This window comes from Oncorhynchus masou, chromosome 21 (assembly GCF_036934945.1).
Source record: "Oncorhynchus masou masou isolate Uvic2021 chromosome 21, UVic_Omas_1.1, whole genome shotgun sequence".
Taxonomy (NCBI): domain Eukaryota; kingdom Metazoa; phylum Chordata; class Actinopteri; order Salmoniformes; family Salmonidae; genus Oncorhynchus; species Oncorhynchus masou.
In genome coordinates, this window is record NC_088232.1 from 45492911 (window position 1) to 45556172 (window position 63262).

The 63262-nt window shown below is 43.3% G+C and overlaps 2 protein-coding genes and 1 long non-coding RNA gene across 5 annotated transcripts in view; 1 reads left to right on the top strand and 2 right to left on the bottom strand.

Annotated features, from left to right (window-relative positions):
* Positions 1-21982, bottom strand: part of LOC135508409 (probable E3 ubiquitin-protein ligase RNF144A-A) — a 73328-nt gene extending 51346 nt beyond the window's left edge. Inside the window, exons 1-2 of one of the 3 annotated variants that reach the window (XM_064928571.1) lie at positions 21877-21972; positions 21227-21252 (exon numbers count right to left, since the gene is read on the bottom strand). The gene's annotated coding sequence lies outside the window, so the exon portion shown is untranslated. Of the gene's footprint in view, positions 1-21226; positions 21826-21876 lie in introns of those variants that run through there. The other 2 variants (XM_064928569.1, XM_064928570.1) reach the window with 2 other exon arrangements.
* Positions 21983-29456: 7474 nt separating this feature from the next.
* Positions 29457-36132, bottom strand: LOC135508410 (S-adenosylmethionine-dependent nucleotide dehydratase RSAD2-like). The gene is made up of 6 exons (XM_064928573.1): positions 35581-36132; positions 35272-35433; positions 34043-34272; positions 33756-33905; positions 31898-31930; positions 29457-31216 (listed from the first exon to the last, which is right to left on the bottom strand). Exons 1-6 carry the CDS (start codon positions 35924-35926, stop codon positions 31052-31054), a joined length of 1086 nt encoding a protein of 361 aa, XP_064784645.1. The 5' UTR covers positions 35927-36132; the 3' UTR covers positions 29457-31051.
* Positions 34882-35579, top strand: LOC135508411 (uncharacterized). Its single transcript, XR_010450792.1, has 2 exons — positions 34882-35221; positions 35303-35579. It is a non-coding gene; the product is annotated as an uncharacterized LOC135508411 (long non-coding RNA).
* Positions 36133-63262: the final 27130 nt, after the last annotated feature.

Genomic DNA, 63262 nt, shown 5'->3' on the forward strand with positions numbered 1-63262 from the left:
CAGAACTCATATGGCAGGCAAAAACCTGAGAAAAATCCAACCAGGAAGTGGAACATCTGAGGTTTGTAGTTTTTCCCAAACTTGGCCTACCAAATACACATTGAGATATGGATAAAGTTCCACTTCCTAAGGCTTCCACTAGATGTCAAACGTCTTTAGAAACTTGAATGAGGATTCTACTATAATGGAAGGGCTCATGAGACCTCTGAGTCAGTGGTCTGGAAGAGTGCCTTGGTCTCATGACGCGTGCTCACGACCGAGTTACCTCTCTTCCCAGTGCTTTTCTGAAGACAAAGGAATTCTCCAGTTGAAACATTATTGATGTTTTATGTTAAAAACATCCTAAAGATTGATTCCATACAAGGTTTGACTTGTTTCTAAAGGACTAACGGAACTTTTCAAGATTTTGTCTGGATGAAGTGCCTGCGCCTCATGAAGATGGATTACTGGGCTGAACACGCTAACAACAAGTGGCTATTTGGACATAAATTATGGACTTATGGAACAAAGTCATTTATTGTCGAACTGAGATTCCTGGGAGTGCCTTCTGATGAAGATCAAAGGTAAGTGAATATTCATGGTGTTGTTTCTAACTTTGTTGACTCCAAAATAGCGGATATTCCTCTGACTGTTTTGGGTTCTGAGTGCCGTTCTTAGATTTTGCTTTTTCCGCAAAGATTTTTTGAAATCTGACACAGCGGTTGTATTAAGGAGAAGGTCTTTTATTCTGTAAATAACACTTGTATCTTTTATCAATGTTTATGAGTATTTCTGCAAAATCACTGGATGTTTTGGAATCAAAACATTACTGCACGTAACGTGCCAATGTAAACAGATTTTTGGATATAAATATGCACATTATCGAACAAACCATACATGTATTGTGTAACATGATGTCCTATGATTGTCATCTGATGAAGATCAAAGGTTAGTGATTGATTTTATCTATATTTCTGCTTTTTGTGACTCCTTTCTTTGGCTGGAAACATGGCTGTGTTTTTTCACCTTGGCTATGACCTAACAATCATATGTGGTGCTTTCGCTGTAAAGCATTTTGGAAATTGGACACGATGGGTAGATTAAACTATTGAGTGTACAGGGGCATTATTTTGATGTTTGGATGAAAAATGTACCGAAATGAAACTGCATAGAATTGTCAGATTAGGATAGAAAACACTAACGTTTCCAAAACTGTCAAAATATTGTCTGAGTATGAGAGAACTGATATTGCAGGTGAAAACCTGAGGAAAATCCAACCCGGAAGTGCTGTTTTTCCTGAATGCTCTCTGTTCCATTGCCTCCCTACACACCATTTAAAGGGATATCAACCAGATTCCTTTACCTATCGCTTCCTCAAGGTGTCAGTCTTTAGACAGTTTCAGACTTTTATTTTGAAAAATGAGCGAGAAAAGATCACATCGCGTCATTGGATGGCTGGGTGCCAGCAGCGTTTTGCATGCGCAACAGCTTGGAGCAGACAATCTCGCTCTCTCCCTCCTATTGAAGAAGCTACAGTCCGGTTGAAATATTATTGATTATATGTTGTAAAAACAACCTGAGAATTGATTATAAAAAACGCTTGACATGTTTCCACAAACTTTACGGATACTATTTGGAATGTTCGTCTGCCCGGTTGTGACCACTCGAGCCTGTGGATTTCTGAACATAACCCGCCAACCAAATGGAGGTATTTTGGATATAAAAATAACCTTTATGGAACAAAAGGAACATTTATTGTGTAACTGGGAGTCTCGTGAGTGCAAACATCTGAAGATCAAAGGTAAGCGATTCATTTTATTGCTTTTGACTTTTCTGATCTACTAGGCTGCTAGTTGTTTGTAATGTTTTGTCTGCTGAGACAGATGTCCTTACATAAACGCTTGGTGTGCTTTCGCCGAAAATCTGACATGCCAGGAGGATTAACAACAAGCTAAACTGTGTTTTGCAATATTGCACTTGTGATTTCATGAAAAATAAATATTTATAGTAACTTAATTTGGCGCTCTGCAATTCAGTGGATGTTGAAAAATGTTCCCGCTTATGGGACGGGTGCATCAAGAAGTTAACTCTAGTAGAGGCTGTGAACAAGCGAGCAGTGGCATTCTCGATGAGCCTCTACGGTGCCGCAACCATGCTCGATGCTAGGTACAAGGACCGCTACTTCGATGCAGACAAGAAACAGGGTTACATGAAATGTTAGACACAGCTGGACAAGATGGAAAAAGACAGTGCACACCGAGGGAGAGAAGCAACTTATGTCGTCGACAGGTGCAGTGCTGCTGGTAGTAGCAGTACTACCAGAAGAGCTGGTACGCGGCTCTACAGCTCAAAGAAATAAAGAGAACACTAAAATAACACATCCTAGATCTGAATGAAAGAAATATTTTTAAATTGTTTTTTCTTTACATAGTTGAATGTGCTGACAACACAATAACACAAATTATCTATGGAAATCAAATTTATCAACCCATGGAGGTCTGAATTTGGAGTCGCACTCAAAATTAAAAGTGGACAACCACACTACAGGCTGATTCAACTTTGTAATGTCCTCAAAAGAAGTCATAATGAGGCTCAGTAGTGTGTGGCCTCCACGTGCCTGTATGACCTCCCTACAACACCTGGGCATGCTCCTGATGAGGTGGCGGATGGTCTCCTGAGGGATCTCCTCCCAGACATGGACTAAAGCATCCGCCAACTCCTGGACAGTCTGTGGTGCAACGTGGCGTTGGTGGATGGAGCGAGACATGATGTCCCAGATGTGCTCAATTGGATTCAGGTCTGGGGAACGGGAGGGCCAGGCCATAGCATCAATGCCTTCCTCTTGCAGGAACTGCTGACACATTCCAGCCACATGAGGTCTAGCATTTTCTTGCATTAGGAGGAACCCAGGGCCAACCGCACCAGCATATGGTCTCACAAGGGGTCTGAGGATCTCATCTCGGTACGTAATGGCAGTCAGGCTACCTCTGGCGAGCACATGGAGGACTGTGCGGCCCCCCAAAGAAATGCCACCCCACACCATGACTGACCCACCGCCAAACCGGTCATGCTGGAGGATGCTGCAGGCAGCAGAATGTTCTCCATGGTGTCTCCAGACTCTGTCACGTCTGTCACATGTGCTCAGTGTGAACCTTCTCTCATCTGTGAAGAGCACAGGGTGCCAGTGGCGAATTTGCCAATCTTGGTGTTCTCTGGCAAATGCCAAACGTCCTGCACGGTGTTGGGCTGTAAGCACAACCCCCACCTGTGGACGTCGGGCCCTCATACCACCCTCATGGAGTCTGTTTCTGGCCGTTTGAGCAGACACATGCACATGTGGCCTGCTAGAGGTCATTTTGCAGGGCTCTGGCAGTGCTCCTCCTTGCACAAAGGCGGAGGTAGCGGTCCTGCTGCTGGGTTGTTGCCCTCCTACGGCCTCCTCCACGTCTTCTGATGTACTGGCCTGTCTCCTGGTAGCGCCTCCATGCTCTGGACACTACGCTGACAGACACAGCAAACCTTCTTGCCACAGCACGCATTGATGTGCCATCCTGGATGAGCTGCACTGCCTGAGGCACTTGTGTTGGTTGTAGACTCCGTCTCATGATACCACTAGAGTGAAAGCACCGCCAGCATTCAAAAGTGACCAAAACATCAGCCAGGAAGCATAGGAACTGAGAAGTGGTCTGTGGTCACCACCTGCAGAACCACTCCTTTATTGAGGGTGTCTTGCTAATTGCCTATAATTTCCACCTGTTGTCAATTCCATTTGCACAACAGCAAGTGAAATTTATTGACAATCAGTGTTGCTTCCTAAGTGGACAGTTTGATTTCACAGAAGTGGGATTGACTTGGAGTTACATTGTATTGTTTAAGTGTTCCCTTTATTTTTTTGAGCAGTGTATTTATGTGAATCATATTTTTGGGGGGCGCACCCCCGACGGCATGGCGCGTACCCCAAATTGGGAATACCTGCTGTAGGAGGTCAAAAGGCATTGTTAGTTAAGGACTTGTAAGTAAGCATTTCACTATAAGGTTGTATTCGGTTGCATTCGGCATGTGACAAATAAAATTTGATTTGGAGCAGTGGAAACGCATTCTTTGGAGTGATGAATCAAGCTTCACCATTTTTTTTTTTTACCTTTATTTTACTAGGCAAGTCAGTTAAGAACAAATTCTTATTTTCAATGACGGCCTAGGAACAGTGGGTTAACTGCCTGTTCAGGGGCAGAACGACAAATTTGTACCTTGTCAGCTCGGGGATTCGAACTTGCAACCTTTCGGTTACTAGTCCAACGCTCTAACCACTAGGCTACTCTGGCAGTCCAACGGATGAATCTGGGTTTTGCAGACTTCCGGAGAACGCTACCTGCCCCAATGCCTATGTAATGGATATGAAACGGCTAGCTTAGTTAGCGGTGGTACGCACTAAATAGCGTTTCAATCGGTGACGTCACTCACTCTGAGACCTTGAAGTAGTAGTTCCCCTTGCCACGGCTTTTGTGGAGCGATGGGTAACGATGCTTCGTGGGTGACTGTTGTTGATGTGTGCAGAGGGTCCCTGGTTCGCGCCCCGGTATGGGTGAGGGGACGGTCTAAAGTTATACTGTTACACCTACTGCTAACTGTAAAGCTCGGTGGAGGAGGTATAATGGTCTGGGGCTTTTTTTCCATGGTTCGGGCTTGGCTCCTTGGTTCCACTGAAGGTAAATCTAAAACGCTACAACATACACTAACATTGTAGATGATTCTGTGCTTCCAACTTTGTGGCAACGCTTTCCTGTTTCATCATGTCAATGCCCCTGTGCACAAAGCAAGGTCCATACAGAAATAAATTGTCCAGATCGGTGCGGTAAAACTTGAATGGCCTGCACAGAGTACCGACTGCAAGCCAAGCCTAATCGCCCAACATCAGTGCCCGACCTCACTAATGCTCGTGACTGAATGGGGGCACATATCCCCCAGCAATGTTCCAACATCTAGTGGAAAGCCTTCCCAGAAGAGTGGAGGCGGTTATATTTATTTTTTATTTCACCTTTATTTAACCAGGTAGGCCAGTTGAGAACAAGTTCTCATTTACATTTGTGACATGGCCAAGATAAAGCAAAGCAATGAGAGAAACAGAGTTACACGTGGAATAAACATACAGTCAATAACACAATATAAAAAAAATCTGTATACAGTGTGTGCAAATAAGATTAGGGAGGAAAAGCAATAAATAGGCCGTAGTGGAGAAGTAATTACAATTTAGCAATGAAACACTGGAGTGATAGATGTGCAGAAGATGAATGTGCAAATAGGGATATTGGGGTGCAAAGGAGCAATAAAAGAAATATCAATATGGGGATGAGGTAGTTGGATGGGCTATTTACAGATGGGCTATGTACAGGTGCAGTGATCTGTGAGCTGCTCTCACAGCTGATGCTTTAAGTGAGGGAGGTATGAGTCTTCAGCTTTAGTGATTTTTGCAATTCATTCCAGTCATTGGCAGCAGAGAACTGGAAGGAAAGGCGGCCAAAGGAGGAACTGGCTTTGGGGGTGACCAGTGAAACATACCTGCTTGGAGGGTGCTGCTACGGTGACCAGTGAGCTGAGATAAGGCGGGGCTTTACCTAGCAAAGACTTGTAGATGACCTGGAGCCAGCGGGTTTGGCGATGAATATGAAGTGAGGGCCAGACAACGAGAGCATACAGGTCGCAGTGGTGGGTAGTATATGGGGCTTTGGTGACAACGGATGGCACTATGATAGACTGCATCCAATGTGTTGAGTAGTGTTGGAGGCTATTTTATAAATGACATCGCCGAAGTCAAGGATCGGTAGGATAGTCAGTTTTACAAGGGTGTTTGGCAGTGAAAGATGCTTTGTTGCAAAATAGGAAGCTGATTCTAGATTTAATTTTGGATTGGGGAGTTTGGGTCTAACCAGACACCTGGGTGTTTGTAGTTGTCCACATATTCTAAGTCAGAACCGTCCAGAGAAGCGATGCTGGATGGGCGGGCAGGTGCAGGCAGCGATCAGTTGAAGAGCATGTATTTAGTTGTACTTGCATTTAAGAGCAGTTGGAGGCCACGGAAGAAGTTGTATGGCATTGAAGCGCTTCTGAAGGTTAGTTAACACAGTGTCCAAAGGGCCAGAAGTATACACAATGGTCTCGTATGCACAGAGGTGGATCAGAGAATCACCAGCAGCAAGAGTGACATCATTGCTGTATAGAGAAAAGAGTCGACCCGAGAATTGAACCCTGTGGAACCCCCATGGAGACTGCCAGAGGTCCGGAAAACAGGCCCTCTGATTTGACACACTGAACTCTATCAGAGACGTAGTTGGTGAACCAGGCGAGGCAGTCATTTGAGAAACCAAGGCTGTTGAGTCTGCCGATAAGAATGTGGTGATTGACAGAGTCGAAAGCCTTGGCCAGGTCAATGAATACGGCTGCACAGTATTGTATTTTATCGATGGCAGTTATCATATCATTTAGGACCATGAGTGTGGCTGAGGTGCACCCATGACCAGCTCGGAAAACAGATTACATAGCGGAGAAGGTACGGTGGGATTCGAAATGGTCGGTGATCGGTTTGTTAACTTGGCTTTCGAAGACTTTAGAAAGGCAGGGTAGGATTGATATAGGTCTGTAGCAGTTTAGGTCTAGAGTAGAGGTCGGCCGATTATCATTTTTCAACACCGATACCGATTCATGGGCCGATTTTTATTTATTTATTTGTAATAATGACAATTACAACAATACTGAATGAACACTTATTTTAACTTAATATAATACAACAATAAAATCAATTTAGCCTCAAATAAATAAAGAAACATGTTCAATTTGGTTCAAATAATGCAAAAACAAAGTGTTGGAGAAGTAAAAGTGCAATATGTAAGAAAGCTAACGTTTCAGTTCCTTGCTCAGAACATGAGAACATATGAAAGCTGGTGGTTCCTTTCAACATGAGTCTTCAATATTCCCAGGTAAGAAGTTTTAGGTTGTAGTTATTATAGGAATTATAGGACTATTTCCCTCTATACCATTTGTATTTCATTAACCTTTGACTATTGGATGTTCTTATAGGCACTTTAGTATTGCCAGTGTAACAGTATAGCTTCCGTCCCTCTCCTCGCTCCTCCCTGGGCTCGAACAAGCAACAACGACAACAGCCACCCTCGAAGCAGCGTTACCCATTCAGAGCGACTAGAAGGCTCAGAGCGAGTGACGTTGAAACGAGCTAGCCATTTCACTTTGGTTACACCAGCCTCATCCCGGGAGTTGATAGGCTTGAAGTCAAACAGTGCAATGCTTGATGCACAACAAAGAGCTGCAGGCAAAATGCACGAAAGTGCTGTTTGAATGAATGTTTACTTGTATGCTCAGTCAGATTATATGCAATGCAGGACGCGCTAGATAATATCTAGTAATATCATCAACCATGTGTAGTTAACTAGTGATTATGATTGATTGTTTTTTAAGATAAGTTAAATGTCACGGACCAGGATGTCTTGCTCCCAGGCAGACGAAATAACTTTTTTGCCCGCTTTGAGGACAATACAGTGCCACTGACACGGCCCGCAACCAAAACATGCGGACTCTCCTTCACTGCAGCCGACGTGAGGAAAACATTTAAACGTGTTAACCCTCGCAATGCTGCAGGCCCAGACGGCATCCCCAGCCGCGCCCTCAGAGCATGCGCAGACCAGCTGGCTGGTGTGTTTACGGACATAATCAATCCCTATCCCAGTCTGTTCCCACATGCTTCAAAAGGGCCACCATTGTTCCTGTTCCCAAGAAAGCTAAGGTAACTGAGCTAAACGACTACAGCCCGTAGCACTCAATTCCGTCATCATGAAATGCTTTAAGAGACTAGTCAAGGACCATATCACCTCCACCCTACCTGACACCCTAGACCCACTCCAATTTGCTTACCGCCCAAATAAGTCCACAGACGATGCAATCAACCACACTGCCCTAACCCATCTGGACAAGAAGAATACCTATGTGAGAATGCTGTTCATCGACTACAGCTCGGCATTTAACACCATAGTGCCCTCCAAGTTCGTCAGCAAGCTCGAGACCCTGGGTCTCGACCCCGCCCTGTGCAACTGGGTACTGGACTTCGTGACGGGGCGCCCCCAGGGGGGAGGGTAGGCAACATCATCTCCACCCCGCTGATCCTCAACACTGGGGCCCCACAAGGGTGCGTTCTGAGCCCTCTCCTGTACTCCCTGTTCACCCAGGACTGCGTGGCCACGCACGCCTCCAACTCAATCATCAAGTTCGCGGATGACAACAGCAGTAGGCTTGATTACCAACAACGACGAGACTGCCTACAGGGAGGAGGTGAGGGCCCTCGGAGTGTGGTGTCAGGAAAATAACCTCACACTCAATGTCAACAAAACTAAGGAGATGATTGTGCACTTCAGGACACAGCAGAGGTAACACCCCCCTATCCACATTGATGGAACAGTAGTGGAGAGGGTAGTAAGTTAAGTTCCTCGGCGTACACATCACAGACAAACTGAATTGGTCCACCCACACAGACAGCATCGTGAAGGCGGCACAAAAAAACAGCTTCTATCTCAAAGCCATCAGACTGTTAAACAGCCACCACTAACATTGAGTGGCTGCTGCCAACACACCGACTCAACTCCAGCCAATTTAATAATGGGAATTGATGGGAAATGTAAAATATATCACTAGCCACTTTAACTTCTTGAAACTCCCCATCCCGGATCCGGGTTTGTGACTAAAGCCTCAGGCTCATTAGCATAACGCAACGTTAACAATTTCTGAAAATCGCAAATAAAATGAAAATAATGCGTCTGCTCTCAAGCTTAGCCTTTTCTTAACAACACTGTCATCTCAGATTTTCAAAATATGCTTTTGAACCATAGAAATTGACTAATTTGTGTAAGAGTATGCAAAGCTAGCATAGCATTTTGAGTAGCATGTAGCACGCAACATTTTCACAAAAACCAGACAACCAAATAAATAAAATCATTTACCTTTGAAGAGCTTCTGATGTTTTCAATGAGGAGACTCTCAGTTACATACCAAATGCGCAGTGTTTCCTGAAAGCGTCTGTGTGTAGGAGAAATCGTTCCGTTTTCTACATTGCGTCTGGCTACCGAAACGAACCGAAAATTCAGTCACCTACAACGTCAAACTTTTTCCGGATTAACTACATAATATCGACCGAAACATGGCAAACGTTGTTTGGAATCAATCCTCAAGGTGTTTTTTCACATATCTCTTCATTGACATGCAGTTCGTGGAAGCTTGCTTTCCTCTCTGTATCGCATGGAAAAATACTGGCAGGTGACTTTTGCGCACCAATTTTGGCGCAGGACACCGGGCGGACACCTGGTAAATGTGGTCTCTTATGGTCAATCTTCCAATGATCTGCCCACAAATACGTCACAATGCTGCAGACACCTTGGGGAAACGACAGAAAGGGTTGACTCACTCCTCTCGCATTCACAGCCATATAAGGAGACAATGGAAAACAGAGCCTCAAAAATCCTTGTCATTTCCTGGATGCCATCTCATCTTGGTTTTGCCTGAAGCTCACGTTCTAGGGCACGCACAGAGAATATCTTTGTATTTCTGGACACGTCAGAGTGTTTTCTTTCGAATGGTAGCAATTATATGCATAGTCGAGCATCTTTTTGTGACAAAATATCTTGTTTAAAACGGGAACGTTTTTCATCCAAAAATGAAATAGCGCCCCCATAGATGTAAGAGGTTAAACAATGCTACCTAATATGTTTACATACCCTACATTATTCATCTAATATGTATACGTATATACTGTACTCTATATCATCTACTGCATCTTTATGTAATACATGTATCACTAGCCACTTTAACTATGCCACTTTGTTTACATACTCATCTCATATGTATATACTGTACTCAATACCATCTACTGTATCTTGCCTATGCCGCTCTGTACCATCACTCATTCATATATCTTTATGTACATATTCTTTATCCCCCTACACTTGTGTGTATAAGACAGTAGTTTTGGAATTGTTAGTTAGATTACTTGTTGGTTATCACTGCATTGTCAGAACTAGAAACACAAGCATTTCGCTACACTCGCATTAACATCTGCTAACCATGTGTATGTGACAAATAAAATTTGATTTAATTTGAAATGCTAGTTAGCAACTTACCTTGGCTTACTGCATTCGCCGAACAGGCAGTCTCCTTGTGGAGTGCAACAAGAGAGAGGCCGGTCGTTATTGTGTTGGACAAGTTAACTGAAAGGTTGCAAGATTGGATCCCCCGAGCTGACAAGGTGAAAATCTGTCATTCTGCCCCTGAACGAGGCAGTTAACCCACCGTTCCTAGGTCATTGAAAATAAGAATGTGTTCTTAACTGACTTGCCAAGTTAAATAAAAGGTATATAAAAAAAAATATATATATTTTTTTTTAATCAGCAAATGGGCGCCCAAAAATACCGATTTCCGATTGTTATGAAAACCTGAAATCGGCCCCAATTAAAATCAGCCATTCCGATTATTCGGTCGACCTCTAGTCTAGAGTGCCTCCCCCTTTGAGGAGGGCGATGACCGCGGCAGCTTTCCAATCTTTGGGTATCTCACACGATAGAGGTTGAACAGGCTAATAATAGGGGTTGCAACAATTGAGGTGGATGATTTTAGAAATAGAGGGTCTAGATTGTCTTGCCCAGCTGGTTTGTCAGGTTCCGGATTATGCAACTTTCACAACATCAGCTATCTGGATTTGTGTGATGGAGAAATGGGAGTTTGTGCTACAGGATGCAAATTTCTGCTTGAAAAAGCTAGCCTTTGCTTTCCTAACTGCCTGTGTATATTGGTTCCTAAATTCCCTGAAAAGTTGCATATTGTGGGTGCTAGTCGATGCTAATGCAGTACACCACAGGATGTTTTTGTGCTGGTCAAGGGCAGTCAGGTATGGAGTGAACCAAGGGCTATATTTGTTCCTGGTTCTACATTTTTTGAATGGGGCATGCTTATTTAAGACGAGGAAAGCACTTTTAAAGAGCAACCAGGCATCCTCTACTGACGGAATGAGGTCAATATCCTTCCAGGATACCCGGACCAGGTCGAGTAGAAAGGCCTGCTCACTGAAGTGCTTTAGGGAGCGTGTGACAGTGATGAGGTGGGTCTGACCACAGACCCATTACGGATGCTGGCAATGAGGCAGTGATCGCTGAGATCCTGGTTGAAAACAGCAGAGGTGTATTTAGAGGTTAGGTTGGTCAGGATGACATCTATGAGGGTGCCCATGTTTACAGATTTGGGGTTGTACCTGGAAGGTTAATTGATAATTTGTGTGAGAATGAGGGGATCTACCTTAGATTGTAGGATGGCCGGGGTGCTAAGCATGTCCCAGTTAGGTCACCTAACAGTATGAGCTCTGAAGATAGATGGGGGGCAATCAATTCACATATGGTGTCCAGGGCACAGCTGGGGGCGGAAGGTGGTCTATAACAAGCGGCAACAGTGAAAGACTTCTTTCTGGAAAGGTGGATTCTTAGAAGTAGAAGCTTGAATTGTTTGGGCACAGACCTAGATAGTATGACAGAACTCTGCAGGCTAACTCCACCGCCTTTGGCAGTTCTATCTTGTTGGAAAATGTTAGTTAGGGATGAAAATTGGAGGATTTTTGGTGGCCTTCCTAAGCCAGGATTCAGACAAGGCTAGGACATCCAGGTTGGCAGAGTGTGCTAAAGCAGTGAATAAAACAAACTTAGGGAGGAGGATTCTAATGTTAACATACATGAAACCAAGGCTTTTAAGGTTACATGTCCCTGATTGAAACTGTATTACCAACATGTTTCAAGCAGACCACCATAGTCCCTATGCCCAAGAACAAAGGCAACCTGCCTAAATGACTACAGACGCATAGCACTCACGTCCGTAGCCATGATGTGCTTTGAAAGGTTGGTAATGGCTCAGGTCAACACCATTATACCAGAAACCCTAAACCCACTCCAATTTTCATACCGCCCAAACAGATCCACAGATGATGCCATCTATTGCACTCCACACTGCCATTTCCCACTTGGACAAAAGGAACACTTATGTGAGAATGCTATTCATTGACGACAGCTCAATGTTCAACACCATAGTACCCTCAAAGCTCATCACCAAGCTAAGGATCCTGGGACTAAACACCTCCCTCTGCAACTGGACCCTGGACACCCTGACGGACCGCCCCAGGTGGTGTGGGTAGGTAGCAACACATCTGCCACACTGATCCTCAACACTGGAGCTCCCTCCCCAGGGGTGCGTGCTCAGTCCTCTCCTGTACTCCCTGTTCACCCACAACTGCATGGCCAGGCATGACTCCAACACCATCATTAAGTTTGCAGATGACAACAGTGGAAGGCCTGATCACCAAAAACAACGAGACAGCCTATAGGGAAGAGGTCAGAGACCTGGCCATGTGGTGCCAGAATAACAACCTATCCCTCAAGGACTACAGGAAAAGGAAGACAGACACCGCCACCCATTCTCATTGACGGGGCTATAGTGGAGCAGGTTGAGAGCTTCAAGTTCCTTGATGTCCACATCAAACTAGAATGGTCCAAACACACCAAGACAGTCGTGAAGTGGGCACGACAAAGCCTATTCCTCCTCAGGAAACTAAAAAGACTTGGCATGGGTCCTGAGATCCTCAAAATGTTCTACAGCTGCAACATCGAGAGCATCCCGACTGGTTGCATCACTGCCTGGTACGGCAATTGCTCAGCCTCTGACAGCAAGGTACTACAAAGGGTAGTGTGTACGGCCCAGTACATCACTGGGTCTAAGCTGGCTGCCACCCAGGACCTCTACACCAGGCGGTGTCAGAGGAAGGCCACCCCAGTCAGACTGTTCTCTCTACTACCGGAGTGCCAAGTCTAGGACAAAAATGGTTCAACAGTTTTTACCCCCAAGCCATAAGACTCCAGAACAGGTAATCAAATGGCTACCCAGACTATTTGCATCGTGCCTCCCCCCAACCCAACCCCTCTTTAACGCTGATGCTACTCTCGGTTTATCATATGCATAGTCATTTTAACTATACATTAATGTACATACTACTTCAATCAGCCTGACTAACCTGTGTCTGTATGTAGCCTTGCTACTGTATATAGCCTGTCTTTTTACTGTTTTTTTTCTTTACTTACCTATTGTTCACCTAATACCTTTTTTGCACTATTGGTTAGTGCCTGTAAGTAAGCATTTCACTGTAAGGTCTACACCTGTTGTATTTGGTGCACATGACAAACTTTGATTTACAGAAGTCAACAAATGAGAGCGCCTGGGGAATGTGAGTGGAGCGAGGCGCTGCAGCGCCTGGATTAACCTCTACATCACTAGAAGAACAGAAGAGGAGTAGGATAAGGGTACAGCTAAAGGCTTTAAGAACTGGTCGTGTATTGCGTTCGGAACAGAGAGTAAAAGGAGCACGTTTCTGGGTGCAGAAGAATAGATTCAAGGCATCCTGTCCAGACAATGATATGGTAGGATGGGAATACAGTGGAGGTAAACCTAGGCATTGAGTGACAATGAGAGATTTTGTCTCTCGAGACAACATTTAAACCAGGTGAGGTCACCGCATGTGTGGGAGGTGGAACAAAAGCTCTACAGTGAAATAAGACAATCACTAACCAAAACTGCAATGGACAAGGCATATTGACATCAGGGAGACGCAGGCATAGCCGAGTGATCATAGGGACCAGTGAGTAACTAGGCGAGCTGGAGACACAGAGATTCAGACAGCTATCGGGCCGGGGCTAGCAGAAGGGCCTTAGGGGGACGTCACAACGGAAGAGTCTGTTGTAGCCCCCTCGGACGGTTATGTCGGCAGACCAGTCGTGATGGATCGGCAGGGCTCCGTGTCGGCAGTACAAGGGGTCCAGGCCAATTGGCAAAATAGGTATTGTAGCCCAAGATATTGGCTGATGGACCTATTCAGCTAACAGTCCGATATGCTTTAGACAGCTAGCGGGCCGCGGCTAGCAGATGGGCCTTCAGGGGACATGACGGAGGAGCCTGTTGAAACCCCCTCGGCCAGATTACGTTGGTAGACCGTCATGATTGATCGGCAGGTCTCCGTGTCGGCAATAAAACTCCATATTAAAGGGGTGCGTCACATGAGTGGGTTGATTCACTGGTGTGGTCATCCTGTCTGGGTTGGTGCCCCCCCTTGGGTTGTGCCATGGCAGATCTTTTTGGGCTATACTCAGCTTTGTCTCAGGATGGTAAGTCGGTGGTTGAAGATATCCCTCTAGTGGTGTGGGGGCTGTGCTTTGGCAAAGTGGGTGGGGTTATATCCTTCATGTTTGGCCCTGTCCGGGGGTGTCCTCGGATGGTGTCTCCTGACCCCCTCCTGTCTCAGCCTCCAGTATTTATGCTGCAGTAGTTTACGTGTCGGGGGGGCTGGGGTCAGTTCTCTCTCTCTCGCTCTCTCCCCCCAAGGACCAGGACTACCTGACATGATGACCACCGTGCTTCTACACCTGCAATGTTTGGGGTTTTAGGCTGGGTTTCTGTACAGCACTGAGATATCAGCTGATGTACGAAGGGCAATATAAATAAATTTGATGCCTATGATTATGGAATGAGATGTGGACACCTGCTCGTCAAATGGTTGGTCATGTAGTGTACCTAGGAAAACACTCACGTTTTGTTTGATGCACTGAAAAGTGAGGCCCTAGACTAGATAGAACCCACTTACGGTAAAGAACCACTTACGGTAAGGAACACTCAAACGAGTAAGGTATGCGACTTAACATGTCAAAAAGGAGAGACAAAACACCATGGGGACTGGCTTAATAGGAAGCGAGTATGGGCTTTAAGACCAGTTGACTAATGCATGCACTTAAAGCATTTTTACCCTTTTCTTCAGTGAAATTACATAAGTGTACAGTATGCTGCTCACTACAGGTTCGCTGAACCCCATAATGGGTCTTTATCATTACCCAGCCTACAGAGCTTCAGGCCTATGACCTTTTGCCTCAAATCACAAGAATCAAAGTCTATATGGCTATCATGTACTATTACAGGTACTATTACTTTACACTATACTGGTGCAATGTTTGTCAGGCCAGCCTGAGGCTTATTGACAGAGATGAATGTTTAACCTTTGCAAAGCACAATTTGATCAGGGATTAAACATACTATCGATGTGCTATAGAGTTAAGCCTGGAGGGTGTTCATGGCACTGAACACTATGTTCTATTTAAAACACAAACCTAGAGATGCTAGTCTTTTGTTGATCATGGTACATTGACTGCATTCATTGCAAAATGCTGAGCGAGCCCTGTGAGCGAGGAGCGAGCGAGCCCTGTGAGCGAGCTCTGTCAAAATAAGTAAATTACAGTACAATAACATTAGGGATGCCTTGAAATACTGTTATGATTGTTGGGCTGGATGCTGGCCATTAGGCAAAGCGTCCCTCAGAGCAATAAACATTTCAGGAACCATTCAAACACTCAATCATTTGTTTCCCGACTTCCCCGGATCGTGGCGATCACCACCACTTGGGCCCGGAAGTCTACTGAATGCGAATGACACTGAAAACGATTAGGTAACCTAACCTCATACAACTTGAACGAACAATTTTAACCCCACCACAGAGTCATATAACGGCAAATTATTATAACATCTAGCCAGGAGTGACAATAGATTTTCTCCACATTTCCAATGCAGCAAAACGCAGACTTTGAGAGTGACACACACATCCCTGAGAAGCTAGCCTAACTGGATTTAAAAGGTAATGAGTAGGCATTCATTAACGGGTAAGTGCTTCTGTTTAAACTGAATGGGTGTTACATTTCTGGCATGGTCATGCAGTCACAAGCAGCCTGAGCTACTTACATGAGTAACTTGTCATGTTTAACAAGTTCAATGGTGCTAGACAGATTCATCGCAATCTAAAGCCTTGATCACACTGCAGGCCTTAATGGTCAAATCAGTTTTGGAATACTGACTGTCCAGACAGCAGTCATTTTGCTGATCTGGCTACGCTAGTTGTCATAGTAATGATAGGTGTGTGTACAGTGGTGTAGGTTGATAGGAAGCATGAGCACCACCACCAATCACTCAGAAGTTACATAGCAAGCTAAGGAGACAACAATGCCTGCCATGGACATTTACCAGTTGCTTTGAATGTTCAAAATCACAATTCCTTTTTGGCAAGCCACAACAATCTACCTAGCTGTTTGGCTTTCCAGCACATTCACATTCATTTGTAAAAAAATAATTAATTACAAAGCTAGTTAGCTACACAAATAAATCAGATTTGGCCATTCAGACAAGTCACATGGCCAGGAATCTCATTTGTATCGGATTTCAAACCATCTGCAAATGTTGCTTGCAATATCTGATTCTGTGCTTTTTGGCTGTTTAGACTGTAGGAAAAAGAACATATTCGAGTCAGATAAAAGAATATATATATTTGAGTCACTTCAAACTGCCAAAGTGAGCAAGGATTAACGGTGTCAAGGCATGAGCAGTGTTTTTAAGTTACTCCCACCTCCATACTTGTGCGATTACATTGTGATCGAATGTGGCAACCTTAAAAACGACTTAGGGTAGGGCAGTGCATGGCATAAGCCTCCCAACAATTTCAACATGCTGGAATTGCCCAGTCATATATAACATCAACATGGCATATCTCATGCCTTTTGCACACAATCTGTAGACTCCCTTTCTTTTCTACTGTGTTATTGACTTGTTAATTGTTTACTCCATGTGTAACTCTGTGTTGTCTGTTCACACTGCTATGCTTTATCTTGGCCAGGTCGCAGTTGCAAATGAGAACTTGTTCTCAACTAGCCTACCTGGTTAAATAAAGGTGAAATAAAAAATTTAAAAATAGAACTAGCCTACCAGAGGAGATGGCAAAGTTGGCCCTAATGTTTATTTAGTGACAGTGATCAAAACATTATGATTGAGTAGCCTAAATGTACAGCAGAGTAGAGGTCAACCAATTATGATTTTTCAACGCTGAGACCGATTATTGGAGGACCAAAAAAGCCGATACCGATTTAAAAATAAATAAATATATATTTAAAAAAAAAAAAAAAAAATGGCTGATTTTTAAATGTATTTATTTGTAATAATGACAATTACAACAATACTGAATGAACACTTATTTTAACTTAATATAATACGACAATAAAATCAATTTAGCCTCATAAATAATGAAACATGTTCAATTTGGTTTAAATAATGCAAAAACAAAGTGATGGAGAAGTAAAAGTGCAATATGTCCCATGTAAAAAAAAAGCCACAGTTTGAGTTCCTTGCTCAGAACATATGAAAGTTGGTGGTTTCTTTTAAAATGAGACTTCAATATTCCAAGGTAAGAGGTTTTAGGTTGTAGTTAATATAGTATTTATAGGACTATTTCTCTCTATACCATTTGTATTTCATATACCTCTGACTATTGGATGTTCTTATAGGCACTATAGTATTGCCAGTGTAACAGTATAGCTTCCGTCCCTCTCCTCGCCCCTACCTGGGCTCGAACCAGGCACATCGACAACAGCCACACTCGAAGCAGCGTTACCCGTCTCTCCATAAAAGCCGCGGCCCTTGCAGAGCAAGGGGAATAACTACTCCAAGTCTCAGAGCGAGTGACGTTTGAAACGCTATTAGTGTGCACCCCGCTAACTAGCTAGCCATTTCACATCGGTTACACCGGTCATTAGGCTGATAGTCATTAGGCTTGAAGTCATAAACAGCGCTGTGAAGAGCTGCTGGCAAAACGCACGAAAGTGCTGTTTAAATAAATGCATACGATTCTGCTGCTGCCTACCATCGCTCAGTCAGACTGCTCTATCAAATCATAGACTTAATTATAACATAACACACAGAAATATTAGCCTTTGGTCATTAATATGGTTGAATCTGGAAACTATCACTTCGAAAACAAAACATTTATTATTTCAGTGTAATACGGAACCGTTCTGTATTTTATCTAACGGGTGGCATCCTTAAGTCTAAATATTCTTGTTAAATTGCACAACCTTCAATGTTATGTCATAATTACGTACAATTCTGGCAAATAAGTTCGCAATGAGCCAGGCGGCCTAAACTGTTGCATATACCCTGACTCTGCATGCAATGAACGTAAGAGAAGTGACAATTTCACCTGGCTAATATTGCCTGCCAACCTGGATTTCTTTTAGCTAAATATGCAGGTTTAAAAATATATACTTCTATGTATTGATTTTAAGAAAGACATTGGTGTTTATGGTTAGGTAGTTGTGCAACGATCGTGCTTTTTTCGCAAATACGCTTTTGTTAAATCAGCCCCCAGTGTTGCATCGATTATATGCAACGCAGGACACGCTAGATAAACAAGTAATATCATCAACTAGATAAACAAGTAATATCATCAACCATGTGTAGTTATAACTAGTGATTGATTTTTATAAGATAAGTTTAATGCTAGCTAGCAACTTACCTTGGCGTCTAATGCATTCGCGTAACAGGCAGGCTCCTCATGGAGTGCAATGAGAGGCAGGTGGTTAGATCGTTGGACTAGTTAACTGTAAGGTTGCAAGATTGGATCCCCCGAGCTGACAAGGTGAAACTGTCATTATGCCCCTGAACAAGGCAGTTAACCCACTGTTCCTAGGCCATCATTGAAATTAAGAATGCGTTCTTAACTGACTTGCCTAGTTAAAAAGGTATTAAAAATATATATTTAACAAATAAATAAAAATAAATATTTATATTAAAACCTGTTGGTACTAGGGGCAGTATTTTCATTTTTGAAAAAAAACATTCCCATATTAAATAGATATTAGAAAAACACCTTGAGGATTGATTATAAACAACGCTTGCCATGTTTCTGCCGATATTATGGAGCCAATTTGGAATATTTTTTCGGCGTTGGTGACCGCAATTTCCGGGCGATTTCTCAGCCAAACGTGAAGAACAGACGGAGCTATTTCGCCTACAAAAATAATATTTTGGGAAAAAAAAATGAACTTTGGCCATCTACCTGGGAGCCTCGTGAGTGAAAACATCCAAAGTTCAAAGGTAAACGATTTAATTTGATTGCTTTTCTGATTTCCGTGACAAGGTTGCCTGCTGCTAGCAAGGCATAATGCTAGGCTATCGATAAACGTACACAAATGCTTGTCTAGCTTTGGCTGTAAAGCATATTTTGAAAATCTGAGATGACAGGGTGATTAACAAAAGGCTAAGCTGTGTCTCAATACATTTCATTTGTGATTTCCATGAATAGGAATATTTTCTAGGGATATTTATGTCCGTTGCGTTATGCTAATTAGTTTCAGGCGGTGATTACGCTCCCACATGCGGGTTTGGGAGTCACAAAAGGTTTAAAATCGGCAAATTCAGAGCCCAAAAACACCGATTTCCAATTGTCATGAAAACTTGAAATCAGCCCTAATTAGTCGGCCATTCCGATTAATCGGTCGACCACTAACTAGGAGGTTCTTTTCTCAAATCCAAGCAGCTTCTCATTCAATAGCAGTATTAAAAACCACAGCAGTTCATGTTACATGCCAAGCCACACCCCCAAAAAAACATAAAATGCTTAGAGGCACATTGCGAAATGCCAAAGTATTTATTATTGAAAAGGGGGATGGTGGTGTTTGACACCACCACAATACACTCCTACACCCAGGTACATTCAAAGCCTGTTTAAATTAAAAGGAATACTCAAGGCTGCAGTCAGTCAGTATTATTCACTGGGGCTTTCTGATGGTACAGGTGGATGTTTGAGCAGGACTCACAGTTCTGAGGGATTCTAGAGTGTAATGTTGATTTTGTTCCCCAGAGGCTGGCAGGTACACTGTGTTCTCAGCCTGCCTCATTACCAGCATATCACATCCATTGAAAAACATTGTTCCACTCATGCAAATCCAGGTCCATTTCCCCTGAGAGTGTCTTGTCACTCAGTGAATTCATTTCAATGCAACCAATTTTCACAGAACAATCTTTTGGCCATGTATAGCTAGAGTTGGATATGTTTTGTTTTGTTCACTAACGGGAATAATGCCTGCCTCATCCCCTGAAACTCCATCCCTACTGCATGCCTGTCTGACTGCCAGGCTCTATTCACCTTTCAAGTGTGTGATCTTCCCAGCACGCTATTACAGAATCAAATTGTACAGTATGGGCAAGATGAGTAAGTGGTGACGCGACAGAATGGGTATGTATGCATCACTACATGGGTGCTCAGCTTTGACGGTGACTGTGCAGACATGCTCTTTGTTCATGTCTAGGCCTAAACACTTTACCGGGGGGGGGGGGCTGCTTCAAATGGAAATGCCATGGCAAGGTACCATATGACATTTAAGAGCTCAGAGAGAGCAGTCAAGCAGGTTGAAATTAATATTGAGATGTACTCATGTATTATATGGTGTATCATCTTTTGTTTTGTTGCAGTATGTTTTCCTTGATGAATGTCATGGATTCACATCACCTGGAATCTTTGATATTCATATGTATAGTATCACTACATAGCGCGTACATTTCCCTTATTCTGGTTGATGACTCCTTAGAACAGTAGCCTAGGGGAATAATCAACTCAATGTTTAGGGTGTCACCTTGCTGTGCATCATATATCCAACACTAACAGACTATCTGAATTCAGCACTGAATCAGTCCCATGGTTGCTGAAGACCCACTGTTCTTGAATAATGATAATGTGGTTGCAGTGTCAGCAACACAAATAGCAGCAGTTCATGAAATCAACACTGTTGTACACCTGAGTTGATGAACATATAGTCTTGGCAAAACAATTTGGAGAACTCGGAGTATCAACTAGATATGAAAACGACAAAATGCAAAACAGCTTGCTACTGACAAGAGGTAATTCCAGAACTACAGCCAATCATGTTGGCACCCTCCTATAATGCCTCATGTAATGTTCAGTAGGCCTAATATTGTAACAAAAAGCCAACAGTAGGCTGCAACACTATTTCCCTGCACCAAAAAGTGTCACAGCAGCCTACCTGTACAATGTAAAGGGTGAGGTTTGGTTCATCTGAAATTGTGACATCTTGCACGCCCTGACTGGAGGGCAGCTGACAATATCAGCCTGTATTTCACAAAGAAAATACGTTCTAATTGTCCTTCTCAGCTTAAAACAATATACAACAACGTTATAGCAACAGTGTAGCCTCGACTGTATGGGAAACGCAGTTAGTGTTAAGGTTCTCAGACAGAACTATCATGTGAACGACTCGGTGATGCATATATTGGAAATAAACCAAATTACCTGGCGTTTTGTGACAGCGCCGTGTTCTTGGTTATAAAATAACCACAGGAGCGATGAAAGCAGAACTTCAGAAGGTTATCAACTGGATCAAATGTAGGTGGCTGATTGCTGCTACTCGAGAGGCATTGTGACAGACAGAGTATCGTTATAGGTGTATATTCATTACGCCTATTATGGTGCAAAACGTTTCTTAAAGGGAAGCAAACTGAACGAAACGGGGAGGGACCAACCTGAATTTGTCAACTAGAAACTCTCGTTTCAGTCCGTTTTGCAACTGTTTGGACTAATGATTACACCCGTGGTTACAGATTGTTTTTGGTAGTGACTTCTAAACGTATCCGTCCAAAACGAAGAGGCTAAAACATTCGACCATGTATCACCTGGAAATAAACGAAGACGATATTCAATGCAATATAAATAAGATTACGTGGATAACGAAAGAAGGCGAATTAAAACCACAGCTGACAAGCAGTATCGAATGACCGTTACAGTAACGTTAGCTACATGAGGAAATCATGAAAATAATGTCTGAGGACATCTTTGCAACTAAGCAACGTCCCTTTCACCCGCCTCGAAACCGGTGATTCACAAGACACAAACCGAGCTTATATCTGCATAACATTGTAAATACCCCTAGGTGATGTGCCTACCTTGAAAATGCCTAGCAACTACACGGGGAAAATCAGCTGCTCCGCGCAACGCACTGGAGAGACGCCATTTGTCAGCGAACGTTTTTGTTGAGTTATGCGCCGCCTTCTTCTTATTCTTCTTCTTTAAGTCTTTTTGGGAGTTTACACCCATAATGTGTATTACTGCCTCCTACTGCACGGGGTACTATGAGTGAACATTCGCTATCAAATGTGCACTTATCAATGGCCTGGTCGGAAATGAACTATTTATATTATGCAAGTTCAGCAAGGACAAAAGCTAAATTACATGTCATATTAATGCCATTACAGACAAAGCTTTAAGGCAATAGGCCTATTACATGTCTATACAAATGTATCCAGGCATTAACTGTGTTCAATTCCTTTGTAATTAAGGAGATGCATTACACAATTGTACATTTGTTTATTGACATTATTGCCCAATATCAATAAATGGAAAAGGATTGTTTACTGTAGAAAAGCACAAAGTTTGACAGCTTTGCACCACAGGCAAATAAACAGGTCAGAATAGTACTACCAAGAAAGGCTTACGTGTTAGCTTTAATTTTCTTCTGTGTTTTCTGTGTTGGCTCTACTTGATACATATTCAGCTTCAGTAGCAACATATGTAGGCATATAAGTCTGCTTAATATAAGATGTTTTATCAGGGGACTGACTATTGGCGTATTGACGATCTCCAGATCGAATGAGACAAAGATCGAGATGATGACAATATACATATGTAGGAATGTAGGAAACATAGAATTTATGTCAGTTCCAAGGGAACCCCTCGTCATAGGGCTCCAGGGAACAATCCTTTTTGGAGTGGGGATTGGAGTGAGCACATTACACATTTACTGCACATTTACAGCTACCAACAGGCTTAGAGACCGTTTCTATCTACATGCCATCAGACTGGTAAACATTTCAACTGTACTGACCACCTGCACTGACTCTGCACCTTAGCACACATGTACTCACTTATGCACACACCTATACAGTGCATTCAGAAAGTATTCAGACCCCTTGACATTTTCCACATTTTGTTACGTTAGTCTTATTCTAAAAATGGATTACTAGCATGGTGGTGACAGCATTATGCTGTGGAGATGTTGTGTAATCCATTTTAGTTGACAGAGCATGTCAGAGCAAAAACCAAGCTCCCAGGTTGAAGGAATCGTCCGTAGAGATCCGAGACAGGATTGTGTCGAAGCACAGATCTGGGGAAGAGTACCAAAAAATGTCTGCAGCATTGACGGTCCCCAAGAACACAGTGGCCTCCATCATTCGTAAATGGAAGAAGTTTGGAACCACCAAGACTCTTCTTAGAGCTGGCCGCACAGCTAAACTGAGCAATCGGGGGAAAGGACCTTGGACAGGGAGGTGACCAAGAACCAGATGCTCACTCTAACAGAGTTCCAAAGTTTCTCTGTGGATATGGGAGAACCTGGTGTAGAGGTCCAGGATGGCAGGCAGCTTTGCCCCAATTATGTACTGGGCCTTATGCACTACCCTCTGAAGTGCCTTGCAGCCGTGGGCGAGCAATTGCCATACCAGGCAGTGATGCAACCTACCCAAGGACGTCAGAGGACAAAAATAAGTTAACCACTTAACTGAGGAACTCAATTTAACCTTGCACAATACCCTAGATGCAGTTGCACCCCTAAAAATTAAAAACATTTGTCATAAGAAACTAGCTCTTTCATGCAGTCCCTAGGAGGGGTGCGTTACTTGAGTGGGTTGAGTCACTGACGTGATCTTTCTGTCTGGGGTGGCGACCCCAGACAGGGGTTGAAGATATCCCTCTAGTGGTGTGGGGGCTGTGTTTTGGCAAAGTGGGTGGGGTTATATTCTTCCTGTTTGGCCCTGTCCGGGGGTATCATCGGATGGGGCCACAGTGTCTCCTGACCCCTCCTGTCTCAGCCTCCAGTATTTATGCTGCAGTAGTTTATGTGTCAAGGGGCTAGGGTTAGTTTGTTATATCTGGAGTACTTCTCCTGTCTTATCCGGTGTCCTGTGTGAATTTATGTATGCTCTCTCTAATTCTCTCTTTCTTTCTCTCTCTCAGAGGACCTGAGCCCGAGGACCATGCCTCGGGACTACCTGGCATGATGACTCCTTGCTGTCCCCAGTCCACCTGGCTGTGCTGCAGATCCAGTTTCAACTGTTCTGCCTGCGGCTATGGAACCCTGACCTGTTCACCGGACGTGCTACCTGTTCCAGACCTGCTGTTTTCAACTCCCTAGAGACAGCAGAAGTGGTAGAGATACTCTTAATGATCGGCTATGAAAAGCCAACTGACATTTACTCCTGAGGTGCTGACTTGCTGCACCCTCGACAACTACTGTGATTATTATTATTTGACCATGCTGGTCATTTATGAACATTTGAACATCTTGGCCATGTTCTGTTATAATCTCAACCCAGCACAGCCAGGAGAGGACTGGCCACCCCTAATATCCTGGTTCCTCTCTAGGTTTCTTCCTAGGTTTTGGCCTTTATAGGGAGTTTTTCCTAGCCACCGTGCTTCTACACCTGCATTGCTTGCTGTTTGTGGTTTTAGGCTGGGTTTCTGTACAGCACTTTGACATATCAGCTGATGTAAGAAGGGCTTTGATCTAGTTTGTTGTTGATGTGGACACCAAGGAATTTGAAGCTCTCAACCTGCTCCACTACAGCCCCGGCGATAAGAATGGGGACGTGCTCGGTGCTCCTTTTCCTGTAGTCTACAATCATCTTCTTAGTCTTGGTTACGTTGAGGGATAGGTTGTTATTCTGCCACCAACCGGCCAGGTCTCTGACCTCCTCCCTATAGGCTGTCTCGTCGTTGTCGGTGATCAGGCCTACCACTGTTGTGTCGTCAGAAAATGTAATGATGGTGTTGGAGTTGTGCCTGGCCATGCAGTTGTGGGTGAACAGGTAGTACAGGAGGGGACTGAGCACGCACCCCTGGGGAGCTCCAGTGTTGAGGATCAGCGTGACAGATGTGTTGCTACCTACCCTCACCACCTGGGGGCGGCCTGTCAGGAAGTTCAGGATCCAGTTGCAGAGGGAGGTGTTTAGTCCCAGGATCCTTAGCTCTGTGATGAGCTTTGAGGGTACTATGGTGTTGAACGCTGAACTGTAGTCAATGAATAACATTCTCACATAGGTGTTCCTTTTGTCCAGGTGGGAAAGGGCAGTGTGGAGTGCAATAGAGATGGCATCATCTGTGGATCTGTTTGGGCGGTATGCAAATTGGAGCGGGTCTAGGGTTTCTGGGATAATGGTGTTGATGTGAGCCATTACCAGCCTTTCAAAGCACTTCAAGGCTACGGACGTGAGTGCTACGGGGCTGTAATCATTTAGGCAGGTTGTCGTTGTGTTCTTGGCACACGTTCTGGTAATCCGTCTGGCCCCGCAGCCTTGTGTATGTTGACCTGTTTAAAGGTCTTACTCATGTCGGCTACGGAGAGTGTGATCACACAGTCGTCCGGAACAGCTGATGCTCTCATGCATGCATCAGTGTTGCTTGCCTCGAAGCGAGCATAGAAGTGATTTAGCTCGTCTGATAGGCTCGTGTCATTGGACAGCTCGCGGCTGTGCTTCCCTTTGTAGTCTGTAATAGTTTGCAAGCCCTGCCACATCCGACGACCGTCGGAGCCGGTGTAGTATGATTCTATCTTAGCCCTGTATTGACGCTTTGCCCAATTGATGGTTAGTCTCAAGGCTTAGAGGGATTTCTTGTAAGCTTCCAGGTTAGAGTCCCTCACCTTGAAAGCGGCAGCTCTACCCTTTAGCTCAGTGCGAATGTTGCCTGTAATCCATGGCTTCTGGTTGGGGTATGTACATACAGTCACTATGGGGACGACGTCCTCAATGCACTTATTGATAAAGCCAGTGACTGATGTGGTGTATTCCTCAATGTCATCGGAAGAATCCCGGAACATGTTCCAGTCTGATAGCAAAGCAGTCCTGTAGTTTAGCATCTGCTTCATCTGACCATTTTTTTATAGACCGAGTCACTGGTGCTTCCTGCTTTAATTTTTGCTTGTAAGCAGGAATCAGGAGGATAGAGTTGTGGTCAGATTTACTAAATGGAGGGAGAGGGAGAGCTTTCTACGTGTCTCTGTGTGTGGAGTACAGGTGATCTAGAATTTTTTCCCCCTCTGGTTGCACATGTTGATAGAGATTTGGTAGAACTGATTTAAGTTTCCCGCATTAAAGTCTCCGGCCACTAGGAGCGCCGCCTCTGGGTGAGTGGTTTCCTGTCATTGGCCACAGATAAAAAGACGTCAAATCACGTTATATCTACAGTATCTTTGATTGGACTGATCATACTTTCAAAATCATAGCTAGCAAGCTAGAGAAGCAGTCATCATCATGAATCAAGTCGACAATCTACTGGCAAATCCTTTTCAATCCTTGTCATATGAAGAGAAATTATAGATAAGACGAAACAGTGCTCATCGGCCATTGGACATAAACTTTACACAACAAGTTTGAAATCTCAAATTCAACAATGAGGGTTTTGAGGTAATCAGTGTATAACTGCAAGCGTGTATAACTGCAAGCGTTGCAAAGCACTCATTAGCCTGCTATTCAGTGGAGAGGGTGTGTGGTCTCAGTTTAAGAGTCTCTTTTCCAAGCTTAAAAGTGTAAACAATCACATGCAACACAATGGGCCAGAAAAGGTTGAATACATTGGCCATGCTGTCAATCCAGCATGATTTCTGCGGCTTTCAAAACAACTGTAAACTCTGAACTGAGAAATCTCAGAGTTCAGAAAAACTGGGATCTCGGGAAAGAATTTGCTCCGACTGGGAAAATAACGTTTTGAACAGTCATCCAACTCGGAATTCCATGTTGGGAAATCAGGCCTATTTCTAGACCTCCGACCTGAAGATCACTGACGTCATGACTCAACCTTATTTTCTTCTGAGTTCCCAGTTGTCTTGAAAGCACTAAAAATCCAGAGAATACCAGACTTTGATGACGGAATTTGACCACACGAAGGACCGCCACGCCACCTTCCTGTTCAAGTGAGCACCTCACAACAAGGTGAGTCCAAAAATGTCTTGTATGCTGCTGCAGAAAGGATGTAATATGCCAGGGATATATGCATTATGTAGCTAAGAAAGTAATACTAAGTGCATGTTGTGTAGTAAGTTGTTAGTAGCCCATGTACCTCACCCTAATAATTTGGTCCCTTTCCCCTTCATAACTTAGCCTACTGTTCTGACTTGGTGGTGCACATGTAGCCTATAGCCTGTTTTAGAGAAAATGTTATCATCAAATATTGTAAGAGCTTTCATTGTCTGCTCATATGCCTCATTTATTTATCCTATGGTTCTGACTTGGTGTCCAGGGAGAATACTGTGAGAACGGCCCATGTTCTGAATTCTGTCGCTATTCATTTCAAAAGTGCTGAACAAATAGTTATATTGACTACGTCCATCCTAGCTCGCTCATTAATGTCTTAATCGAAATTACAGATTGCGTCTTATCCACTTGTCGTCCCCGTATGCCATGGTTTGTACACCTCAATTGTCAGTAGAAACCACATTTGTTTAAGCAAGTCAGCCATATCAGCTATGTTTTTTTAACCCTTGTATGGTGTTCATGTTTTTGTTATTCACCCAATGTTTGCAGGTCGGATGGACCTACAACATTTTGGGTTTTTTAAAACAATACAGCCATAACAATTTTCTTAAAAATACTTAATACCTAGATGTTGACTTATATCAATTACAAGCAATATAGACCGTGTACATGGTTAATATTTACCTCTGCTACCTCCTTCTTGGGTCCACACACATTGCAGCGCTTCTTCTTGTTGCTACCGGCTGCAATCAGGAATTTTACTAACAACTCACTCACTCACATATTTAGTTACAGCGTACCGAGGTAGGAGAGTCAGACACACACACATGCCACAAAATCACACACACTTGCTTCCGGTATTGGAGTTGTTGTTTCTGTGGGTCAGGCAGATGGGCCACCAGCATTCTCCTCCTGAATCCTCCTCACCATGGCTGCAGAAGCTGGGGTCCTAGGGATATGTTGCCTCTGCTGGATTTGAGGTCTTACCAACGCTTTGCCCAGCTCCTCGAGAAAAAGCAGTCTCCTCTGGAGCTTCCCTCTTTTCCAATCTGGGTTCAATGCCATCCAGATGACAAACGCGTTGTTCACCGAGATGTCCAAGATGGTGAAGAATATCCCAAGTGGCCAGCCGTAGGATTCTTCTTTTGCAGCTGTAGCAAGTCACCAGCTTGTCTAAATTGTCCACCCCTCCTTTTGTGGCATTGTAAACCATTTAGATTTCTGTTTTTTGATGTTCCTGGCCACAGATTATCCTATTTCTATGCAGCGTACTCATGAGTACCACATTTTTGCCTTTCTTTAGCACGTAGGACACTAGGGACGTGTCGGCCGTGAACACAAACTTAGAGGAATATGGAATTCAACAGCTGAGGTGTGAAATCTGGCTTGTTTTTTTCATACGGTTCCTACCATCGTCAGCTTCCTCTTGAGGAGCTCCTGTCCCAGGTTGTGCGAAGTAAAAAAGTTATCGCATGTGATGATGTGGCCACGGTCCTTGTGTCACGTCCAGGACAACCCGCATCCCTTGGTTCTTCTCGTGGACTTCTCCCTCTGGCTTCCCCGTATACACTTCAAGTTCCACGCATATGATGAAGCATCATCACAGGCAGCCCAGATCTTCATTCCATATTTTGCAGTATGTACTGCCTGAAGGGGCAGAGGCCCCTAAATGTCATAAACTGCTCATCAACAGTAGCGTTGGTCCCAGGGTTGTAAAACAGGGGAAGGCGGTCCACCCACTTGTCACTCTGCACTGACCTGACTGCAGCTAGCTGGTCTCTGCACTGACCTGATTGCAGCTAGCTTGTCTCTCTGCACTGACCTGATTGCAGCTAGCTTGTCTCTCTGCACTGACCTGATTGCAGCTAGCTTGTCTCTCTGCACTGACCTGATTGCAGCTAGCTTGCCTCTCTGCACTGACCTGATAGCAGCTAGCTTGTCTCTCTGCACTGACCTGATAGCAGCTAGCTTGGCTCTCTGCACTGACCTGATTGCAGCTAGCTTGTCTCTCTGCACTGACCTGATTGCAGCTAGCTTGCCTCTGTGCCGCCGAGCTGGTCTGGTGTCTCGGTTATCGAAGCGGATAATCCTGGAAATAATGTGGAAGTTTTCCAGAGACATTGTTGCACAGAAAAGTTCTCTGGAGGTTTCCTGGAGCTGGCTGCTGATGGGATGGTTGATTGTGGTAAGGAGCCACACATGCAAAGCTATTTATTTTCACCTACACACACACACACACACACACACACACACACACACACACACACACACACACACACACACACACACACACACACACACACACACACACACACACACACACACACACACACACACACACACACACACACACACACACTTTCCCACACTGTCATTACCCTCGGGTTCAGTAAGACCTGAACACCACATATGTAATATAAATGTGTAGGGGGGTGCACAGTGGGCACTCAATGAAAATGTGTTATTTTACATGTTCTTCACAGAAAATGAGCCAATGAGTCTCAGGTTGAAAAAATAATTCATTGTATCACTTTTCTTTTAGTAAACATTGAAAATGGGTCCCCCAGATACAAACACCACACTAGGGTTAAAGGTAATAAATGAGGCTGAATGAACTGTTTCGCTGCCAGAAAAGGCTCTGCTGATAGCTTCAGTAACAAAATAACACCATGGTTGTAATAATACTTTAAACAGGTCATTTGTAAATGTGTAGAATGTGTTTGTTTTGGGTCCAAATTGGTAAGCTAACATATGTGAATAAGACAGTCACAGAGGATTTTCTTCTGAATAACTGGTCAGAGCATAGCACTTTCCATTCAGCTTCAGGCTAGCTTCGTGACTAGTTCTATCCGTCACTCCCATTGTTGCTCATCCATTGTTCACTAGATACATCCATGTAAATTACACCTAACACAATGTTGAAAAACAGAATGCTTTCAAAAGATTGTTCCTGAAGTTTGCCTGCCAAAAATGTATTTTCCTATGTATTAAGTCACACAAAAATGTGTATTTTCACAAGAATTAAGCCACAGAAAAAAGCACGAAATCTGATTAAATACTTTTCGGACATATTTGCGTGTGAGACTGTGTTGTCCAGACACATGCCAGAGTCGACATGGGTTCGAATCTGGCCCACTGTCCTTTGACTCCGCCTCCCCCTATCTTCCCCGTCATTCCATAACTGTTCTATCTCTTCAATGAAAGCAAAAAAAAATACAAAAGGAGTGAGACTGTCAATTTAATAAAGAATAATAATAGGCTTGTGCAATATAATGATCATATGTACTGTATGATTCAGTATGATGACGGTATAGGCCTAATAATATGCCATTTAGCAGCGGGAGGAAGATTTGAACTTTAACTCATTGGTTGCGGCAAGGTGCCAGATTCTTGAATGATAATGACCAAATCATTATCGCACGATTAAAGAGACCGAGTTGGCGCGAGTTGCAGGAGTGGGGATGGTGAAATCAGCTGTTCAACAAGCAGTTCAATTAGCTGTCAATCAACTGATGGCCCAAATGATCTCATTAGCTCACCCAGGGAAACTGTTATCGGTTTTCACATCTTTCATTATGTGAGAATGGATAGGCTAATGGATTGCCTAAAGAATGTATTGGAATATAATCATATAACAAGGGGTCTATTGCAACCATCGACGTCACTAGATTATCGCCAGCTATCAATATGTTCTAAATTCACCCACACAGCTGATCTCAACTGCAACCATTATTGGTCACCTCATTACCACTCCCTAAACGATGTTGGTGCTACCTTAGTCCTGCTTGCAAACAAAGATATGTTTGCTCTCTGGTTCAGACAACGTAGTCCCAATGTAGTCCCTTTTTGAACCAAGGACAATTTATCTATTTGACAAGCATTCCATACAATTGAATAGTATTTCCTGGCTTACCACAGCAAATCTACTGTGGCAATTTACCCGACACTTTGTATGAATGGAAACTAATGTTGGTGTAGCCTACAGTTATTATTTTATTTGTTTTCCTATTTATGTTATCCATTAAATACAACTGTCTATACAAATAAAAACACACACAAGTACAAACAAAAAGTGGAATTGATTACAATGTGTGGATCACCATTCGAGCCGCATGTCAGCTTTGCTCCACACATATTTCCCTCCTCTCTTTAGGAACATCTTCTCATCAAAGCCACTGAACTGAATGGCCTCCTCCACGCCTACATCAAGGATGGACTTGGATGGATCCTTCCTCCCCTCTCTGCAATCCAGGAAACGCATCTAAAAAAAAAGCACATCAAAATATATCATTCATAAGCATTTAGAAAATGTATAATCATTTATAAAGAATGTATAAGCATTTATAAAGGCTTATTAAGGAAAGTTATTATGAAGTGTTACCAATGGGTCAGAAAAGAGAATCTTAACACGGTGGTTCATTATCAAAGTTATTCACTACTATGAAACCTCATGTCTTATACTAACATAAATATTTGCAAATCCACATCTCCTTTCACCCATCTCAAAGCCTGTAAATCCCCTGATTAAAGATCGAAGTCATAGACTACTCTGGGACTTAATATGGGAAGTCATAGACTACTCTGGGACTTAATATGGGAAGTCATAGACTACTCTGGGACTTAATATGGGAAGTCATAGACTACTCTGGGACTTAATATGGGAAGTCATAGACTACTCTGGGACTTAATATGGGAAGTCATAGACTACTCTGGGACTTAATATGGGAAGTCCTAGAATACTCTGGGACTTAATATGGGAAGTCCTAGAATACTCTGGTACTTAATATGGGAAGTCCTAGAATACTCTGGGCAGGTGCATGTCTTTACATCTCAATCGATGAGAGCATTTAGATGGCTGTTCATTAGTTCTGATGGATGAGGACTGATGGATGAGGACTGATGGATAAGGACTGTCTACTTTAAAGGGCTTGCTAAGACTTACATATTCATCCAGGATGAGGTAGGAATCTCTCATCTGACAAGATAAGACAACAAGGAAACATGTTAATGTCACAACTATTCTGTATTATGTACAATATTGTCACAGACTATCGTTTTTTGTTTTGTGGACAATATTGTGTCTGATAGGTCTGATATACAGAGCATTCAAAAAGTATTCAGACCCCTTGACTTTTTCCACATTTTGTTACGTTACAGCCTTATTCTAAAATGGATTAAATCAATCCTCATCAATCTACACACAATATGCCGTAATGATGATGCAAAAACAGGTTTTTAGATTATTTTGCGAATTTATAAAATGAAATGAAACATCACATTTATATAAGTTTTCAGACCCTTTACTCAGGACTTTGTTGAAGCAGCTTTGGCAGTGATTATTTCCTTAAGTCTTCTTGTGTCTTACGCTACAAGCTTGGTACACCTATATTTGGGGAGTTTCTCCCATTCTTCTCAGTAGATCCTCTCAAGCGCTGTCAGATTGGATGGGGAGGGTCAAAGCTGTTTTCAGGTCTCTCCAGAGATGTTTGATTGGGTTTAAGTCATGGCTCTGGCTGGGCCACTCAAGGACATTCAGAGACTTGTCCCGAAGCCACTCCTGCATTGTCTTGGCTGCGTGCTCAAGGTCGTTGTCCTGTTGGAAGGTGAATCTTTGCCCTAGTCTGAGGTCCTGAGCCCTCTGGAGCAGGTTTTCATCAAGGATCCCTCTGTACTTTACTCCGTTCATCTTTCCCTCAAGCCTGACTAGTCCCCCAGTCCTTGACGCTAAAAATATCCCCACAGCATGATGCTGCCACCACCATGCTTCATCGTTGGGATGGTGCCAGGTTTCCTCCAGACGTGACACTTGGCATTCCGGCCAAAGAGTTGAATCTTGGTTTAATCAGACCAGAGAATCTTGTTTCTCATGGTCTGAGAGTCTTTAGGTGCATTTTGACAAACTCCAAGTAGGCTGTCATGTGCCTTTTACTGAGGAGTGGCCTCCATCTGGCCACTCTACCACAAAGGCCTTATTGGTTGAGTGCTGCAGAGATGGTTGTCCTACTGGAAGGTTCTCCCGTCTCTACAGAGGAACTCTGGAGCTCTGTCAGAGTGACCATTGGGTTCTAGGTCACCTCTCTGACCAAGGCCCTTCTACCCCGATTGCTCAGTTTGGCCGGGCGGCCAGCTCTAAGAAGAGTCTTGTTGGTTCCAAACTTCTTCCATTCAAGAATGATGGAGGCACTGTAATCTTAGGGACCTTCAATGCTGCAGACATTTTTTGGTACCCTTCCCCAGATCTGTGCCTCGACACAATCCAGTCTCTGAGCTCTAGGACAGTTCCTTTGACCTCATGGCTTGGTTTTTGCTCTGACATGCACTGTCAACTGTGGAACATTATATAGACAGGTGTGTGACTTTCCAAATCATGTTCAATCAATTAAATTTACCACAGATGGACTCCAATCAAGTTGAAGAAACATCTCAAGGATGATCAATGGAAACAGGATGCACCTGAACTCAATTTCGAGTCTCATAGCAATGGGTCAGAATACTTATGTAAATAAGGTATTTATTTTCTAAAAACCTGTTTTTGTTTTGTCATTATGGGTTATTGTGTGTAGGTGAGGGGGAAAATTATTGAATCCATTTTAGAATGAGGCTGTAACCTAACAAAATGTAGAAAAGCGGAAGGGGTCTGAATACTTTCCGAATGCTCTGTACGTGATTAATTGAGTTAGTAGATTACACTAGGCCTACTCTACACATTAATAGCATTCTGAAACTACAAGGAATAGTAGTTGTTCAATCATCATAATATCAATAACAGACCATTTTTTTGTGTGTTGTCTTTAGTATACCTTCTGATTGGATTCAGGTACCAGGCAGCTGATGGTGCTGTGTCTATCCAGGAAGTCCTGAAACTGCTGATCGCTGATGACAAACCTCTCTGCCTCCCTCAGACTGTTCTCCCCAGCATTCTCCCCATCGATCAGTAGACACTGGAACACCTAGACACACACACACACACACAAAGTCAAGGCCATACAGCTCATTTCTTACATCTATGGTAGGAGAAGAAACCACTATTCACAACACAGATACAGTATTACTGGTGAGTAATGTAAATGCATTGGAACACCCTTACCTTCCAGCGTACAGGATTGAGTTCAGAAATGTTTTCTCTCATGTCTTCATTCACATTAAAAGTGTTGATCACAGAGTTGATTTTGAACGCCACTTTGTAGTCCCGGCACCACTCCCGGACTTTGAAGAGGTTGTCAAGGTGGCTCTTTCTGCCCTGGGCTCTGCCTATAGTCTGGTTCGTGTCCTCATCAAAGCTGTCACAGGAAATGGCCAGAATGTCCAGGTATTGGCCTGTGAGGACAAGAAGAGTTCTGATATTAAAACTGACATAATCTCAAAGAATTGTATTTTGAAGCACTCATGTATTCAAAATGTATTAACGTCTAGACATACAATTTATGACATAACCTAGAACATGTGATAGTTATTTATTGAGATAAAAATGTGTGATAGTTATTTATTGAGATAAAAATCAACAAGTAGTTTTTAATAACACTGTGATGATCAAATCATGCATTTGAAAATGTGTCCAAACATTTTATAACTGAACTGGGAAACATTTTAAAGAGTGAAATGTTTCTCTGAGTTGTGACCTCATATCAAAACTAACCCGGTGCTGACATCTAGTGTAAATAAAATGAACTTATTTACCAGACTGCATGAGAATAATGAAGATTCAAGCAAAGACAGTATGAAGATTGGCTAAAACTGCTTCTCCAATAGAAATCCCCGATCACACTTGTAGGTGACGTAATGGCCATGTCGGCTAGCAAGGCTCTTAATAGAAACACGTCATCGTGCCACGATTGTCAGGCGCCAAACTGCGCATGTGCGTTGTCACACGCCAAACTGCGCATGTTGTTTTTGAAGACTTGTTTTTGACACTTTCACGAGGTAAATAACATGTTCAACTATCTCGGTTGTGGCTTTAGAATTGTTCATTTTACTAATTGACATATAAACCCTAAACCCCGGCCTGTTTGGTTGGGGTTCCGGGAAGTCTTGCGATGTTGCGCCTCTGGGTTTAAAACTCTGTGTTTTTTTATTTACCTTTATTTAACTCGGCAAGTCAGAACAAATTCTTCTTTTCAATGACGGCCTATGAACAGTGCCTGTTCAGGGGCAGAACGACAGATTTGTACCTTGTCGGGATTTGAACTTTACTAGTCCAACGCTCTATCATCTAGGCCACCTGCCGCACCGCGTTTATTATGGTGGCTGTTCGATATAATGACGACCAGTAAGTAGCGTAATGTTGGTACTATTTATTTCAAATGAAAACCCTCTCACCATAATTCTGGAACCACTTCTCTCTGATCAGGCTGCCATTGCTGACAATACTGACACTTGGGAGATGGAGGTCTTGTTTGCAGTACTGGACTAATTTACCCAAGAAATCCCCTCTGTCCTGTAAGAAAGGCTCTCCACCAGAGAAGTTAATCTTTTCCAGTCCTGCCAAAAAAAAATATGACATTCAGAATTCTAAACACTGAATAAAAAAGTATTAGTTAGAAATATGATGTAATAATAATGTAATAACATGTCATGTGAATGTATATAGGGATTTTGCGATATCATAAATAAATTGGCTAAATTTACCTGATTGCTTCAGAAGCTGTAAACCTCTCTTTGCTTCCTCAATGGGCAGGACAAAAGACGTTTTTGCCGTGTGGAAACAAAAACCGCATTTATAATTGCACTGTCGAGTAAAATGATAATTGACACTGCTTGGAGTTGTCGCTGTTTGAGATATATTCTTTTGCAACACCTTGACTAGATTGACTTTTCCTGTAGATGTCAACCGCACCTGCGGACCGCGCACACCTATCCATGCAAGGACAGTTGCAAAGATGTGCTGGATGTTACTTATGCAAAGCTGCAGGGACATCTTCACAAACACGACTTGAGTAGGGAACGACATTGCTAGTCTCCAGCTATCTGTCATGTTGAAACTTCTGATGTAGGATTAGCTTGAATCCCTTTTTACCGCAATGGCCTAAGTGACGCGTCTCATGACGTTTGGTCAAAACAGTTTCTATTTGCAAATAAGGAAAACGAAAGTTACAATGTTGAATATAAAATCCTAACCTTATTCATATGCAGTCCTACATGCCTACATGGAAAAAGGCTGTCATGTCCTAAAGTTTCATGCAAATGAGGTGATCCTCTGTGTTTGCTTAATGTATGTGACGGCATCGAACAGAACGTGACAGCTACAGGCGCACTTATGCCGTGTTCATGTCCTGTCGGAAACCCGGTAACGTCCGACCTGTGTTTTACATTTGGGAAGTATCCGAATCAAACAATAGGAAGCTCAATACAAATCATTAATTTTAATGCCGCGTTCAAATGCTAGTCGGAACTAGTCAACTCTGAAATGTTCGACTTGCTAATTCGTTGAACGTAGCATGTGTATTACTACAACTAGATAGCAAATCGGACATTTACGAGTTTCCTAGTTCAGACTAGGTCGAGGACGCGGCATAATTCGTAGGTCCCATTTTCCGACATTATGAGAACGTAACATCATCTCCGTACAACATTGCATCAAGTTTCAAATTGGTTAAAGTTTCGGATTGCTTGTCCAGCACTTCAAGTTTCATTTCCCCCTCAGTTTCCAAAATCATTAACCGTGCGCGTGAGTTGCGATTCACCTGAAATGCACTTTGCTCGGCCTTTGATTAAATATTGCAAGACGCATAATGTCCGGTTTTGGTTAGTGGTTGGTATTTCTATGCGTTAGCAGTTTAATTCGATACGAAATCGGACCCAATCTATTTCGCACTACAAGCCGAGCATTGCAACGAGGTGCCACAAATGTTAAGAAATGTCCTCGCTTCTGATGAAAGATGCTACTCACTCCATGTCCACAGCGATAACTCAATTCAAAGAGCAAAGGAGAGCAACAATAAACTATCATAATGATTACCAAATGTAAGGTTTTGAAATGTCAGCATTTCAGCCTGATGTAAAAGATACTGTTATCAAATGATAATTTCCTAAATATTTCCTGTCTTAATTTCTGACACAAAAAAAGCAAGGTTTGGAAGAAATTGTACGTGGATGAAGGTATTGCTTTGGCTTAAACTATAAAGGCAAAAAATGGCTACAGTTTACACTTTTTTAGTTCTTTCATGAAGTGCTGTTTTTAGAAAAGGGACGTTTAAAAAATAATAATTAAGAACTGGGGTAACTGCCACCCCCATGGGATAACTGTTCCCCCCCCCCAGTGGTGCCAGTTACCTGAATATTATGGTATAAGGTTTCACAACAGTGTAACATCAGCTGTAAAGGTATCAGTCACTAGTGGAAACATTTCTAACCGCATTAAGTTATGTTATCTTTTTTACGTATTTTATCTCAGACGATCGATCTGGTAGTAAGGTTGCTAGCTAGCACTCCTAGCAGCTTATGCTAACTGGCTAGCATTTACTGCTAGTGAAGTTGTCAGCTAGCAAGTTAGCACAAACTAGTGCTAATTGGGCTAGTCATTGTCTATATGACAGGTAGAAACACATTCATAACCATAAGGGGGGGTTGCCCCCAATTATAGATCTAACTTCATTGGAATATATCAACAACTTTATTTTATTTTTATATCTCCAAAAGTTGTGATGACAAAGAGGACATTTTGTTGAGCAAGAGTAGTGGCAGCCAAGGAAAGTGTTGGGGAAATCATTTGGTGACATCTTATGGTCTTCATGTGTATTACCGGGGGGGGGGGCAGCTACCCCATGGTGCTAGTTACCCCCGGTACCCTACGCATCTAAGTCCTCAGTGATGGAAGGATTATTGGGCAAGCTGTTTCATATTGACCCAGTCTATTGCCGTGTTCAAAACAACTTCGAACTCAGAAATCAAGGATTTCCGACTTTAGTGTGTTCAAGACAACTGGGAACTCAACAAAAAAAATATGAGCTCCGACATTTTTTAACGGTCATTTAACTTTGAATTCCAAGTCGGAAACTATGACATCTTTCTAGAGCTCCAACATTCCGATCTAAAAATCACCAACTTCATAATTAGACCTCGGTTATTTCAGAGTTCCCAGTTTTCTTGAAAGCAGCATATGAATGCTTCTATTTGTGCTGGGAGAGGACAGGCTAACCTGCTGAAAAGCCAGTGTCATCCTTCAACTCTGATATGTTCCACAGTTTTGAGGATGCCTACAAAGTTCTACAACAGGTTTGAACAGTGAAACGTTCATGTTTCAAATCAGTTAGCGTATGGTGCCATGTATTTGAGTAGTTGTCATTACATGGTAAACAACAAAAATATATAGTATAGGCCTATATACTTCGTGACAGAGGAATAACATGAACAAAAGCCCAGCAATGTCACACTCCAGTGGTGGACAGAGGAATAACATGATATTCAAACTGGGCTTACTGAAACCGAATCTCTGTATCTCTATCTCCTTTGCTTCTCATCTGCAGTGTGGTGACATCCTCCCAAAGTCCAAGGCAGTGCTGGATCTCTCCTTTTACTGTTGTAGAGGGATTAGATGCTACAGATTAACACCATCACTACTTCACTATTGTCCTAGCAATTCTATTTACTATAGGGTTATCAGTAGGGCCAGGAGTTTTCCCAGGTCAGCTCACATGCTGATCAGAGAACACTCCTCGTCCTATTAATCAGAATGTTGTCACAGTAATCAGCACATACAATACTGAATGCTGTCACAATACTCAGGACATACAATACTGAATGCTGTCACAGTAATCAGGACATACAATACTGAATGCTGTCACAGTAATCAGGACATACAACACTGAATGCTGTCACAGTAATCAGGACATACAATACTAAATGCTGTCACAGTAATCAGGACATACAATACTTAATGCTGTCACAGTAATCAGGACATACAATTTTGAATGCTGTCACAGTAATCAGGACATACAATTCTGAATGTTGTCACAGTAATCAGGACATACAATTCTGAGTGGTCTTTCAGTCCGTTACAATGCTTCAGTTTTCTCTCTTCTCACTCCTCCTCTGGTAAAACCTCTGAAGGAGGCCCTGGAGCCCCCTCCCCAGTCTCTATCCCCATGGAGGGCCGCTTCGATGCTGAGCACCCCCTCTCCCTCCCCTCATCCGCAGGGCTTTCTACACCCGTTGGAATTACCTGACAGCAGGACAGGTAGGCCAGGAGGCCAAACAAGTACCTGTCACTGTAGACAGGTGAGGACAGCATCAAAGAGTTTTGGTGTTGGATAAAGTTTGATGAGTTGGGATATGTTATTCTTTCTGAAAGATATGTTATCGTTTCTGTATGGTAGGGATCATGTGCATAACTTCAACTCATGTGCATTGTTCACGTTGTTCAATGACATTAATGGATCATTTATTTAAAATGTGAAGTGCTCCCCGTATGTAGCAATTTGTCCTTACACTGGCTCATATTATGTCACTATTTTATTCAAATGTATTTAATCATGGAATCCCATTGAGACCATGGCCTCTTGCAAGGGAGCCCTGCACACAATCATATTCACAATTCCAACGCAAGAAAAACGTACAATATGACACAAGCAATTTAAGAAAAGTAACTTACAAAACACATCATGAAAATAAACACATTCCTCAGTAAAAGTTATCAATCAGTTGTCTGAACTGTCCTAGTGGCATGGAGACATCCAACCTTTGAGAGCTCTGGAGATCATTCAACAAGTAAGGTGAAAAAAATCTATATACAGACCTACTTAACTCAGTGGAGACTGAAGGGTTATCCAGAGTTGGCCATCCCGGTGATCAGGTCTGGAGTAATTTAACAATGAAGTAAGGTATGGCAGAAGTTTGCACAAGAGGGCTTTAGTAACAAAACGAGAGCAGCGCCTTGATCTATGAGACTTTAGAGAGGGCCAGCCTACTTTCTGATATAGAATGTGGTGATGTGTACTCAACCTATCACCCGTATTTAAGCGTATTGCAAAGTCTTCAATACTGTGGCAGCTGCATTCGTATAGACCATATCACCATAGTCGAAAGCCGGAATGAATGTCGAGTGAATTATTTGTTTTCTGCTATTTAACTGGAACGAAATGAAACCTGAAGTTGGTAAATATGGCTGTCAATAACCACCAAACACCACAAGTAGTCACCAGGCGTAGTCGCTGGTCTTTGAGGCTCACTATAACCCACTACTTCCCTGTACTCTCCATTTTCCCAGGTACTGGCACTGTGACACAACAGAGCAGACTATGCCATAGCCATGGCGGTCATGGCAGTAACTACATATGAGCACACCGAGTTCCGGACCTCTGTAATGTTGTATAATTTGAAAAAATAAATAATAATTCGAAATATATGTTTTGTACAAAAATTTAACCAATTGCTGGTAAACACTTCTCCCAGCGTTGATCAAAGCTCAGAATGCTTATATTCTCAATCTGACTGAGTTCTACTCGCATCTACCTCTGCGAATGAGTGGAATCGTAAACAGTGGTTTGTTCATTATGTTCACCTGTGTCCCCTGAATTAGCCTCCCGGATTTACCTTTTTAGCAGCAAATGCACCTCTCTTGCCATCTTTTGGTAGTGGCCAAGGGCCTGAGAAAGGAATTACCCCAGCTCACAGTCGGCTCCGTAGTCAACTTGAGATGCTGCTGACAGTGTGTTTGCGAGATGCCAGACAAAAGGCAATTTTAAAACCATCTAGCGACTCCTGCCGTGTCTACAGATATCTCCCAAACAAACAAAAAACGACTCTCGGAGAATGAGTGCATAACTGGTAAATAGTTGCTTATAGACCCCCCCTTCCGGACCTCACTAAAACTCAAACCCAAGTTATGGCCCTGGACAAAAAAACTAGTCACAATAGAATTCTGCTCTGGCATTAAATGTTCTGCATTGTTTCTCTGACAGCAATAAACGTCGCTGATTGATGTGCTGTTGCTTTTTATTACGTATTTTATGGTATGGTAGCTAGCTGAGATTTATTTCTACTAAATGTCGTGGTAAATCACGGTATTTAACTAACTTTAAAGTACTTTTTTTTTAGGAGAGATTGGTCTCTGCCCAGACAGCAGGGAGACAATCTGCGAGCAGCAGCTCAAGATTATTTGATTGGCAGTGCTGGTCGTCTAGTGATGATTGTTTGTCCCGCTTCAGCAACCTCATTCCTTTACTGACATGTAAAATGCCGATTTGTAACGGTTTTCTTCTGGGGAAAGAGAGGCGGACCAAAATGCAGCGTGTTTAGTTTTGTACATCTTTAATAAAGATGAAAGTACAACAATCTACAAAACAAGAAAAAACCAAAACAGTCCTATCTGGTGCCACAAACACAAAGACAGGAACAATCACCCACAAGAGACCTAAAGAATATGGCTGCCTAAATATGGTTCCCAATCAGAGACGACGATAAACACCTGCCTCTGATTGAGAACCACTCTAGGCAACCATAGATTTACCTAGAGTAATACTCTAACCACAATTCCATACCTACAACCAACCCCAGACAAAACAAACCACATAAATCCCCATGTCACACCCTGGCCTCACCAAAATACTAACGAAAACACAGAATACTAAGGCCAGGGCGTGACACCATTCATATCTCCAGAGAATGTTCCATAGTGTAGCCTACCCTAACAGACAGGAAAACAGATATGCCGTCGGCGAATCGCTTTCAAGGGGCCACATTCCAAAATGTTTGAAAAGGGTAATCAATTTTTGTATTTTTTATTTAACCTTTATTTAACCAGGTAAGCTAGTTGAGAGCAAGTTCTCATTTTCAACTGCGACTTAGCCAAGATAAAGCAAAGCAGTGCGACACAAACAACAACACAGAGTTACACATGGAATAAACAAGCGTACAGTCAATAACACAATAGAAAAAAAGGAAGTCTATATACAGTGTGTGCAAATGGCGTGAGGAGGTAGGTAATAAATAGGCCCTAGTAGCGAAATAGTTACAATTTAGCAAATTAACACTGGAGTGATAAATGAGCAGATGATGATGTGCAAGTAGAGATACTGGTGTGCAAAAGAGCAGAAAAGTAAATAAATCAATATGGGAATGAGGTAGGTAGATTGGGTGGCTATTTACAGATGGACTATGTACAGTTGCAGCAATTGGTTAGCTGCTCAGATAGCTGATGTTTAAAGTTAGCGAGGGAAATATAAGTCTCCAGCTTCAGAGATTTTTGCAACTCTTTCCAGTCACTGGCAGCAGAGAACTGGAAGGATAGGCCGCCAAAGGTAGGTGTTGGCTTTGGGGATGAACAGTGAGATATACCTGCTGGAGCGCGTGCTATGGGTGGGTGTTGTTATCGTGACCAGTGAGCTGAGATAAGGCGGAGCTTTACCTAGCATAGACTTATAGATGACCTGGAGCCAGTAGGTCTGGCGACAAATATGTAGTGAGGGCCAGCCGACTAGAGTATACAGGTCGCATTGGTGGGTGGTATAAGGGGCTTTGGTAACAAAACGGATGGCACTGTGATAGACTGCATCCAGTTTGCTGAGTAGAGTATTGGAAGCTATTTTGTAGATGACATCGCCGAAGTAGAGGATCGGTAGGATAGTCCGTTTTAATAGGATAAGTTTGATGGCGTGAGTGAAGGAGGCTTTGTTTGCAAAATAGAAAGCCGATTCAAGATTTGATTTTGGATTGGAGATGTTTAATATGTGTCTGGAAGGAGAGTTTACAGTCTAACCAGACACCTAGGTGTTTGTAGTTGTCCACATATTCTAGGTCAGAACCATCCAGGGTAGTAATGTTAGTTGGGCGGGCGGGTAATTGAACTCTGTGGTACCCCCATAGAGACTGCCAGAGGTCCGGACAACAGGCCCTCCGATTTGACACACTGAACTCTGTCTGCGAAGTAGTTGGTGAACCAGGCGAGCCAGTTATTTGTGAAACCAAGGCTATTGAGTCTACCGATAAGAATACGGTGATTGACAGAGTCGAAAGCCTTGGCTAGGTCAATGAAGACGGCTACACAGTACTGTCTTTTATCTATGGCGGTTATGATATTGTTTAGTACCTTGAGCGTGGCTGAGGTGCACCCATGACCAGCACAGAAACCAGATTGCACAGCGGAGAAGTACGGTGGGATTGGTACGGTGAGGTAGCCAGGAGGAAAGCATGGCCAGCCGTAGAGAAATGCTTATTGAAATTTCTGATTATCATGGATTGTTTGGAGGGCAATAAAGACTACCAGTAATGTAGTGTAATTTCATATTATGAGGCAAAAATTAAGAGTAGGCTACCCCGTGTTCGCTAGACTGGCCCAAAGATCCTCTCTATCCCTCCGACATCGCTGCCATGAATAGACGAGGACATTCTACGTGCAACAGACCGAAGACTGAACACACACTTGCATCATTAGCAAAGAGACAGAGCAGGCCAGCGGGAGGGAGAGGAGAGGGACAGGCAGAAACGTGCATCTCGCAGTTCTTGTCTTGCACGCCTTGCAAATTCACCAAGCAGCCTAAAGCCTCTTCCTCTCTGGTTTTATTTGAATTACACAACTTTCCAAGACCTTTATAGCCTATTGGCTATAACACAGAAAGTAATAGGTTTTGTGAAAATTGTATTTAATTGGTTAGAGATTATTTTGAATTTTTTGTATGTCCTGAATTTTCTTAACTTAAATGATCCCAATTTAGTTAAAATGTTTTAATGTTTAAATATTCACACTCTTACTGGTAACACATGTTGACCCCCAGAGGCCGGGGTTTGATCCCTGTGTCCAACCTTCCTACAGTGTTTCCTCTTCATCTATCCCTCCTCTACTTCAACCAAAAGAGTAAGATTACTGAAATTCCGACCAAACTGTACTTCAGTTAACATCTGTAACATAGTATGATACAGCAAGGGTGACACCACTGCACTGACGTGAGTAGACATACAGTTGAAGTCAAAAGTTTAAAAATATATATATATATTTTTGTATATTACTATTTATTACAAAAAACACAAGGAAGGGGTAACATTAAAATATTAGAACATGAAGGACAAACAATACAGCATCAAGACACTATCAAACATGTATCAGTCTTTCTGCAACATAGCCATCCTTATGTGTGAGGGTGAGGTTGTGTGTGCATGATAGTGATATAAAATATATGTCACAGTTTCCTTTTACATGATCACAATCTTGTGAAACCTGAACCCTCCAAGATCCCCCCCACAGTTCCCCAATAGCTGTCCCTCAACCATTCTAGACCTCTGCCACATCCCCCCCCCCGCCCGGAAGAAAAAACAAAAAAAACTATGAATTCCATTCCCCACCTCCCACAGTCCCCCCAAGAACCCCCAATGCACCAACAACCAAGAGAATGAACTAACGAGGAAAAAGGAAAAGACAGAAGAAAACAGCAATAATAACAATAATACATTTAAAACAAAGGACATCAAGGACAACTGAAATCATAACAGCAATAACTACTTTATATGTTTGTGTGCATGTCTGGAACTATTACATGTGTGTGTTCTTGTATGTGTTCATTTGAATGAGAGTGTGTATATATGCATGTGTACAAACACCTGCACGTCATCAGCCTCAGGCAAACCAGCATTAGTTCTAAAAACACTGCCACTTAGTGTCATTCAAAAGTACTTTGATTATGATTATGTTTTTTTCCCCTTTATCTTTTACCACCCCTCAGCTTCCCTCAGCCCATCCCATCAATCTCTGCTGGCCACCCACTTTGTGTTTCTACGCAACACATATCTTTCAACTATGCTATGATGTTTAACGTACAATTTCAGTCTAATCTAATCTAATAGAATCTACAGATTGCGTGTTGAAGATAAATACTTTTACTAAGAGTATTAGTATATTATTAATTGACTGACCCGGTCTCTTCCAGATCTCCTAACAGTACTATTTCTAGGGTCAATTTTAGATCAATGCTCTGCATTTTCAGCCATTCCTGAACCTGAGACCAGAAACAGTCTACCTGATGGCAATACCAGAATAAATGGTCTATTGATTCTGTATCCTCACAACAAAATCTGCAGAGCTTCGATGATCTTATGCCCCAAATATTCAACATTTTGTTGGTGGCAAGAATTCTATATAATAATTTTAGCTGAATCTTGCGTTGTTTTATATATCAACTCATATGGAATCGGTACATCAAAAATCTCTTCCCAACTATTTTACAATCTGTATGGCACAGTTGTCAACATCCTGGTCCTCAAATGAAACTGGTATACTTTCCTGTTTATGCTATTTTTATTCCTCCTCCAGTTTTGATCCATTATATTGGGCAGACCGACCAGTTCCCTACCTCCTCCCGCTGCCACCAGCCTCCTCCAGTTTTGATCCATTATATTGGGCAGACCGACCAGTTCCCTACCTCCTCCCGCTGCCACCAGCCTCCTCCAGTTTTGATCCATTATATTGGGCAGACCGACCAGTTCCCTACCTCCTCCTGCTGCCACCAGCCTCCTCCAGGTTTGATCCATTATATTGGGCAGACCGACCAGTTCCCTACCTCCTCCTGCTGCCACCAGCCTCCTCCAGTTTTGATCCATTATATTGGGCAGACCGACCAGTTCCCTACCTCCTCCCGCTGCCACCTGCCTCCTCCAGGTTTGATCCTTTATATTGGGCAGACCAACCAGTTCCCTACCTCCTCCCCCTGCCACCAGCCTCCTCCAGTTTTGATCCATTATATTGGGCAGACCGACCAGTTCCCTACCTCCTCCTGCTGCCACCAGCCTCCTCCAGTTTTGATCCATTATATTGGGCAGACCGACCAGTTCCCTACCTCCTCCCGCTGCCACCTGCCTCCTCCAGGTTTGATCCATTATATTGGGCAGACCGACCAGTTCCTACCTCCTCCCCTGCCACCAGCCTCCTCCAGTTTTGATCCATTATATTGGGCAGACCGACCAGTTCCCTACCTCCTCCCGCTGCCACCAGCCTCCTCCAGTTTTGATCCATTATATTGGGCAGACCGACCAGTTCCCTACCTCCTCCAGCTGCCACCAGCCTCCTCCAGTTTTGATCCAGTATATAGGGCAGACCGACCAGTTCCCTACCTCCTCCCGCTGCCACCTGCCTCCTCCAGGTTTGATCCTTTATATTGGGCAGACCGACCAGTTCCCTACCTCCTCCCCCTGCCACCAGCCTCCTCCAGTTTTGATCCATTATATTGGGCAGACCGACCAGTTCCCTACCTCCTCCCGCTGCCACCTGCCTCCTCCAGGTTTGATCCTTTATATTGGGCAGACCGACCAGTTCCCTACCTCCTCCCCCTGCCACCAGCCTCCTCCAGTTTTGATCCATTATATTGGGCAGACCGACCAGTTCCCTACCTCCTCCCACTGCCACCAGCCTCCTCCAGTTTTGATCCATTATATTGGGCAGACCGAGCAGTTCCTGGTGCACTTCACAAAATAGATGGCGTCATGAGGGAGGAAAGTTATGTGGATATATTGAAGCAACATCTCAAGACATCTGTCAGGAAGTTGAAGCTTTGTGTCAAATAGGTATTTCAAATGGACAATGACCGCAAACATACTTCCAAAGTTGTGGCAAAATGGCTTAAGGACAGCAAAGTCAAGGTATTGGAGTGGCCATCACAAAGCCCTGACCTCAATCCTATAGAAGATTTGTGGGCAGAACTGAAAGCGCATGTGCGAGCAAGGAGGCCTACAAACCTGACTCAGTTACACCAGCTCTGTCAGGTGGAATGGGCCAAAATTCACCCAACTTATTGTGGGAAGCTTTTGGAAGGCTACCCGAAACATTTGACCCAAGTTAAACAATTTAAAGGCAATGTTACCAAATACTAATTGAGTGTATGTAAACTTCTGACCCACTGGGAATGTGATGAAATAAATAACAGCTGAAATAAATAATTCTCTCTACTGTTATTCATTTCACATTTCATGACATTTCACATTCTTAAAATAAAGTGGTGATCCTAACTGACCTTAAACAAGGAATTTTTTTACTAGCAATACATTTCAGGAATTGTGAAAAACTGAGTTTAAATGTATTTGGTGAAGGTCTATGTAAACTTCAGACTTCAACTGTTAAGTAGTACATATTATTTCATTACAGTAAATAGACAGAGCACATTCCACTCCAATGCATTGACACATTACCCACTGCTTCAATGTACTGTGTGTATAGATACTGGAACAGAGGCTTTACAGCCGTTTCTAGACACACAGTACCTTACACACTGCTGTATTGAAATGGTGAGATGAGCAGAACTAACTGTGGACTGTATATGTGCGCACACACACACACACTCACACACACACACACACACACACACACACACACACACACACACACACACACACACACACACACACACACACACACACACACACACACACACACACACACACACACACACACACACACACACACACACACAAACAACTGTACCTCATTGAGTGAGTATGTCAGGTCCGCTTGGTTTTAGGCCTGTCCCATCAAACATTTTACAATCATTTACCATCCCTAGGGCAACCAGCTGATGAGGAAAGAACAAGTGATTAGTTGCTGAGCTGGTCTGCTCCATTAAGCTGGTCTAAACGCACTGCTACTAGTCAGACTGGTCGATGACAACTTTCATTCATCCTCCCCACTGACATCATGGGCTTCATCCCAAATGCCACCCTATTCCCTACATAGTGCACTTCTTATGAGCAGGGCTCTGGTCAACATTAGTGGACTATATAGGGTATAGGGTGCCATTTGGGACATATGCTTTCCACATGGGCTCACCAGATGTTCAACCAGCAGTAATTATCCTCAAGGAAGACCACTGTTGATCACTCTTGACAATCTGGACTCTGGGACTCAGTCCATCACCTGTCCATACCCTATAATATGATTGTGTATTTGTGTGCTATAATCTTGTAGACTATCGTTCTTACTGTTGCTCAATGTCCACTTGGGCTGCCATATATTTTGGTACTTATTGTGTGAAATATATTACATTATATAGATGGACTAGGCAAAGGCATATACATTTGCATTCTAAAATGGACATACAAGTATAGAAAACCATTGTGACCATAATTTTACAGCATTACTCATCCAAAGGGCCCTGAGTATTTCATTTTTCCAGGTAGGGTCATGTGATCAGGAAAAACAATTAATTTGGTACACCATCTCGAAAGTTCTGCTGATCCAGTTTGTAAGTGCTGTGGTGATTTGTGGGACATACTGTAATTGCTTATTCACTTCGTCTGCAGAGTGGAGGAGGCCTGCCACCAAATTGTGGGCTTTGCCTGCGTCATAGTGGATTCCAGTCCTTTTGCAGACCAAGTGCTCCAACAAGTTCTGCTTTTAATTAGGGGCAAATGCCACTTGTGAACAGCTCCTTTCCTCCTCTCCCAGTCTTGCCCCGGGTGGCTGCTGTTCCATTGTGTTTCACTAGGTGGTAGTAGAGTGCTATTGATTTGACACAGACATGCAGGGCTAGTGAGATAATAGCAGGGTGTAGACCAGGGATCTCCAACCCCGTTCCTGGAGGAGAACTCCCTAGTAGGTTTTCACTACAATCCCAGTTGCAACTGACCTGATTCAGTTTATCAACTAGCTAATTAGTAGAATCAGCTGCGCTAGATTAGGGTTGGAGTGAAAACCTGCAGGACGGTAGCTCTCCAGGAACAGTGTTGGAGAACCTTGGTGTAGAGTGTATGGACTGGGGATAAGCCTTATATGGCAAAGGGCCAGTACTACACACTCTCATACACACACACAAGCATGCCTGCACACGTACACACGCACAGAGCCAAGACCCCGATCAGAGTGTCATGACATGTCCTATTCTGTCCGACTGCCATCAGTGAGCTGAGGAGGAACGTTATTATGAATGCCCTTGTAATCCGTCAGTAGTGATACTTAGGGATATGCAGCCAGACTGCCCACAGTGACAACCAATTTTATTAGACCTGAAATTCAGGAAATGAAAGGGAGGGTTTGTATTTTCATCAATCACTTCTATTTCATTTAAACAGGCCGCCACAGCTAGTTCTGTGTTTTCCTTTTGAAGTATCGATATGGACCCAGGAATTAAAACACAAGACAACCATCTCTCTCTCTATCACCCATGCACACACACACCCACACTTAAACACATACAGGTACATTAACTCATTTATATAGTAAGAAGCTGTATTTGGCCGGTGATAGGAAGATTCATTAGAGGTTTTAGTAATTATGAGCTTGGCAAGGCTATGGGCCGGAGAAGACAGAGTGACCCATCTCTGCTACAGGGATGCATCAGCAGAGAGGCAACGGCTGTGGACCTTATTCATATGGCAATTAATGGAGCGCTCTATATCAATGTCATTCCTTGCTCCAGCACAGCACAAGCCACATGCATGGGCATCTTCTTCCAATTACTGTAACTCACTGTTTCCAGTGACCCGAGAGGTTCTATCATTAGGGATATATCATATATCCATGGAATTACGTTTGTGAAATTATTAAAATAAGCCAAGGGTGTCTACAATAGGCCAAATCAATTGGCTTTATAAGGAGTGAAAATTGAATGTCCTTGGCTAAAATCCTGATGAAGTGAGAAATGTATCAGCATCCATGCATTTTATATACAGTATCACTAGGGCGTAGATATGGGAAGGTTTCCACTTATTTACTGTAAGTCTGACTAAAAGTTTCTTGAATATAAGCAGTTACTCAGAGATTCCTTTTAAATCAAAAATGCAAAAATTTGCAACACAGTGTCTCAAGAGTACAACACAATGATGTTGTAGGAAAGCAGAGGGACTTGTGCCAGTAATGCCACGGGCCAACCTCTACTTTGGCACCATGTACCATAGGCTCGAGGCAGAACGTTCAAGTGATGTGGTACCAGCACAATGTCTAACATGTTTCTTGGACAAATGTGATCATGTCTTTTCATTCTGCACAGCAGAACATTTCAGAGTGACGTAACTAAATGTTCTACCCCAAGGCTTAATGAAGTCCCACAGTTGTAGGATCTAAATTTGAGGCAGTTTGCTACAACAGGAGAATAATCCTGCAGAAAGAGGAAATGTGAATTATTATGTGGATTATAATTAACAGACATTTTTGTAGGGGTTGATACATGTTTCGTAAGGGAATTCAAGTCTGAAATTGAAAGTGGAAATTACAAACTTCAGAAGCCTTTTTAAACCTAAAATTCAGGTAATGAAAATCCTGAAATGCAGTAAAATAATGTCCTGTATTGCATGACAGTTCACCTGCAACTGGGTGATCAAATTCAGATCCACATCTGCACCCAAACACATACATTGTACATGCATTAAAAACACAATACAGTAGTCGTTACGACAGGTGTAGTTTACGACCGTTTAGCTAATGAATATTTTAAACAGTAAACAAATAATGATCCACTTCAACTCAGTATACCAAAGCAACCGTACAGCTCAATTAGTTTTTATTAGTTGAAGGCCTGGTACTTTGTCAAGGTGAACACAGTCCTTTGTCAAATGGGCCAAACCAATTGCCCATTCTTTCCTCTGCAATATTGACAGACCAGTCCGGTAAATGTTGACAGAACAGTCCGGTAAATGTTGACAGAACAGTCCGGTAAATGTTGACAGACCGGTCCGGTAATTGTTGACAGACCAGTCCGGTAATTGTTGACAGACCGGTCCGGTAATTGATGACAGACCAGTCCGGTAAATGTTGACAGACCGGTCCGGTAAATGTTGACAGAACAGTCCGGTAATTGTTGACAGAACAGTCCGGTAATTGTTGACAGACCGGTCCGGTAAATGTTGACAGAACAGTCTGGTAAATGTTGACAGAACAGTCCGGTAATTGTTGACAGACGTCCGGTAATTGTTGACAGACTGGTCCGGTAAATGTTGACAGAGCGGTCCGGTAATTGTTGACAGAGCAGTCCGGTAATTGTTGACAGAGCGGTCCGGTAATTGTTGACAGAGCGGTCCGGTAAATGTTGACAGACCGGTCCGGTAATTGTTGACAGACCGGTCCGGTAATTGTTGACAGACCGGTCCGGTAATTGTTGACAGACCGGTCCGGTAAATGTTGACAGACCGGTCCGGTAATTGTTGACAGACAAGTCCGGTAATTGTTGACAGACCTGTCCGGTAATTGTTGACAGACCAGTCCGGTAAATGTTGACAGACCGGTCCGGTAAATGTTGACAGAACAGTCCGGTAATTGTTGACAGAACAGTCCGGTAATTGTTGACAGACCGGTCCGGTAAATGTTGACAGAACAGTCCGGTAAATGTTGACAGACCGGTCCGGTAATTGTTGACAGACCGGTCCGGTAATTGTTGACAGACCGGTCCGGTAATTGTTGACAGAGCGGTCCGGTAATTGTTGACAGAGCGGTCCGGTTGTTGAATCCGGTGTTGACAGACCGGTCCGGTAATTGTTGACAGACCGGTCCGGTAATTGTTGACAGAGCGGTCCGGTAATTGTTGACAGAGCGGTCCGGTAATTGTTGACAGACCGGTCCGGTAATTGTTGACAGAGCGGTCCGGTAATTGTTGACAGAGCGGTCCGGTAATTGTTGACAGAGCGGTCCGGTAAATTGTTGACAGAGCGGTCCGGTAATTGTTGACAGAGCGGTCCGGTAATTGTTGACAGAGCGGTCCGGTAATTGTTGACAGAGCGGTCCGGTAATTGTTGACAGACCGGTCCGGTAATTGTTGACAGAGCGGTCCGGTAATTGTTGACAGAGCGGTCCGGTAATTGTTGACAGAGCGGTCCGGTAATTGTTGACAGAGCGGTCCGGTAATTGTTGACAGACCGGTCCGGTAATTGTTGACAGACCGGTCCGGTAATTGTTGACAGACCGGTCCGGTAAATGCACGTAAATGAGGGCTGACACATGTCAGCATTAAGTGCAAACAATCCAAACAAGATGACACAATAACCAAAAAAGTCTAACATTTGTTTGAGAAATAAGTTAAGAAGTAAATTCAAGGGGACATTATCAATCCATGAAGGTAGCACACTGAAGGGTTAAGATCAAGGTGAAGCTCAGTGCCCACCTTCTGGATAAAGGAAGTAGAGGTCTGTCTGAGAAGAACAGCTATAGCCCAGCATTGGCCCTTACCTCACCCTGCATGGAGGCCCTTTCCAGTAGTGTAAAGGCCCTTTCCACTACACTACTCCCTTCAATATTTCATCTGCACAACAGAGACCCAGCCGGAGAAAACCCTCCCTGAAATAATGAAAGATCCAGACGGGACGCGGCAGCACAGCAGCCCTGGTCCCATTCTAAGTAATAGATCAAATGAAAGCTGTCGCTCAGAACATGAATAATGAGTGTGGTGTGGAGAAGAGGGATGGGGGCAGCAGGGTTTGGAGGGGAGTGGGAGGACATGGGGGTGGTAGTAGGGGAGGGAGAGGGGGAAGTCTGGTGCCCTGGCATGGACCCTTCCACTGGGTGTGACTTGGCTGCCAGAGGAAGTGATATGGAGTGGTGAAAGGGGTGGGGCTGAGTTGGCCCATGCAGACAGGCAGGGATGGGCTCTGTCTGTCTGGGTAAGGTGGAAGTGAGGCTGGAACGGGGAGGTGGGACTCCATCGGTGGTTCCACAATCCTCCAGCTCTCCTCAGACTCCTCCAGCTGGCAGGTAGGCCCTGCCTCCCCCTTCTCTCCTCCTCCTCCCCCATTCTTCCCTCTGAACACAGTGGGAGGGTGGCAACCGCAGCTCCTCCCCCAGCACCAACAGGATCAGTGGGGGACAGCTCCTCCAAACACTTCAATATGGAGAGACAAATAGTGAAGCAGTGGATCAAGGGACAGTGTTTTGACATTGATTGAAGGATAGAAACAAGTGTGTCTTGATATTGTACTGTAAATTACAACATTTTCTTTGCGTTTCTAGATTTTGGTCCTACTTTATGACTCTTTATAACATTGAATTTGCACTGTACATAAAGTCTCTCAGGCCAATTCTCAGTTAACCTCTTTTCCTTTCTCAACACATTTGAATATCTTTCACATGAAAAAGCTAATTTGACATTTCTGAATGCATAATTCATCACTTTACCTACAGCTCTGTGTACATATCATTTCTCAGGTAGAGGGTTGGTGCACATGATAAATACCAATCTCATTTCCAGACCTAGTCTAGTCTTCATATTTTGTGGGGATGGATGGTGGGGGGTAATGGAATGAAACCTCGCCGGTTGACTTCCCTGTCGGCTGTTGGAGGGGCTACACAAGGCGTTGTTAAATATTTAAACACGGTGTGAGATCTCATTAAAAGCTTCACGTCGGCTCACTTTAGGCCCCACACACAGACGTTGTTCCGTCACACACATGCACACAGACATTTACACACAGACGTTGTTCCCTCACACACATGCACACAGACATTTACACACAGTGCTCACACACACACATGCACACAGACATTTACACACAGTGCTCACACACACACATGCACACAGACATTTACACACAGTGCTCACACACACACATGCACACAGACATTTACACACAGTGCTCACACACACACATGCACACAGACATTTACACACAGTGCTCACACACACACATGCACACAGACATTTACACACAGTGCTCACACACACACATGCACACAGACATTTACACACAGTGCTCACACACACACATGCACACAGACATTTACACACAGTGCTCACACACACACATGCACACAGACATTTACACACAGTGCTCACACACACAAATGCTTGCACACAGACGGACAGGCATACACACATCCTCTTTCACTGTCAAATGAGGAAGTCTTCGCTACAGCGGAGCTCTGACATCAGCCGACAAGTAGAAAAACACTAAACAAAAACATGACAGACCGACTGCACTAATATTTCCATAACACAGACACAAAAACAAGACAGAGAATAAACTTTGGCTCTCTAGAGTCTTCTCCGTGTTCTTGCGCTCTCTCTACAAAATCTGGGCAATTAATTCTGCGTATTGTTAGGGGCTCCCTATTTTTAGTTCAGGCTGCCCTCTCAAATAAATTGATTTCCTGTGGTGAGTAGTGAATGTTCCCTGTGCACTGTGGAGTTTGTTCTTCTTCATTCCACACATATCGTCCTGCCTCTCCCAGAGGGATAAATCAAAGACAACGCTGCCGTCTTCTCTCCTCCGTAGCTGTGTGTGTCTCATTTTATACTTGGAGATGGTTTATTTTTGTTTCAGTGCCATTAATGCTTAGGCATGTCTCCAAATTCATCAGTGTCAACTGTCACCAGAAAGCAGAGGAGCTCGCTACTTGTTTGGATACTTTTGATCTCTATCCCTCTCCCTCTCTCTCCTTCTCTCGCTCGCTCTCCCTTTCTTTCTTTCTCTCTCTCTCTCTCTCTCTCTCTCTCTCTCTCTCTCTCTCTCTCTCTCTCTCTCTCTCTCTCTCTCTCTCTCTCTCTCTCTTTTGAGTGTCTGTGAGACAAGCCACCCTGATGGCGAGGTCAAAACAAACTAAGCTCTCAGATAGCAAAAATATTTAAAAATCCACCACTACACCTAAATAAAAGTAGAGCAACCCGATCCCAGATTCTTGCAACAGTGTCTGGGGAGAAACTCCTCTCTGATTAATCCTCTGTAAGACGCTGCTACTACCACAGTGGTTCGGGGGTGGGGGTGTGTGGGGGGGGGGGGGCAGACTGCTTTCAGAGAGAGAGGAGAAGAAATTACAGTGCACAGAGTAACTGAGATCTCCAAAGAATACTGCACAATATTAATCAATCACTAGAGATAATGTTTGCACACGCAAAACTCCACCACATACATGCAACTTGTACTCAATTATTACACTATAACTTCTGCATAAGGTGAGGCAACATGTTTACTGGCTGCCAAGGTGCTGAGCTACATGTACATGTTTAATGAGTACAATTTATCGTTCCAAATGACCTGGGACTGTGCGTATAGATCACATTTCAATCTCGCTCTCTCACCGCCTTTGTCGCAGACTGTGAAAACTGCGAGAGAGAGCGAGAGAGAAAGAGAGAGAGAGAGAGAGAGAGAGAGAGAGAGAGAGAGAGAGAAAGAGAGAGAGAGCTAGAGAGAGAGAGAGAGCGAGAGAGAAAGAGAGAGAGAGAGCTAGAGAGAGAGAGAAAAGAGAGAGAGAGAGATAGAGAGAGAGAGAGAGAGAGCTAGAGAGAGAGAGAGCGCGAGAGAGAAAGAGCGAGAGAGAGAGCTAGAGAGAGAGAGAGAAGAGAGAGAGAGAGAGAGCTAGAGAGAGAGCGAGAGAGAGAGAGAGAGAGAAAGAGAGAGAGAGCTAGAGAGAGAGAGAGAGCGAGAGAGAAAGAGAAAGAGAGAGAGCTAGAGAGAGAGAGAGAGAGAAAGAGAGAGAGAGAGAGAGAGAGCTAGAGAGAGAGAGAGAGAGCTAGAGAGAGAGAGAGCTAGAGAGAGAGCTAGAGAGAGAGAGAGAGCTAGAGAGAGAGAGAGAGAGAGAGAGAGCTAGAGTGAGAGAGAGAGAGCTAGAGAGAGAGAGAAAGAGAGAGCGCTAGAGAGAGAGAGAGAAAGAGAGAGAGAGAGAGCTAGAGAGAGAGAGAGAGAGAGAAAGAGAGAGAGCTAGAGAGAGAGAGAAAGAGAGAGAGAGAGAGAGAGAGAAAGAGAGAGAGAGCTAGAGAGAGAGAGAAAGAGAGAGAGCTAGAGAGAGAGAGAGAGAAAGAGAGAGAGAGAGAGAGAGCTAGAGAGAGAGAGAGAGAGAGAGAGAGAGAGAGAGAGAGAGAGAGAGAGCTAGAGTGAGACAGAGAGAGCTAGAGAGAGAGAGAGAGAGAGAGAGAGAGCTAGAGAGAGAGAGAGAGAGAGAGAGAGAGAGAGAGAGAGAGAGAGAAAGGAAGAAAGAAAAGCCCCAGGGCTGTGGAATAAAAAAAAATATCTCCACTGCTAGATTCTAGTTCCTTATCCTGACTAACCCGTTTGAATCTTCCTCCACCCATTTACCTGGCTCACTCTGCAGCTTTCCTGAGCAAGAGAGCAGCTATTTGTCTACTTTACAGTCTTCTCACCGCTCCCTCTGAAAATATTGAGTTTATAGCTGTTCATCTCAATAATCAACAGCTCCATATACCCACCAGCCTTTACCTCTGGGAGCTCAGCATGAAGAAGCTAGGCTTTCCATCCTCTTCCTCCTCTACTACTCTTCAGAAGCAACAGTCAAGAAGTGAACAGCCCTTGGAGGTGTTCTGGAAGTATACCTCCCCAAGTCTGACTCCCTCTTCGCATTGCTGCGAGTGCTGTCAATCTCAGATACATTTTCATTTAAAAACTTTTTTTTTCCAGATGAGTCTGTTGCCAAAAAACATTGTCAAATAATAAACGAGTATATAATATTCTAGGTTTCCTAGATACAGTATCTTTCCACACGACACCCAATAACACTTCGCTACAATGTATGTACACCCGTAAAAAGAACTCCCCAACTTGCCTTCCAAACATCCTTTTATACATCAATGATAGAGCGTTTATCCATCTCTCCTCGCCGGTGCACTGTCAGAGTGCAGAGATACTGAAAGCGCTGTAGAAGGTGTAATCAATATTGATTCCGCTGGGAGATTGTGCACGTGCTGTAGAAGGTGTAATCAATATGGATTCCGCTGGGAGATTGGGCACGTGCTGTAGAAGGTGTAATCAATATGGATTCCGCTGGGAGATTGGGCACCTGAAGCAAGTTGTTTCCTCTCTTACCTGGCTGGCTTTCCAGGGTATAATGCCTGCCAGCCAGCCAGGCAGGGTTTTTCTGATGTCTCCTGGCAGCGCTATCCCATGCCAAGCCCACTGATTAATCCCACTGTGAAATAATGCATATTGCAGTATGGTGTTTATATTACAACAGCTGTACTACTATATCAGACTGGTGTTGTTCATTGTGCTACTGTGTTAGAGAGAGAAAAAGTGAATCAGATTGATGTTTCTGTGTGTGTCTGATTGTGTTTCTGTGTGTGTGTATGCGTGCGTTTCTTCGTGTGCGTGTCTTTGTGTGTGTGTGTTTGTGGGCACGCATGATGTGTGTACCTTTGTGTCTTTGTGTGTTTGTGTCTGTGTGTGTCTGTGTCTGTGTGTGTGTGTGTGTGTGTGTGTGTGTGTGTGTGTGTGCGTGCATGCATTTCTCTGTGTGTTTGTGTCTTTGTGTGTATGTGTCTGTGTGTGTGTGTGTGTGTATGCGTGCATGCATTTCTCTGTGTGTGTGTGTCTTTGTGTGTATGTGGGCGAGCATGCGTGTGTGTATATTCATCAGGCTTGTAGTGTTATAAGTGGGGCCGTGAATTCTTCCCGAACCCGTGACCTTACAATTACCTGAGAAGGAAAAGCTGGGCCCAACGTTCACAGAAGATTGTGCAGTTATTAGCTACTTACAGTATGTGCTACTATGTAGTACATGGACTACATGGACTCTGATTTTGTTTCACAAAGTTAAAGGTCAATCTTGTGTGAGTAACCCAGTGGTAATGATGTTAAGTGGTTTCCTACACACTACTCACCTCTGTAGGTGTAGACTTCCTCATGTCATTTAAAGGAACCTGTAAGCATAGCAACAGAAGAGAATAAACAGCCAATGGAGGATAACCTCCCATTAGAATGACTTGTTGTTCTGAAATGTTTTAAGGGTATTTGTGGAGGAGTAATGTAAATACTGAGATAATGTTTGCCACCAAATTAGGAATTGTATGCATTAGCATGCATAGAGTGTTCTCATTCCGTCTAACCATTGGTGTACTGGAATAGCAATACTCCAATGATGGAGATCCCATAAACGTTAAAATTGGGGAGTCTTTGTTACATTTTTATTCAAACCTTAATGACCAAGGGACATACAGTTCATCTCGCAATTGTTTTTTAAACTTTGATTGACTTTTATGTGTGGAAGCCTGACATAATGACAATGTATCGTAAGGAAAGGATCTTGAACATTCCGTATACATCCCATTGAGATGTAATCAAATGATAACCATTGTTTACAGTTTTACTCAAATGATGTATTCAATGCCAGTGAAGTAACTCTCACCCAAAAAGAGACGCCACAACTGCCAAATCTCAATAACACCTGACAAACTGTGACCTATAGGTCCCCCCTTAAGGAGAGTTAGCGACAAAAGCTGAAGATATTATTACAAGGTTATTCTACACAGCACTTCTGAGTCAGTGAGAGCCCCACAACCCATGACATTGATAACATTGTTGAGACTGAGTGAGGAGGTAAAATGGTCAAAGACAATAGGTGAGCTGAGCTCCCCAAAAACAAACTCCACTAGAGTGGAATAGTTGGCTGACTTGTGTGATGAATATGTACAGCGCAACATTGTAATATGAAAAAAGTCTACTCGGCTCTCCTTACTGTTCTATTGGTCGGTTTCTGTTACTGACTGACTGCTCAGGGACAACACTGCTGTCAGAGAATCTGACACCGTGATCCTGGTGAAAACACACTGTGACTCTCTCTCTCTTTCTCTTCTCTCTCTCTCTCTCTCTTCTCGCTCATGGACAGATGGGTCAGGTTGGCTGAGACTCCTGTCCCCTGTCTCTCTTTTCTATCTATCTATGTTTAAAATACAAACAACCATCTCTCTCTCTCTCTCTCTCTCTCTCTCTCTCTCTCTCTCTCTCTCGTCCCCGATCCCCATGCTACGCTCTGTCTGAACTTCAATCACTCTTCCTCTCGCTGAGGTCTCCTAACTAGAGTGACAGCTCAGGAAATCATTTAGGAGATGAGATATAGACATACAAAGTGGATGGATAGGATGGGAGACTGTATCCTGCCCTGTCACCCACCACTTAAGTTAAGGCCGTGCTGCTGCAATTGACTGACAAAAGGATTCATGGCAGGACTTCCTACAAACACCCTCTTCATAATGTTTTACAAGTGCATTATAATACCCTATGAGATGTGTCTAACGCATAGATTCATTGTTCGTCGTCTCCCAGGTAATTTCAGTTCGCTTGGCTAGTATCAAGTGATATTCAAGTTTGTATGATACTGTAGGCAGAGCATTTGTTATGATACGGTAGGTAGAGTAGTTGTTATGACACTGTAGACTTGTGTAGTTGTTATGATACTGTAGACTTGAGTAGTTGTTATGATACTGTAGACTTGAGTAGTTGTTATGATACTGTAGACTTGAGTAGTTGTTACGATACTGTAGGGTCGAGTAGTTGTTATGATACTGTAGGGTAGAGTAGTTGTTACGATACTGTAGGTAGATTAGTTGTTATGATACTGTAGGGTAGAGTAGTTGTTATGATACTGTAGGGTAGAGTAGTTGTTATGATACTCTAGGGTAGAGTAGTTGTTATGATACTGTAGGGTAGAGTAGTTGTTATGATACTCTAGGGTAGAGTAGTTGTTATGATACTGTAGGGTAGAGTAGTTGTTATGATATTGTAGGGTAGAGTAGTTGTTATGATACTCTAGGGTAGAGTAGTTGTTATGATACTGTAGGGTAGAGTAGTTGTTATGATACTCTAGGGTAGAGTAGTTGTTATGATACTGTAGGGTAGAGTAGAATGTATGATACTGTAGGGTAGAGTAGACCATCACCAGTAATATCATTTGGATGCCCTATAAAGAGAAATTGCTTTTGTGCCTTGCAGCTGAATTCTAAGCACTCTGGTTCTTATTACATCTAGCCATTGTTCGATGGCACCTGTTTAAACATCATGACAACCTAACTGAAATGCTATCGGAGCTTGATAACCATGGAGCTTGATAAGTCCCAAATGACACACTATTCCCTTGTATCATGCACAACATTTGAACAGGGCCATAGGCAAAAGTAGTGCATGATTTGGGGATTAGGGCGTGTTGGATTGCAAACCATGTGTTTCATGACAGTTCAGCTCACGCCCACACAGGCCATTGAGTCCACCATAGAGTTTATGAGGATAGGAATATTAAGTTACATAGACACAGTCTTTTTAACACGATGTCTGGATAAGTAATCTGTCAGTTGACGAGGTAGAGATACCATAGCCTTGAAAATCGAACAACTCTGTCCCACTGTCTCTCTTATCTATACGATACTGTAGGGTGGAGTAGTTGTTATGATACTGTAGGGTAGAGTAGTTGTTATGATACTGTAGGGTAGAGTAGTTGTTATGATTCTGTAGGGTAGAGTAGTTGTTATGATACTGTAGGGTAGAGTAGTTGTTATGATACTGTAGGGTAGAGTAGTTGTTATGATACTGTAGGGAAGAGTAGTTGTTATGATACTTTAGGGTAGAGTAGTTGTTATGATACTGTTGGTAGAGTAGTTGTTATGATACTGTTGGTAGAGTAGTTGTTATGATACTCTAGGGTAGAGTAGTTGTTATGATACTGTTGGTAGAGTAGTTGTTATGATACTGTAGGGTAGAGTAGTTGTTATGAAACTGTAGGGTAGAGTAGTTGTTATGATACTGTAGGGTAGAGTAGTTGTTATGAAACTGTAGGGTAGAGTAGTTGTTATGATACTGTAGGGTAGAGTAGTTGTTATGATACTGTAGGGTAGAGTAGTTGTTATGATACTCTAGGGTAGAGTAGTTGTTATGATACTGTTGGTAGAGTAGTTGTTATGAAACTGTAGGGTAGAGTAGTTGTTATGAAACTGTAGGGTAGAGTAGTTGTTATGATACTGTAGGGTAGAGTAGTTGTTATGATACTGTAGGGTAGAGTAGTTGTTATGATACTGTTGGTAGAGTAGTTGTTATGAAACTGTAGGGTAGAGTAGTTGTTATGAAACTGTAGGGTAGAGTAGTTGTTATGATACTGTAGGGTAGAGTAGTTGTTATGATACTGTTGGTAGAGTAGTTGTTATGATACTGTTGGTAGAGTAGTTGTTATGATACTGTAGGGAAGAGTAGTTGTTATGATACTGTAGGGTAGAGTAGTTGTTATAATACTGTAGGGTAGAGTAGTTGTTATGATACTGTTGGTAGAGTAGTTGTTATGATACTGTTGGTAGAGTAGTTGTTATGATACTGTAGGGAAGAGTAGTTGTTATGATACTGTAGGGAAGAGTAGTTGTTATGATACTGTAGGGAAGAGTAGTTGTTATGATACTGTAGGGTAGAGTAGTTGTTATGATACTTTAGGGTAGAGTAGTTGTTATGATACTGTTGGTAGAGTAGTTGTTATGATACTGTAGGGAAGAGTAGTTGTTATGATACTGTAGGGAAGAGTAGTTGTTATGATTCTGTAGGGAGTCACACCCTGATCTGTTTCAACTGTCTTTGTGCTTGTCTCCACCCCCCACCAGGTTTCTCCCATCTCCCCTCATTATCCTCTGTGTATTTATACCTGTGTTCTCTGTTTGTCTGTTGCCAGTTCGTTTTGTTCGTCATGCCTACCACCGTTTTCCCCGTTGCTGCTGTCTTTTCTTAAGTTTCTGTTTTCTAGTTTTCCCAGTTCTTGACCAATCAGCCTGCCCTGACCCATTCTGCCTGCCGTCCTGTACCTTGTCCCACCACTCTGGATTATTGACTGCCTGCCCTGACCCTGAGCCTACCTGCTGTCCTGTACCGTGTCCCACCACACTGTATTACTGACCTCTGCCTGCCCTGACCCTGAGCCTACCTGCTGTCCTGTACCGTGTCCCACCACACTGTATTACTGACCTCTGCCTGCCCTGACCCTGAGCCTACCTGCTGTCCTGTACCGTGTCCCACCACACTGTATTACTGACCTCTGCCTGCCCTGACCCTGAGCCTACCTGCTGTCCTGTACCGTGTCCCACCACACTGTTTTACTGACCTCTGCCTGCCCTGACCCTGAGCCTACCTGCTGTCCTGTACCGTGTCCCACCACACTGTATTACTGACCTCTGCCTGCCCTGACCCTGAGCCTACCTGCTGTCCTGTACCGTGTCCCACCACACTGTTTTACTGACCTCTGCCTGCCCTGACCCTGAGCCTACCTGCTGTCCTGTACCGTGTCCCACCACACTGTATTACTGACCTCTGCCTGCCCTGACCCTGAGCCTACCTGCTGTCCTGTACCGTGTCCCACCACACTGTATTACTGACCTCTGCCTGCCCTGACCCTGAGCCTACCTGCTGTCCTGTACCATGTCCCACCACACTGTATTACTGACCTCTGCCTACCCTTGACCTGACGTGTTGCCAGCCCCAAGTTCTAGTAATAAACTTTTGTTACTTTGACACTGTCCTCATCTACGTCTTCCCTCATAAATGATAGTAAGGTAGAGTAGTTGTTATGATACTGTAGGGTAGAGTAGTTGTTATGATACTGTAGGGTAGAGTAGTTGTTATGATACTGTAGGGTAGAGTAGTTGTTATGATACTGTAGACTTGAGTAGTTGTTATGATACTGTAGGGTAGAGTAGTTGGTATGATACTGTAGGGTAGAGTAGTTGGTATGATACTGTAGGGTAGAGTAGTTGGTATGATACTTTAGGGTAGAGTAGTTGGTATGATACTGTAGGGTAGAGTAGTTGGTATGATACTGTAGGGTAGAGTAGTTGTTATGATACTGTAGGGTAGAGTAGTTGGTATGATACTGTAGGGTAGAGTAGTTGGTATGATACTGTAGGCTAGAGTTGTTGGTATGATACTGTAGGGTAGAGTAGTTGTTATGATACTGTAGGGTAGAGTAGTTGGTATGATACTGTAGATTTGAGTAGTTGTTATGATACTGTAGGTATAGTTGTTATGATACTGTAGGGTAGAGTATTTGTTATGATACTGTAGAATAGAGTAGTTGTTATGATGCTGTAGAATAGAGTAGTTGTTATGATGCTGTAGGTAGAGTAATTGTTATGATACTGTATGTAGAGTAGTTGTTAAAAGATACACTGGCCATGCTCTAGATTGGTTTATAAATTACCTATCAAGTCGTACACAATGTGTAATGGCGGATGGTTGTAAATCTGAGTCCATAGAGGTTTGCTCAGGTGTTCCGCAAGGTTCTATTTTGGGCCCCCTGTTGTTCATTTTGTATATCAACAACATTGGGGATCTTATTGAAACAGCAGATGTTAATTTTTATGCAGATGATACTGTTTATTCAAGTAGTAGTTTATCTTTAGCTTTTGAAAATGCCCAAAGAGCATTTAACATCATACAACAGAATCTGTATGAAATAAAGCTGATTCTAAATTCAGGTAAAACAAAATGCAATGGTATTTTCAAATGCCAGGCATGTTACAAATCATATCATTGCTACATTGGCTGGACAAAATATAGAGAAAGTGAAGTGTACAAATATTTGGGCGAGTGGGTTGATGATAAGCTGAGCTTCACTGTACATGTAGAGAACTTGATAAGGAAGCTCAAGCTGAAAATAGGATTTTATTACCGGCATAAGGCTTGTTTTTCTTTTAAAGCCAGGAAGGAGCTGGTATGATGTACATTACTGTCG

Excerpts from the sequence above, each read along its gene's own strand:
- LOC135508410 (XM_064928573.1), bottom strand. The coding sequence starts at position 35,926 with ATGACAGATAGCTGGAGACTAGCAATGTCGTTCCCTACTCAAGTCGTG. Across the intron at positions 35,434-35,580 it reads ACAGCTTCTGAAGCAATCAG|GACTGGAAAAGATTAACTTC; the intron begins GTAAATTTAGCC and ends TTTTTTTGGCAG. Across the intron at positions 31,931-33,755 it reads TACCTGAATCCAATCAGAAG|ATGAGAGATTCCTACCTCAT; the intron begins GTATACTAAAGA and ends TTATCTTGTCAG.